The 72,089-nt window shown below is 39.3% G+C and overlaps 4 protein-coding genes and 1 long non-coding RNA gene across 8 annotated transcripts; 4 read left to right on the top strand and 1 right to left on the bottom strand.

The window, feature by feature from the left end:
- Positions 1–15,515: 15,515 nt before the first annotated feature.
- Positions 15,516–17,606, top strand: LOC120446714 (P protein). The gene is made up of 2 exons (XM_039627825.2): positions 15,516–15,638; positions 15,695–17,606. The coding sequence occupies exon 2, from the start codon at positions 15,718–15,720 to the stop codon at positions 17,551–17,553; it is 1,836 nt and encodes a 611-aa protein (XP_039483759.1). The 5' UTR covers positions 15,516–15,638; positions 15,695–15,717; the 3' UTR covers positions 17,554–17,606.
- Positions 17,607–19,595: 1,989 nt separating this feature from the next.
- LOC120445726 (protein tiptop) lies at positions 19,596–25,954 on the top strand. Of its 3 annotated transcripts, none has more exons than XR_005615779.2 (4): positions 19,596–20,371; positions 21,014–23,460; positions 23,662–24,420; positions 24,812–25,954. XR_005615779.2 is itself a non-coding variant. In XM_039626294.2 (3 exons), the coding sequence occupies exons 1-3, from the start codon at positions 20,316–20,318 to the stop codon at positions 24,234–24,236; spliced, it is 3,078 nt and encodes a 1,025-aa protein (XP_039482228.1). In that variant the 5' UTR covers positions 19,596–20,315; the 3' UTR covers positions 24,237–24,540. The 3 variants fall into 3 exon arrangements, 1 of the variants encoding a protein (XP_039482228.1); XR_005615778.2 differs by having other exon boundaries at positions 24,794–25,954; XM_039626294.2 differs by lacking the exon at positions 24,812–25,954 and having other exon boundaries at positions 23,662–24,540.
- A 16,632-nt stretch (positions 25,955–42,586) lies between these two features.
- Positions 42,587–43,907, top strand: LOC120444783. The gene is made up of 3 exons (XM_039624722.1): positions 42,587–43,516; positions 43,588–43,749; positions 43,800–43,907. The coding sequence occupies exons 1-3, from the start codon at positions 42,587–42,589 to the stop codon at positions 43,905–43,907; spliced, it is 1,200 nt and encodes a 399-aa protein (XP_039480656.1).
- A 10,357-nt stretch (positions 43,908–54,264) lies between these two features.
- LOC120445273 lies at positions 54,265–71,539 on the top strand. Of its 2 annotated transcripts, none has more exons than XR_005615737.1 (3): positions 54,265–54,624; positions 70,886–71,195; positions 71,283–71,539. It is a non-coding gene; the product is annotated as an uncharacterized LOC120445273 (long non-coding RNA). The 2 variants fall into 2 exon arrangements; XR_005615736.1 differs by having other exon boundaries at positions 70,874–71,195.
- LOC120445271 lies at positions 68,997–69,159 on the bottom strand. Its single transcript, XM_039625570.1, has one exon. It carries the CDS (start codon positions 69,157–69,159, stop codon positions 69,040–69,042), a length of 120 nt encoding a protein of 39 aa, XP_039481504.1. The 3' UTR covers positions 68,997–69,039.
- Positions 71,540–72,089: the final 550 nt, after the last annotated feature.

Here is a 72,089-nt window from a genome sequence, read left to right as displayed (position 1 = left end):
AGCCTCTTTTTAAACTATACCGATTCCAATTCAATGTGTACAAGTTGACTATTCTTTAACTGATCGTCTCCAGTTATAGACGCGACAGTTCCCGATCCACTTTTATTTTTTTTCTGGCGCTGCACTTTAAATGTTTTTTTTTTTAATTTTCTATAAATATTCAATTTTTATACATACATTAATTCATAAATAAAGAAAAAAGCTGATTAACAAAACTGTGTCAACAGTATTCTTAAAAGGTGACAACCCTGAGCAGTCAAGTCGGAAAAAAACCAATAACTATCCGAGTTCTGTGACACAAGAAATTTTAAAGCGAATTACTTTAGAAAACCATAAAATTTCACCGGTGGTTTCTGTGGCACCATTTATTAAAGTCTCCCACTCTAACGCCCACAAACTTCCAAAAACTGTCAGTGTGGAAATTTCTCCTTCGCACTTTCGCTAGCTAAGTAACGATAGTTAGATTGTCGAAAAATTCGACAAGAGAGAATACTTCTTTTTATTTGATTGTTGTTTTTTTCAATTTCTATCGACGAAAACATTTTGATCACTCTTATTATAACACCCACATATTAATATTAACAAGAGAGAACGCTATACCCGTCTGATACCCGTTACTCAGCTAGTTGAAGTGCGAAGGAGTGTCTTCAACTCTGACAGTTTTTGGCGGTTTGTGGGCGTTGGAGCGGACGTGGCAAAAATTAAAAAATATCAAAACATTTTTCAAAAGTGTGGGAGTGGCAGTTTTGGGCGGTTTTTGGGCGTAAGAGTGGGCGTGGCAACATGAATCGACAAACTTGCGCTGCTTCTATGTCTCTGGAGTCTGTATGCTTAATCTCAACTTTCTAGCTTTTGTAGTTCCTGAGATCTCGACGTTCATACGGACGGACAGACGGACATGGCCAGATCGACTCGGCTATTGATCCTGATCAAGAATATATATACTTTATATGTTCGGAAACGCTTCCTTCTGCCTGTTACATACTTCTCAACGAATCTAGTATACCCTTTTACTCTACGAGTAACGGGTATAAAAATATATATGTACATATACATTAAGCAATTATTATAGAAGATTTAACATATGTATCTTTTATCGTGAGCAATAAATGTAACCGCCACTTTGTGGCTTATGTATGTCATCGAGTACACATTCTCTTTCCTAACGGCATATTTGAATCTACCTTATTTGATCTTATCCGTTTGTGTGACATTTTTGGTGGTTTGTGGCCGGTGGAGCGGGCCAACTTGCATACTTGATCTCATCTTTCTAGCATTTATAGTTTACGAGATCTCGGCGATCTTACGGATAGACAGAGAAACGAACGGTCATGGCCAGATCGACTAATTAAAAATATAGATACTTCTAGGAATTCGAAAAAAGTAAGTGCTTCGAGAGTGAATCGACAGGGTTATACCAAAGTTATCATACCATCAGAACAAATAGCAATTTAGTTTTGAAACTGTTTGTTTAATACAATAATATTGATTTTCTAAACAAGTTAACCATTTCTTGTTAGAGATTTATATTCTGATACTTAGATATCAGAATAAAAATTAAATCCGACCTATTAGAAACAACACTCTCTTTTGAAAAAAAAATTTCATAAGATGGTTATTTTTTTGCCACATCTGCTTTTGATGCAAAGGATGACAATGACAGCTTGGCTTTTTCAAACGCGATTCAAGTTGTCTGCGTAATTAATAGCAGTGCACAGGGAACAAGCTGACTTGTACTTGTTTGCTCACATCGAAAATAGCTAAGACATTCGATGACAGTTTTTGTTAAAAGAAAAAATCTGGGCAGAATCCTGCAGCCAAACGGATGGGGAAGTCTTGAACTTGGGATTTTAAGTACATTTTCATTAATGAGCAACCCCAAGGACTAATAACTTTTGACCGGTATCGGTTTGCTGTGTCTGCGTCTTTCCGAAATTAGCTATGAAGTGAAGTCAGAAGAAAAGAAAAATGCTGTGACAATCTCAGATACACAGGGACATTGGACGACAAGCCAAGGGTCCTGCTAACGTTTTCTATCCCCATGTAGTAGCGGTGGACGTGTGAATCGAGAACCGCCAAACAAATCGAAATCAATTAGCCGATTGCACTTGAAGGCGCCAACGACCAGAAACGTTGTAGATTTAACCACCCCTAACAATTTCAGCCACAAAGCCCAAGACAAAGTTCGATCTAATTGATGCAGGACCATAATGATTATTTTGGCTGTCGCAGAGTTTGAACCGAAGGGCTAGTTACTACAACAATAAAACAAGCCAATGCTTATACGGCCTGGGCTATAACACTCTTGCGCCGATAATCTGCCAAATTACAGTAATGCCGATTACAGTATTGCTTACAAACCGCCCAGTACTGCCACGCCCACACTTCTTCTTTTTTTTTTTTTTTCATTTTTTTGATCGTTTTTCTGATCTCAATCTGAAAAAACGAATTTTAAATTTTTTGCTCGCAATCCACTATCTGAACAACGGACTGTCTTGTTTTAAATTAATTTTCCTACCGTTCTTATGGCAGCTACATGATATATTCGACCGAATTTGATTAAATGATAACAAAAATTAATTACATGTTATCAAGAAACTGGTGTATACCGAACTAGAACATGTTATGATAGAAAAACGAACATAGGTTTTCATTTCTATTAATTAGGTAGTAATTTTTCGACTAAAGCTCTTTTTCTAGCTTTATCTATTAACTTATGCACTAGGAGAATAATCAAGTGCAGTTGAAATAGAGTTTTCATTAATATTCCTTCCTTAGAAAGGAATTAGGAAGTGGGTTTTTACTCGTATAGTAAAGATAAATGTGACAGGAGGAGAATAGAAGTAATTCAGGATCACCAATGTGGGCAAGTTCTTCTGTCCTTTGGCATGTTTTTTTTATATATGTATTCATCATATAACAGATATTGCAAATAAATGGTTTGTTTTTGGTAGTCGGTTTTAATAACGCGATACTCGAGATAGGCAAATAAATCATTATATCTGACTGAAATCAAAAAAACCTCTGCAAGAGGTTTAATCAAAACTGAACAGCACAAAATCGTTAACAATGATATTACATTGAAGCATCACTTCATTCATTCCGGACTTAACTCACTGATCCGATCGAAAGTCAAAGTGTCTTGAAAAAAAAGAGGGAGATTTGCGGTGAGGCTGGTCGACCGGACTGTAAATACAGTATGAGCCGTGTCTGTCTGTCGTGACTTGTCTCCTAGACAAGTCTGTTTCGGCTGCTTGGTTGGCCATCTTTTGGTCGTTTTACTCCTATAATAAAGAACAAAGCAACCTTAATTACTCTCAACGGTATAATTTGGTGCCCCATCCGTATGTGCTGTCCCAATGCGTCAAAGCCAGACTTATGCACACCAGACAAACATTTTTAGATCCAATAGAGTTGTACACTGTTAACCTTTAATTTGGAACCTTATATCCACACCCAAGTCATACTTTCATCGAATCTAGAATTTTCTTTTACTCTACAATTAATGTGTATAAGAATGACGATCTGTTTCATACTCCAGTTTCTAGTTATTACTATTAATGAAGCTAAAGTTGTCACCAACATTGGTATCGGTTTACTGGAGGTTACACCTCACCTGAGAACTCTTACCAGTTCCAACAAACTTTGAAAGGCGAGAATAGTATTCATTAAAAATGGCCATAATAATGGGCCCTACGCTGTTAGAAGCTATTATACGTGGTTGTTTCTTTTTATCTTCTCCCCAGAGCTTTGAATTAAATTCATTGTTCGTCAAAAGGGGAAAAGTTAGGCTTAGCAATTTTATCGTTAGCAGGGCTCTCGCGTTGAGCTTTTCAAACGCCGACTTGGCTCCACTGTGTTAGCATTTCAATTTAATGTGACTACGATCCATGTGAATTGGTGTAGTGGGTGACAACGGGAGTGCTCGACCCTTTGCCCGTTTCGCATCTTCATATTTCCTAGCTGAAACGTAATTACTTTAGAAAATAATCGTTAAAAGTAATGGTCTGTATCAAATATATTAAAATAAACCGCGACGCTGGCAACGTCGACCAGGAACAGGAACATGGACGAGCCCCAGAACGAGAGACATTACCAGCGTAGGCGGATCAGAGGGACGGAGAAGTGGGGTCACGCTGGTTGAGAGCGAGGGCGATTGGCAAGGAGGTGTCTGGCTTTGGGCATTCACACTCGTCATGTCAGGAGTCGTCAAAGTGTCCACGTTTCATTGGCGGGCTCAACACAGTGGTTCAGAAGCTTAGGTAAACTGTTTATTTATTAGGAAAAAATTTATTTCAAGTCTAATGAATTCATAAAATACTATTGTAGAATTTTCAATCAAAACCAATGTATTTAAAGTTGTGTAGCACACACATAACGTTCACCTTTAAAAATCGTAGTTTGTTAGTTATTATACCCCTTACTCCTAGAGTAAAAGGGTATACTAGATTTGTTAAAAAGTACGTAACAGGCAGAAGGAAGCGTTTCCGACCATATAAAGTAGATATATTCTTGATCAGGATCAATAGCCGTGTCGATCTGGCCATGTCCGTCTGTTCGTGTGTCCGTCCGTCTGTCCGCCCGTCTGTCTGTCCGTATGAACGTCGAGATCTCAGGAACTACAAAAGCTAGAAAGTTGAGATGAAGCATACAGACTCCAGAGTACTAGACACAGCGCAAGTTTGTCGATTCATGTTGCCACGCCCACTCCGACGCCCACAAACCGCCCAAAACTGCCACGCCCACACTTTTGAAAAATTTTTTGATATTTTTTCATTTTTGTATTGGTGTAAATTTCTATCGATTTGCCAAAAAACTTTTTCCCACGCCCACTCTAACGCCCACAAACCGCCCAAAACTGCCACGCCTACACTTTTGAAAAATGTTTTGATATTTTTTCATTTTGTATTAGTCTTGTAAATTTCTATCGATTTGCAAAAAAACTTTTTGCCACGCCCACTCTAACGCCCACAAACCGCCAAAAACTGTCAGTGTTGAAAACTCTCGCCCGCACTTCCACTAGCTGAGTAACGGGTATCAGATAGTCGGGGAACTCGACTATAGCGTTCTCTCTTGTTTTTATTTGAACCCACTAAGTACCATAGCTACATCCACGCGGTGTAAAATGTCGTTCGAATGTGGGTATTAACCAGAGTGCGGGGAAAATTTGACCCAACATCATTTGTTTTTTATGTTTTTTTAAAGCAATAAATAGCTATGAAAGCTATATCTAAAACAAAATATCCACTTTTGACCCACTGTGTCTGGTTAGAAAAGTTTTGTAGCGGGCAAAGGGCAGTCCGCCCGGGACTTGGGCCATCAGATGAAATGAGTTTTTATCATCGTCTGTCTGCTGGGGTCAAAGGAGCGTCATGGTTCTGAGCACATTAGTGGGCAACAGTTTCATTGTACCTCTGGATGTGTTTCTGTTCCAGTTGCTCCGCTTCTATTTCATTTATAATATAATTCTTAATGTCTCCCAGCACTCGGGCAGACACTAAAAAAACCTATTCGCGTTTGGCACCTCATCTGCAGAAATAGTTATCCCACCACCCACCTGCCATCTCCTCGATGCTCCTCTGTTAGAGAGGCTCCTAAGATACCCGATTCATATTGCATAAGGCAACAGCCTGCGGCAATACCGTTTTCCATTTCCATTGCCGGGTTCATCTTAAGGCATCTCATTCCTATTTTAGAACTTCCTTTGTAGTTAAATGTAATTTCTTTTGTTTCGTTACTAGCACGTCACTTACAAAATGAAATTATTACAAAATGTTTTCTTCCTTCCTGACTCATTTGCCATTGGCTTGGTTTGGACCCTTTTCTCCTGTATGTTCTTTAGTTTTTTGCATTTTTCCTTATTCTAAGGCTTTATCTTTGCCTTACAATCATCTGCCCCATAAGTATCTTGGTTTTTTGGCTTTGGCATTCAGTTTCCTTTTGCGGCGGCATTTTTTTTATTTCATGGCTTCTCGTTTTTTTAATTTCCCAATTATTTTGGAATGTCTTCATTTGACTTGTATGCTCTGGGTTTGAAGTCCAGTGTATCGTAAGTGACCATCGCCTTAACTAGCCCTGGTAGTATTATTAGAACTTCAGCTTTGCCGAAAATGCAGATTTATCACCGTGGACAACAATCAATTTTTTTACCATATATTAAATACATACTATATGGAGTATGGAGTATATATGGAGTACATAAATGACGTATAAGGAAGTACCCTGGACACGAAGCCTAGACAACGACCTGTAGTGAGATACCTATTATTCCATTGTTATATTATAAATATTATACCTGTTATTCAAATCAATACGACATAAACATTTACTTATGCTTTTGATCGACAGCACCCTAGTTGTAAACATTTCACCCGCTTTTACATCAGATATGAAGACCTTACAAACTTTTAAAAAAGGCTCCATTAAAATCGAAAATCGCCAATCGGAATTTCCGATCAAAGTCCAATTTCGCTGCCAAATTGCATTTGCCAAATCTGTTTTAATTTGTTTAACAAAAAAAAACCTTACCAGTAATACTCCGTTGTAATACATTCAAATACAAAAAAAATAGTTCTATTTAATTTAAAAACAAACTGCATGCGTTTATAGTTTCTATCGATATGCCAGAAAAACTTTAACTAACGGGTATCTGATATTCGGGGATAGTGTCTTCATATACACATAGGCGTAGAGTAAAAGGGTCAACTAGATTCGTTGAAAAGTGTGCAACAGGTACAAAGAATCGTTTCCGACTATATAAAATAAATATATTCTTGATCAGGATCAATAGCCGAGTTGATCTGGCAAAGTTCGTCTGTATGAACGCTTTGACGCAGCACAAGTGTTTTTCCAAATGTTGCCACGCCCTTCTAAAGTCCACAAACCGCCCACACTTCTGAAACATTTTTAAATGTTGTACATTTTATTATTTGTTTTTCAAAATTCTTTTGAAAAATTTTGAGATTTCAACCAGCCGAGTTAACAGGTACATATATGCAAGTCACATCTGCATATGTGCTACCGAGGATCGGTTATGGAGCAGCAATGGGCCGGTCCGGGCACAAAGGCTTATTCTTGTATAGGGGAGAGATATACCCGAGAGGCGCAATAAAATTACGAACATCTGCCAAATTTTGAATTAGCCATAAGGGCGCAAAATGTGCACCATTAATAAATGACAAAGAAGGCTTGATTTGATTCGTACCGGAGGGTTAGGCTGTAGTGGTCTCGTGTCCACGCGCTATGTCAATGTCAACGGCGGACAAAACTGGACAGTTGGTAGCCGAGGAAGATGCAGGACTGGTGCGCCTGCGTATAATCGTAATTGAAGAAATAACTCTGAGTCGACCCTATCATTTATCAAGTTTTTGTTATGGCACGGCTTGGCCTATATTTGCATCATTCTTCCTCAGTCCTGCCTTGGTGGTGATCTTGTTAATGAAATGAATACCGCAGAAACTCTAAATAGTTCACGATAATTGTGTTAAATAGATGAAGAAGTATACGAAATACAGACAGAACTGGGAATAGCATAATCAGATCCAATAAAGTGTGCTTTTTATTATCTTACCTTAAATGTTAATGACTCTGTGTGACAAATCAAATGACAAAAGCTTTAGAGTCATTGCTTTAACCAGCTAAGAAGGGGCATTGATTTCAAATGGTTATGACACAAGCATAAACTGCAATACTAAGCCGGCTGATTATAGTCGTTCTACACGACCAAAATCGGATTCTAATGGTCAACAACCACAATGGAAATGGTTTTAATTTGCCTTGGGCGCACAAAGTGAGGCCAGAATACCTAACCAAATCGTCAGATGGGTGTCAACGAGCGCCGTTGAAGAATTCACGATGTGACAATGTTCCTCCGCCTGACATGCGGCTAAACGGCAAACAAACACAAACTAAAAAGCAAACAAAAAGTGATGCTGATGCCGGCCAGGATGGAAACGCCAACAACATGGGCAATAAGCTTGAAGTTCGCAATTGTAAAAAGTTAGGGAATATGTGAGAGACGGCCTCAAAATGGAGTTCGCCAGCAGGGATGACAATTATATAGGTAATACAGTAAGCATTGAAACATGTACGAGTCAAGCTTCTCCACAAGCGAAATAATAAATTAAAAATCATTCACTTGAATAAACAACTGACCAACAGTTTATAATTTAAATAATAACTATTTGCTAAGTGAATTAAGTGAGTTTCTTGTAGCTCTTCTTAAATACAATGTTATGATAGTGCCGAATGCAGTAAGGATACAATTTTCTTAAACGCCAATTTGACGCAGTGTCAAAATGAGCATGACTCCAAGGCTCCTTTACTTAAACGCAAATTTAACTATATGTATATGATTGGAAATCACATAAAAAAAATCTTGGCATCACTGGTCTACGGCAGCAGAAACTAAGAGCCATTGAAAAAAGTAGAACCTGCAATCATAAAATCAACAACTATGAAATTCATCACCCTCGGTGAAAACCCTCGCCTCGTTGACACTTCCGCCTGGCACTACAACTCGGACGAGTGTATTAAGTCTGCACTGGATTTAGATGGTCCGGCAAGGCAGCAGCACGAACAGCATCCAGAACAGAAACAAGAACAGCAAAGAGCGCGACAGCAATACTCCACTGTGGACAGCCAACACAACAGCAGCATCATCATCACTCACGGACGGAACGGCAGCATAACGGTGACGGGTAAGTGAAATTAATTGCATTGTTTTTGGCCAATGAATTCCTAGTTGGAAGTTTTTGTTTTCGGCTTAAACGCCTTGCCGCCTTTTTGCCGAAACACCAGATCCAGCTAGAGCACCAGCAACAGAAACCAAACAAGCCAGCCATAGTGAAAACATAGGCATCATCACACGGCGACCACGGCTCGTTTCTCTGTCCGGAACCCATATCCCGATGCGATCCCCGTTCTACCCATTGCCTCCTGACATTTTGCAGTTCATCACATGTGATTGTTTTGTATGTTGCAGAAAACATTCAATGGACACTGTATCCTGAGTTCCAAAGGCTCCCAAACCTAAACACCGGCTATTATTATTTGAGAATAAATATTATATGTATATTATTATATATTATTATTATATATTATATATATATATATATATATATTTTTATTTTTTAAGCTAAAAACTGTTGCATGGTCTATTGTAAGAACAGCAAGGCATGTTGGTTTCAATGTGCGACTGGCAGAATGTTTTTGGATCCCAACGTTTGTTCCTCCCGCCACCAGTCCTCATTGTCCTGTTGTCCTCATCGCTTTATCGCGCCTAGACCCCCCTTGGGCCTGGAGCACCAGTTTCAGTGCCTACCCAATCCCAAACCGAATCCGAGTCCCGGATCCGTCTACATATCCTTCCCACAGCCCTCCAACTCCTGGCCAGCAGTCTCGTGGTAGCTCTTGCTCTAGTTAGTTACCATCATCAACATGTTGACATGTCTATGACTGCATGCGGACGTATGTGTGCGCTGACGTACTGTTTGTGACAGTGTGTGTGGGGAACGGGTGTTTGGTTGTGAGTTGCAGTACGCTAACCAAGCTCAACAGCGTTTATCACTCATGCTTATGGTCTTGTTTTTGCGGTGATATATCACACTTGACACTCATTCATTCAGAATCGGAGTTTAGTATTTTGGGCTCGTTAGGGCTCATCCACTCCTCCATATGAATTTCAAAGCATTCTAAGGCAGCAATGCGAAAATAAACTTTCGCCCATTTCTGATTCTGTTTATGTTTATGTTTGTGGCCTTAAGTCTTTGAGTAACTATTCGCATTATTTAAATTTTATTAAATTTATTTGGCAACGATTTCTTCACAATGCTCTATTTCCTTACAGTCCTAATATTGATATTTATGCTATCAGTTACAGATGGCATATAGATATGTTTATAGGGCAATGTAAGGAAAAGTATATTATATATACATACATATCTGCATCGTTTCAATGCATTTCAGAACCAGACTTTGTTTTTGTTGAGTTATTATACCCGTTACTCGTAGAGTAAAAGGGTATATTAGGGTTAATTAAAAGTATGTAACAGGAATAAGGAATCGTTTCCGACCATATAAAGTATATCTGTATATTTTTGATTAGAATCAATAGCCAAGTCGATCTGGCCATGTCCGTGTATCCGTCCGTCTGTCCGTACGTATGAACGTCGAGATCTCAGGAACTAAACAAGAGAGAACGCTATAGTTGAGTTCCCCGACTATCTGATACCCGTTACTCAGCTAGTGGGAGAAGGAGAGTCTTAAACACAATTTTTGGCGGTTTGTAGGCGTTATAGTGGGCGTGGCAGAAAGTTTTTTGGCAAATCGATAGAAATTTACAAGACCAATATAAAAATTAAAAAATATCAAAACATTTTTCAAAAGTGTGGGCGTAGCAGCTTTGGGCGGTTTGAGGGCGTTAGAGTGGGCGTGGCAAAAAGTTTTTTGGTAAATCGATAGAAAATTACAAGACTAATACAAAAATGAAAAAATTTCAAAACATTTTTCAAAAGTGTGGGCGTGGCAGTTTTGGGCGGTTTGTGGGCGTTAGAGTGGGCGTGGCAACATGAATCGACAAACTTGCGCTGCTTCTGTTACTCTACGAGTAACGGGTATAAAAAGCTAGAAAGTTGAGATTAAGCATGCCACGCCCAATCTAACTCCCACAAATCGCCCAAAGCTGCCACTCCCACAATTTTGTAAAATGTTTTGATGTTTTTTAATTTTTTATTAGTATTGTAAATTTCTATCGATCTGCCAACAAACTTTTTTCCACGCCCACCCCAACGCCCACAAACCGCCCAAAGGTGCCACGTCCACAGTTTTGTAAAAAATATTTTGATATTTCCTGTATGTTTTTATTAGTCTTGTAAATTCCTATCGATTTTTTATCGATAAAAATATACGGACTCCATTTTATACCCCTTGAACCATTGTATTTCAAGAATGAGTTGTATATCGTTTAAAGTTTCCAACTGTAAAATCAATGTTAATTAATAAAAATCTCCAGAAAGCATACAATAAAATTGCCCGCGGCTGTTGAAATGTACCACAAATTTACCAAACTCATATCCTTTAAACCCAAAGCTTGTAAACATTTGCCGAAAACATAATTAACTCTGCTGAATTCCATATAACTTCTCAATGCACCTGAAGAGTGGACAGAGTTTTTAGGTACCTGTCATTCAAAGCACTAGATTTTTACGATTTTTAAATTAACAATAAATGAATCTGGCTGTTAAATGAATCGTTGTACCTGTGTCTACTTTATAAAGCTGTGTCATATGGTGCTTAGGGAGAGGACTGGTGCCTGCAATATAATGTCATTCTGGAAACGTAACTGCCTTTGTGATTGTCATCTGGCCGCATCTGTCACCGCGAAAAATGTGTCGGAATTTTTTTTCAATCTGTATTTTTTGACAGATGGACACAATGTGTGTGGGGGTCTGAAAGGTAATGGGTGGAGTTTCGCGAAAGGTGCAATGTGTGATAAAAAATCGTGTGTCAATTCGTTTTGTGACGTTAACCACTACCTAAACAACAAAAACAATACCAACCGTTTTTGCAGGCTTCAAAAATGTTTCTGCTGCAATAGAAAAAGAGCCGCAATACATGACATCTGCGGCAGAGAATTGGCAGCTTCCACAGGTTGCATAGCACAAGCCTGATTGACGCCCGGCCATTCCTATATAGGCAGGACATATGTAGCTTTTGAACGAACTGAGAATACCATGTTAAGATAAAATAAAATATAACTGATTGTGAGTCGCATCTGAAATTGGAGTTAATCGTGTCTTGTGGAAAAAACGTTGATATATTTATAATTTTAATTGTATTTTAAATGTTTTTTATTAGAACCAAGTGAAAACGGTATTCTCGAGTGCTTCCGCCTTAGAATTTTATTACTCTACTAAGCTATTAAATCAAAAAATTTCTGGGAATACATACTGTACAAACAATAAGAATTGAAATGTTCTAATCTACTTGGTAAACTCTTATTAATGACTAGACTAATCAAATTTTGGAAAAACATTGTATCACAAAAACTAGTATAATAAAAATAAAGAACGAATTATTATTTATTCTGTTTTTAAACCTAAATGGATATAGCTTTTTATTATATTTCACAATTGTTTTTAAGTTAAGCGTACGTATACTTAAGTATATAATGTCATCAATGAAGGCTAGCTGTGCTAGCTGGCATATTTAAAAGAGTTATTTTATTTTTAAAAGTATAGTTTGATGCAAAGCAATTTTTAGCTACTTTGGCTTGATTTTTACCAAAAGCTTACACTTTTTATTGTTGACTGTTGAAGTTTGAATAAAAATCATTTTACTTATTAAATAACGCCCCAAAAATTATTTTATTTAAAACAAAAAGAAGCTCAATTTTAAAGCTCCCTTCTGATTGCATAGGTATTCTAATTTGGGATACACCCGTTTTTTTGAAAATATATATTATATGCATATATTATTATATATGTATGTAGTTGTCATAGGAGCGGTCGGAGACATGCTAATCAATTAATGCAAAAAAGAAGAGAGAATGCTATAGTCGAGTTCCCCGACTATCTGATACCCGTTACTCAGCTAGTTACTCAGGAAGTGCAAAGGAGAAATTTCAACATTGACAGTTTTTGGCGGTTTGTGGGCGTTAGAGTGGGCGTGGCAAAAAATTTTTGGCAAATCGAGAGATATGTGAAAAAATATCAAAACATTTTTCAAAAGTGTGGGCATGGCAGCTTTTTTCCACGCCCACTAATCTTGAAAATTTCTATAGATATGATAAAACAACTTTTTGCTTTTAATTTTATTTATTAAATTCTTTTTTTCCCATTTCTTTTAATGTGCCAGAAAAATGTAAAAATTTCTCGTTTGCACTTTCACACTAAACGGGTATCAGATTGTCTGGAACGAGACCCCCAACACCAGAAACATCCCTCGGCAAATTCTCTAAAATCTAAAATCCCTATCGAAAATCTAAATTCCCTGAATATTGTAAAATCGTTTAAACACTTCATAAGCTTCTTCGGGAATTCGGGACAGATAGTTAACGACCAAGACGCCCGATTCTCTGGCAACATATTTCGAACATTTTGCCAACAATTAAAAATCCTTCTACACGAAACATCCTTCCCACAATCTAAACTTTTTTGTACCCCAATATTTAAAAAATGTATGAGTTACATGACTCCTTCAGAGTTCCATGTTCTCACTGTACTTGACCATTTTCTCAAAGTTTGACACTCCACCGCCTTTAAAGGGATCATTACTAAATTTTTTAGCACAAACTTAGATCTTACTTTTTTATATATTATCTTGTCATAAATGCAGCCTTACGATACATGGCAGTGCCCCTGGGTTTTATCCTGTGAGACCGTATTTCCAGTACTCAGGCGAACAGAAACTGACCCAAAAATAATGTTTTACGTTTAGCCATATATGGTGGCCAAGTGTGAAGTAATATGGTATTACGTTACTCGTAGAGGAAGAGGGTATACTAGATTCGTTGAAAAGTATGTAACAGGCAGAAGGAAGCGTTTCCGACCATGTAAAGTATATATATATTCTTGATCAGGATCAATAGCCGAGTCGATATGGCCATGTCCGTCTGTCCGTATTAACGTCGAGATCTCAGGAACTACAAACGCTAGAAAGATTAGAAAGATGAGATTAAGCATACAGACTCCAGAGACATAGACGCAGCGCAAGTTTGTTGATTTATGTTGCCAAGCCCACAAACCGCCCAAAGCTGCCATGCCCACAATTTTGAAAAATGTTTTGATATTTTCCATTTTTTTATTAGTCTTATAAATTTTTATCGATCTGCCAAAAACTTGTTGCCACGCCCACAAACCGCCCAAAGCTGTTTTTTATTAGAATTGTAAATTTCTATCGATTTACAGACATAACCTTTTGCTAAGTTCACCCTTACGGTGGCTCACTTTATCCATCTCATCCAACTTGCCACCAGATGCAATCAAATCAGTTATTAATTCGTCAAAAACCGAAAAAGAAGTCTCAAGATGGGCGGCTAGGATGGAGCATCCGACAATACCGCCAATGTGATCAACACTGTGGAAGTGATTGAAGAGAAAGAAGAGATCCTACAACATACATACTCTGGATTTCATTGCAGCGTTGTTAGTGTTTCTGGCAATAATGATATCCACCATCCCGCAGTCCTAATAATGCATAGCGCGGAAAGCAGTGCACAATGGGCAAAAAGCTCGACATTTTTGCAGAAAGTCTTTTTTTTAATATTTTTAAGTCACAATATTGAATTTGTTTTCTAAATATAAATATAACAATAAACAACTATTTTTAAAAAAATTGTTTAGTCACGCTTCAAAATTCCCGCGCTAACAAAGTCAGCTGATTAACTGCATGTCCGTCTGTCTTGCCAAAAAACTGTTTGCCACGCCCACTCTAACGCCCACAAACCGCCAAAAACTGTCGGCGTTGAAGACTCTCCTTCGCACTTCCACTAGCTGAGTAACGGGTATCAGATAGTCGGGGAACTCGACTATAACGTTCTCTCTTGTTCATTATACCCGTTACTCGTAGAGTAAAAGGGTATACTAGATTCGTTGAAAAGTATGTAACAGGCAGAAGGAAGCGTTTCCGACCATATAAAGTATATATATTCTTGATCAGGATCAATAGCCGAGTCGATCTGGCCATGTCCGTCTGTCCGTCCGTCTGTCCGTCTGTCTGTCCGTATGAACGTCGAGATCTCAGGAACTACATAAGCTAGAAAGTTGAGATTAAGCATACAGACTCCCAAGACATAGAAGCAGCGCAAGTTTGTCGACTCATGTTGCCACGCCCACTCTAACGCCCACAAACCGCCCAAAACTGCCACGCCCACACTTTTGAAAAATGTTTTAATATTTTTAAATTTTTGTATTGGTCTTCTAAATTTTTATCGATTTGCCAAAAAACTTTTTGCCACGCCCACTCTAACGCCCACAAACCGCCCAAAGCTGCCACGCCCACACTTTTGAAAAATGTTTTGATATTTTTTCATTTATATATTGGTCTCTTAAATTTCTATCGATTTGCCAAAAAACTTTTTCCCACGCCCACTCTAACGCCCACAAACCGCCCAAAGCTGCCACGCCTACACTTTTGAAAAATGTTTTGATATTTTTTCATTTTTGTATTAGTCTTGTAAATTTCTATCGATTTGCAAAAAAACTTTTTGCCACGCCCACCCTAACGCCCACAAATTGCCAAAAACTGTCAGTGTTTAAGACTCTCCTTCGCACTTCCACCAGCTGAGTAACGGGTATCAGATAGTCGGGGAACTCGACTATAGCGTTCTCTCTTGTTTTGGATTCGGAAGTGGGTCAATCATTTCTAGCTGGCTTTCCTTCAGCAACAATACTAATAGGCCTATTGCACTTGCAGGAATCATATATACATATATTATATCCTCCAGAACTCAGTCGTGTTCTACTTATATTTCAAATGAAAATTCTATGTAATCTTTTGGTTATAAACTCAGGGCGTTTAGACGGCAGCCGTTTGCAGGCGTGGAGTAACATACGCCAAACCAGATGGAATATCCGACGACAAGATGACGGTGAACAGCCTTCTGGCCGCCATATGAAAATAATTCATACTGTCAAAATGTGCATCCTCTTGCTGCTGTGGTTGGGCTGTGCATTCATAGTGTTTGTTTTTGCAGCCGAGAAAACGCCACAAAGCACTATGATCACCGTGATGCCCAACAAAACTGCCATAACGAAGGTTGAGCTGCCTAACAATGATCTCAGAATTACGTTACTTGGACCAGTACATGGGTATTCAATAAGCTCACCGGAGAAAAGTAATGGAGCTTACGAGGTGGGATTGCGTGTGGAATGGCGTAACTTCGCTTTAAATGTGACTTATCGTTGGACGGAGAAGTGGAATATTGCCATAAACAATGATGACACAACATACGCGAAAGTGTCGAAAAACTTCATGGTAAAAAGAACGCGAGGGGCTGATAGTCAAGCAGTGATCTCGTTGGATAGTATACGGAATTCTCCGGTATCCCTGCACGTTGTCATAGATACAAATCCGATGGTCACCGAAATGTGCCTTGTTTATTCAGGACTCTTGATACTTGGACTCTATATGCTGATTATTTTCGACGTGATAGATCACACCTTTGCTGCACTCATTATAGCTACCACAGCTATTGCGATTCTCGCTATCCTAGAGCATCGGCCCGACATGCATGCGATAATATCATTTGTTAACTTTGAACCTCTGATGTTGCTCTTCGGGCTTATGACCATTGTGGATATTATGGCGACAACTGGCGTCTTTGATTTCCTAGTCGTTTGGACGTACAGGATTTCCAGGGGTCGCCCGTGGCCTCTGATTTTTTTTCTGAGCATGCTGACCGCTTTTTTGTCCGCTTTTCTGAACAGCGATATCATGGCTTTGTCACTGACCCCAATAACTATTCGTCTTTGCGAGATGATGTCCTTGCGGACAAGCTACGTGCTGGTCGTAATGGCTATATTCGCAGATATTGGCGGTGCATTAACGCCTTTGGGAAATCCACCTAATGCGATCGTAACGACAAATCCGGTGGCGGTTGCAGAAGGAGTTGACTTTGTCAACTTTATAATACACATGATGCCTGGAGTGCTGGTCGCGATGTTCGTGATCTTTGGTATGATTTACGTGACCCACAGAAAAAGCATATTTGTCCTTGATCAAAATCAGTTGGGCCTTATGGAGGAAAGAGCCAGAGGAAAGAAACCGCCCAGCCAGGAAACCCAAGATCGGATAGTATTCCTCAGGGGTAGCTTGCCGAGCAAGTATTGGCTGAAGCCAGTGGAAGACTATCCAGAAACCCTGGCTGAGTTGGAGGCCAGCAGTCCGATACATGATAAGCCGCTTCTGGTTAAATGCTCCATAGCCCTCATTTTTGCCTTCTTATGCATGGTCCTCCACTCGATACCCAATGTAGCAAATGGGGCTTCCTTAGGCTGGATAACCTTGCTAGCCGCCTTCTTGCTCATTATCCTGGACGACAAAAACGACCTGAACGCCACACTTGGCATAATCCAGTGGACAATCCTCCTTTTCATAGCAGCCCTTTTTGTTTTGTCTGAGGCCGTGGATCAGTTGGGATTCTTTGAATGGCTCGGGGAGAGAACGGTTCGACTTCTTACAAGTTTGGAACCACACAAGCAGATTGCGGTAATCACTATGCTGCTTCTTTGGATGACCGCCCTACTTACAATCTTCATTGACAACGCCGCAGTTACAATCTTTATGCTGAAGTTCAGCTTCCAGATGGCCAGCAACGATGACATCCCATTGCCCCCGATGTTTTGGGCTTTGATTTTTGGAGCCTGTTTTGGGGGAAATGGGTCCTTATTTGGGGCCGTCTCTAATGAGATTATTGCGCTGATCGCCCTTCAGCATGGTTATAAGATATCCTTTTGGCACTTTTTCGCCATCGGATTCCCACTAATGCTGGTGACCATGGTAATTGGTTCGGGATACCTTTTAATTGCACACTCAGCCCTTAGTTGGAACTAACATTTGATTGGTTAGAGAAATAAGAAATATAATATAATCAAATATAATCTTTAGAGAAGGCTGCCCATTAAGAAGAAGGACAAAGAATAAGGTAACATATATGTACATATATATACACGGAAAGAAGTACAGACGGACGGGCAAACAAAAGGACATGGCAAGTTTGACTCAGATTTTGCACGCAAAACAAAATGAACCATATTTTCCAAAGTCCAAAGCTAAAAACATTAAAAATAAAAAAAAATTATTAAAGTATAAAAAAAAAAACATTTGTAGCTGTTATGATTTCTATAGCCCGTACTTGTAGAGTAAAAGGGTATACTAGATTTGCATAAAATGCGCTTTGGACCATATAAAGGCTATATATAATTGATCAGCATCAGGACTGGCCGTGTCTGGCATTAACGTCGAGATCTCATGAACTATAAATCGGGCTAAAAAGAAAACACTATTAGAAAATCGCAATAAAAGAGGACACATCCTTAAAAATAGGTGCATTCTTTTAGTTTAGAAAAAATTACTTGGATCACCTTATTGGTTACATATGTATGTATATGTAAAAGTAATTTTCTTTGACAAATTAAGATTTGCGTCAATTGCTTGTTAAAACGCATAACACAGATTTCAATATCTCCTCTTAAACTCAGCAAAAAATTGCTTGTGGACTTAAAAAAGTACAAAACAAGATTGAACGTTTTCCAGTTAGTATGGGCGTGGCAAAAAGATGGCGAATTGAGAGAAATTTAAAAGACTAATAACAAATGCAAAAATATAAACATTTTTATTAGTATTGTAAATTTCTATCGATTTGAAAAAAAACTTTTTGCCACGCCCACCCTAACTGTTTTGATACTTTATCACATATGTATTTGTTAGTATTGTAAATTTTTCACGATTTGCCAAAAAACTTTTTGCCACGCCCACTGTAAGGCCAACAAACCGCAAAAAACTGTCAGTGCTGAAATTTCTCCTTCGGACTTTCACTAGCTAAGTAACGGGTATCAGATAGTCGGGCAACTCGACTCTATCGTTAACTCTTGTTTTAATTTTAAATAATTGGGATTCTTCTAAAAACATTAATAACACTAAATTGATATGATTGAAATCTGTAACAGGCTCTGTCGTCTTATTCGCTTATTTGACCAGTGTGATACACCAAAGTGGAACCGCAAAACTAATAAGGGTGCGTAATGGCCGTCTGCGCAAAAGTATTGGAAAATAATAACAGTGTAGGAAAAACGGGAACAACTTAAAAGGAAACGATGGTGCAGAACTCAGAAAGATTTCAGAGACCGAAGTGAATCCATTCTGCCACCTACCCACTGAGCTTGCAGGAATCCTTTTGAGATATGCATGCAACAATTGTTCCCTAAGTGACATTGCCAGCAGGAGATGACCATACGAAGGCAGAAGCAAGTAAACCATTCTAGGAAAAAACAGCACAAAAATGAATTCCTTTCAAGTGCTGCAAATAAATGGAAACTCTTTAACTTTAACAAACCTCCCTCTTTCTCTCTCTCTCTCTTTATCTCGCCCTTCTCCGACGCATTGCTTCATTTTCAATTTCAATAAATAACCTTGATTTAAGCGGCAGCGACGTCAACGCCGGCAGAGCAGTCAGCGTTTGACCAGCTGCAATACATGCAAATGCGGGGGCCCACAAGCGCTCACACATGGGTCGGACCGGCCGCCCCCCCACACACAAACACCTGTCACACACCGCTGTCGCCCGCTCGCTCTCCCTGCAATACTGCAATTCCCCGCTCTCAGTGCAGCAGAGGTGAGCGAGAACCGCCGCTATAAATCAAAACAAAGGTGCACGACCAAAATGCGCAGGCGTCGGTTGGAGCGAGCGTGAGAGCGAGCGCCACTCTCGTTCCATCTCACATCCGCTCTTTTATATATCATTTTAATGGGGAAACTGTCTATTTCTCTCGCTCTACTCAGTTGGGCTGCTCACGCTCTGCTGCTGTCGCTCTCGGCCGCAGCCCGCTGTCAGCTCTCAACGTTCCGATTGTCAAAAAGATATTTCGGTCGAATGTTTTAGTTTCGACCTCGGTTGAGCTGGAGACTCATCTAACGGCTTTCTCAGCGGCAAGTTCGAAGTCATGTCGCCTTTGAATGGTGGGTGGTGCAGCAGTTACGGTCGACTCGGTCATCGCTCGACTTGCGTCTAAATTGCGAGTGCAGAAAATAGTGTTCACGGAATTAACAGACCTCGATAATCCAAGTGTAGGCGAATAAATAAGTGAAATTATTGTGGCAAGCCAGCAATAAATCACTAAATTAATAGCACTGCCGAGCACCCGCGGCACACGCACAGCTGTTGTGTGTGAAAAGTGAGAAGAGGAAACAGAAGGAAGTGAAATTGGCGGCAGTTTGACCGCAACAGCAATAAAATACGTCTGCAATCCACAAACGCACGCTCACATATGTACATCCGTTCGTCATCGTCATCGAATCGTCGTGGTCCTCCGCTTCTCAGTCCCCGCCACCCCACCCCCTTCGGCTCACGAGTCATTGTGACATTTGATTTATTTGACGTGTGTGTTTTTGATAGAAGTTCAACACGAAAGCGTCACACAAACACACGTATGCTCGCCGAGGAATTTATTCAGTGAACGAAAATAAAATCGCACTGGGCCGCCGTGAAACGAATACGCCGCCATCGATGAGCAGCCGGACGGAAGGCAGAAGTATCGCCAGGCAGTCCAATAATCAAAACTTTGGAAAGCGAGCCGGGGTCCCCAGTATTCCCGAAAATGATGCTGCACGAGGCCGTCATGCTGGAAATCTATCGCCAGGCGCTGAGTGCAAGGTGAGCGGTCCTCCGATTTGATGTTCCAAGCCAATCGCGATTCGATACAGGGTTTTCCGAGGACCTCATCCACAATTTCCGTTTGGAGCCGTTTAGAGCCCTCTATTTCAAATACATCGTTGAAAACCAAAAGTTGTGTGCTAAACCAATTCAATTCCAATTAGCCTATTACCAAGATTTTTAAACGAGTTTGTGTTACATGCTTAAATGTTTGTTATGAATGCAGAATCTTGCCGGTTTATTAGTGTGGAATTTCAGTTTGCTCGGTTTGTGTTTAGTTAAGAGCAAAACTGAAAAGCTAAAAAAATACGAGTTGAAAAGGGTTTCTTCGGTAGTTTCGGAGTTTTCATTTTCTCAACGGCTCGGATGCGGCTTGTTTTTGCCTCTTGGCATATCAACAAATAATAAAAAAGTCAATAAAATATAGTTCTTCAGCACCACAGTGGAATGCTTGTTTGCAAGTCGCAGATATTACAGGCATGTTCATAATGCTACCATATTGGTAGTAGCACTGGTGCTGTTTTGATGGCCTACCTTTTAAGAGCTATAAGAACGTCTTTTTAGATAGAGAAAATGTATAAATTTATTTGCATGTCACATGCCTCGATCCTAACTACCATCACCTTCGAATTTTTATTTTAGTGAGCTAACTAGTCCGCGATGCCAGTCTCGGGAGTCCAACACCTCAGCTGGAGCGGTAGCTGGAACGGGCGATGTGCGATGTCCATCGAATGAGTCGCATTGTTCGACCAACGATCTTTTGACCCCAGCAGCGACGCCCACCCTCGCGCAAACCTGCACTGCTATCTCCCCGAGCTCGGTGGGACTTCCCCTGACGGCGACCCTTCCTCCTGCAGCTGCAGTTTCTCTGCTACCGCCCCAATCCGCCGCCATGGCCGCTTACCTAGCCGCTGCCCAACAAAATCACCTGCTGCTAACGAATCCTTTGGCGGCAGCAGCTTCCCTGGTCCAACATGCAACGCAGCAGGCGGCGGGGCAAGTGAAGGGGGAGTCACCGGCCCTGGATTTTAGCAGAAAGCGGACTACGAGCGACGGGGACGATGGTCAGGAAGAGGATCAGGAACAGGAACAGGACCAAGAGCCCGAGCAAGATGGCCAGGGCGATAATGGTCCTTTAGATCTATCTGTAAGCACAGGGAAAAGGCAAGGATCGGACTCTCCGCCTGCCAGGAAGATTCCAAGAAGTATATCGGCAGAATACAAGTCCCCTCTACCACCTGGCAGCTGGATGCCGCCCATGAACCCATACTTGGCGGCTGTAGCGGCTAAGACTTGCGGCTTGGGATACTCTAAGTTGGCACCCAGTGAGGCCAGCAAGGCGCTAGAGAAGATGAGTGAGATGAGCCGATTGGAAACACCACCAGCAGTTGCCCGAAGTTCAGGCGCCACATCCTCTCTAGGAGCAGTAGTGCCTGGGGGAGGCGGTTCCAACTCCGGTGGCCGGCACAGCGCGTGGCAGTCTCATTGGCTAAACAAAGGTGCTGATACTGCTAAGGATGTGTTTAAGTGTGTGTGGTGCAAGCAAAGCTTTTCAACTTTGGCTAACTTAACTGCCCACATGAAGGAGACTCAGAAATGCGGTGTTCAGATACCTTCGCCGTTACCAACCGGAGATGTCGGTCCTCCGACTGCTGCTCCTCCCACAAGGTTGGCCACTTCAGCCTCCAACTCGGCCTGTTCCAGCAGCAGCAGCTCCACCTCGAGCTCTTCAAACTCCTCAAAATCAGAGTTAAATATGCTTATTAAGGAAACTATGCCCCTTCCCAGAAAACTGGTGAGGGGTCAGGATGTTTGGCTCGGAAAGGGCGCAGAGCAAACCCGCCAGATACTTAAGTGCATGTGGTGTGGACAAAGCTTTCGGTCTCTGGCCGAGATGACCAGCCACATGCAGGAGACGCAGCACTACACGAATATCATCTCGCAGGAGCAGATCATTTCCTGGAAGTCGGGCGATGAACGTGAAAGGCCGGCAAACCCTGGAGTTCCATCAGCATCCACAGCTGCTTCCCCTTCGGCGAATGGCACGGCTCCATCAGTGAGTGCCGTGCTCACGTGTAAAGTTTGTGATCAGGCCTTCGGTAGCCTAAAGGAGTTAAGCAGCCACATGGCCCAAAAATCGCACTACAAGGAGTCACCGGCTCCGTCTGATTCTCCACCAGCTGCTGGCACTGGCAATCCGAAAAGGGGAAGGCAAAATCGCAACGAGAAACGCAAGAAGTCCTTGCCGGTGAGGAAGCTTCTTGAGCTAGAGCGATCCGGCTCGAATTGCAGTCTGGACTCGGCGCTAAAGCCCCTGAGGGACTTTGCTGCTGCCACCAAAATTACCTGTGAAAAGTGTGGCAGTAAGATTGAAACTGCGTTGTTTGTCGAGCACATACGAAAGTGTCTGGGCGAAAGTATTCCAATACCTCCCCGTCGATCTAACGTGGGAGTAGAGCGCCAGCCAAGTCCGAGTGTAGGACTAGGAGGTGAAAAATCGCCATCAGTCCTAAATGCATTGGAGCAGCTCATAGAGAAGAGCTTTGAATCGAGAACAAGCAGAACCATGACACTAGGTGGCTATTCCGAAGCTGGAACTCCGCTGGGGGCCAGCATCCTGAAGCGCTTGGGAATCGAGGACAGCAGTGACTACACCAAGCCTCTAATGGAAGCCCAGGCGATGCACCAGCTCCGATCTTCATTCGCCTCGCGAGACCGCAGTGCCAGCGAATCGAGCTCAGCCAGTAGGGTGGAATCTTCCTACACCCCCGACAGACAGCAGGCCACACCCCGCATAAGTCCAGATACTCCTGCTCCGCCGCCTCCTCCTCCACCTTCCACTATCAAAGCTGAGCCACCAGAGGCGGAACATTCGGTGGGGGGCGATCGAGAGGGCTGCAGCCCCCGGCAGCAGATCCAAGTAAAGAAGGAGTTCAACATTGAAGCGAGTCGGGAGAGTCCTCGATCTATAAGCGAATCTCCTGCGCCGCAGACTGAAAGATCTCACACAGATAGTGGCAGCCTACTGGCCTTGAACTCCATGTTTGATCAGCTCAATGGAGTGGAGAACAGCAGCAACAACAACTCGGGTAAGGGAAAATAATCGTTTATTTTAGCTTTTTGTTATAAAAGGGTAACGCTTAATTAGGAAAAAGGTATTAGTCCCTTTTTAATAAAATTAAATTTTTTATATCCTGCAATAGGCAGAAAATTGATTGGCTTATAACCTTATAATTATAATTAATTAAAATAAAATTCTATTAAATGTGCTGAACTCATCCTTCTTCCAGGGAATTGCTTTAACAACAACAAGAACCACAGCAGCAGCAGCAGTAGCGTCTCCGCCCAGAAGCCAAAGTCCCATCCCCTGGCTGCGCTGCAGAAACTGTGCGAGACAACGGATCCCCCAGGCACTGGCCCCCGGTGCGGATCGTCCGCAGGATCCTCCACCGCATCTACAACACTTCCCTCAGCGAACGGAAGCGATATAGTGGCCTTCAGCTGGGCCAGCAACGAGGCCGTCCTGAGTGCCAGTAATGGTGGCTCCGGCGGCGATTCGTCTCTCATTAAGTGCTCCTACTGTGATACTCCTTTTGCATCGAAGGGCGCCTACCGCCACCATCTCTCCAAGGTGCACTTTGTGAAAGACGCGGGCGAGGACTCTCCCAGACTCAAGTCTCCCTCTGTTCAGAGCCCTAAGTCGATGCCCTCGGCCTCACCCAGGAGATCAGCTTCCAGAAGTCCGGCGACAGGATCTCAGCAGCCCCTTCCCTCTCCCACCATTAATCCCTATGACGAGAGTCCTCAGTCTAAGTTCCTCAAATACACGGAGCTGGCCAAACAGCTGTCCTCTAAAAACGCCTAGACACGAGCAGAAGCTGTCGGAATTTCGCAGAACTCTGGATGCATTTGGGCATCGGAGAACTTGTAAAGAAGTTACGTCGCCAATGAAAAGAGAAGGAGATTCTACTAGCGAAAGTCTTGGGGACGAACTAAAGCGAAAGGTTCTGGGCTCGGATTAAACAAATTCGGTTACAGATTACAGACGCGTAAGCTATATTTTATAATCAGAATCTCTTGAATTAAGGCTAAATTTGAATTGTTTGCTTTACGAAGCTGGCTGTGTAACGGTCATATAAAATCAAAAGTCCAAACTACTTTAAACTGAATAACGTACACCAAGTATGGTTTTTATTCATAAAAATCGATGATTCTTTCGTCAATGTGTGTTAACATAACATTAGCAGAAAACTGCATCGATTTCGGATCATGATTCTGATCTGCACAGCTCTCGCTCTTTTGTCCGCTCTTTAAACTCCAAACTACAGATGTTCTCACTGTCTCTCTCTGCGCTTTGGCGCTGCACACAGTCTCTTTATGATTTCCCCTACTTTTGCTGAATTAACCAGAGCATTTCTCCAGATCCTCTCTCTTGAGAAGTTGTTCCCCTTCGTCAGTGACGTCACAGCGATGCTGGTCTGCTCCTTATTGTTTCCCAATCGGACAGTCGCAGTCTGAAGCACGAGCGAGAGAGGACTATAGTAAGCTGGAAATTCAATTACCACCACTTTGACGAACTGCTGTCCATCAAAGCGAGTTGGACAGGGATGGCCATAGTGGCCGAGTGACGAGAGGCGACGACACGAGTTCGTCAAAGTGGGATTTGATGGTGGCGAGAGAGACAGGCATAGCGCAGTGGGTGTGTATAGAGCAAGAGTGTGAGTGCCACCACTGAGTGTGAGTGGCAAAAATGGACTTCGTTTTCGAGTGCATTTGAATCGGATTTGAGTGCACTCAGGGAACAAGCCAACCATTACTTATTTATTTATCCGCTGCTCCTTGTCACAATGAATAAAAACAAAAAGGGTGCCAAAAATCAAAACTGTTTAAATCTTGAAAGATACCTAACCAGCTCAATTGGTTCTTCTAAGCAATAACAAAACAAAAGCAACGCAGTATACGTAAATCCTTACACTTAAACGATAACCTCAATGATAGAACCAATTAATGGTTGCGTGCAACTCTTAGCGATGCACATGTAGCCCCCATATAAAAAAAATGCATTAAATGAATGTAAATACGAGCCAATGGCACTTTCCTTCCATAAGTCTAAAGATTACCGATATTTACATAAATATATAGCCACAGCAACGCATGTATACGGAATCAATTTTAAAATGGTATATTCATACACATATTAAACAATATAAAAAGCAATGTATATTAGCAGTTCGAGTCTCAACAATTACTAAGAACTTTGAATCTCTAACCTAAGAGTTAAACCTAAGAAGAGGGCAATATATGCAGAATGTGAATCATTTCATATTGTCCAAACAATCACTTTTACAGTCTCTCTTCGGGATAATTTATATCTATGATATATGGTGAATAATAGTTACTAACTATGTATACGAATTGTATTTTAGTTTTTGTGATATTATTTTTAATCAAACCAGTTCGCTTCCCCCCTGCCACGCACCGCAACATCCCTTGTATTTCCTGCAAGACCTCACCCTTTCCCCTCCCCAGCAGATTACTCGCTTTAGTTATACAAACGCAATAAAGGCAGTATTCAGAATAGAATTCAAACGATGTTTTCTCTACGACGAGCAGAACAAAGTCGAGGTTGCACTTGATCTTGTTGAATAAGGCTTTCAAAATGATTCAGAATCAGTGGACGATATGCAGCTCAAAGGAAAATCAATAAATAGTTGTACGTTTGACTCTCCAAGTTAAAATTTTTGTTTGGGTGTTGTGGGTGTCTCTTTTCAGACTGACTGCAATAAAGGAATTTAATGGGACTCATGTGGCATATTAAAGATACATTGGAAATCAGAATGATATCGCCACAGTATATTGTGCCAACTATTAAGTACCAAATTCTTTGTAAGCATGGTGTTTAGTGGAGATAATTTGTGTAAGTAGATCAACGTCTAGTTTAATTCAAACAACAAACTTACATACAGCTGCAGGTATAATAATAATAGTGCCCACAAACGTTTTCAAAGAACAAATATCTTTTGAAACTTAAGATAATACAAGATAATATTAATACAAAGATAATATTAATTCATTTGATTTTAAGAAATGAAAATGTGAAATGGGACGAAAAAATTACTCGGTAAAAAAATAGTAGTGAATGTTTTAATAACCATCATAGCCAAAAAAAGGAAATAGTCCTATACTTTTGGTCTATTTTGATATTTAGTTTTATCTCCGTGGTTTTTATTAAGGGACGCACAGCTCCTTTGCATGGAATCAACCACATTCAGGCATTTCTTTACAGGAATAGGGTTCGCTTCTAAATCAGCCAAAAGTTAAAAGTTATTACTAGATTTTATATCCGTGACTTCTCATCGCATCAAACAAAAAATGTTCAATTGTATTGACATCGGTTGACTGTACGGCCACTCCATGTTGTCGACTAGATTGTTGACAAAACTCTGTCTGGAAAGATGACTTGTATGTTTTGGATCATTGTCCTGTTAGAACTTCTAAACAGGTGGAGTGTCCTCTAAGCCATATGGGAGCATCACGTTCTTAAAAATTTTGAAGTATAGAGATCGACCCGCGATAGTTTTGAACCTTTATACTGGCTCAATTCCATAACATACAAATGTTCTCCAAATCATAATTAATAAACCACCGTGCTCTACTATTTCCTAGGTAATGTCGTCTAATATACTACCGTGAGCCACTGTTTTTAAAAATAACTATTTTGGCTTTACCCGGCCACAAAATATTAAAATATTCGAGCACTTCTCCAAGGACCAATACAAGTGTTTTCGATCTTGAAACTTTAAGCTGCATGTTTTTTCTTGAAACAAGGTTATTATCTTTGAGTCATCTTCTAATTACTAATCAACTTACATTAAAATTAGAAGTTTTTTTTGAAGATGTAACAGGCCCGAAATGCTAAATCCATGACTGTCCTCTTGAGCAATTACCTAACCTTAAAGAGCACATATTTATAGTTATAGTGCAAAAATTTATTAAATATGTGAAGGAATGGAGAAAATAATGACAAATAACTTTTATTTTAACCGTAACTGCATATTTGTGGCTAAGAGGTTTCCAACCGAAACAATCTTACGCAACGTAGGCATTACTAGAGTCTGCATGTAGTCCTAACCCTCTAGTTCCCGAGAAGTCGACGTTCCTACGGACGGGCAGACCGACAAGGACATATTATCTAGGCTGGTGTTCCGTCTGTTACAGACATGACCTTTGATCTCCATGTCAGACTTGTTGTTTGAAAAAACTGGACTCGGTGGGCTTGCTAACCGCTAAATTCTTCCATACATTTGCAAATATTTATAATTGTTAAATGGACATATTTAATCAATACAGACCAGTTTAGTCCTTTGATCATACATTTTTCTCCGAGAAATGTGTCCCACTAAGCATTCTGCCGTAAACCTAAAATTTTTATTTTTTATTTGTAATTATAATTATTTATTTTTTACGAAATGCACAATTTGCAGCACACATTTATAAAAATCGGTACAGCGAATGAATGCCAAAAAAGGCCAAAAGATTTTCGGGTTCAAATTTGATAGCTAATCTAAAAGGTGTTTTGGAATTCCATTTGGGCTGCTTAAACATAATTTTACTAGCCATGGAAAATGCATACATTCATTCAGCCTTTTTTGCTCAACAACTTTTTTAAGAATGTTTTTGGATCAATATAAAAATATTAAAGCAAATATTATAAATATCATGCTTTGTTTCCCAACATTGCAATGTTGGGAAACAGAGCATGATATTTATAATGCATTGGGCCGTAACGCTTGCAAAGTCTTTCGGTTGCTTGTCAATCCAATGTATTGGGCCAGCTTAAGTCTGAATTAATTGTGGCACGACGCCGCCCGAATACGGGGCATATTGCATTGTAAACTAATATGTGATAATAAACACGCCGAGTTAATGAAACCTGAATTATGGGCTACACGGTCGTCCTAACTCGGCGGTGTGGTAAATTAGTGGAAAGGGAAGTGACTTCGCAGGAACAAGAACATGTGCGAAATGCGATTCGCTGATTTATGGGCAACAAAGGATTGAGACAACGACATCCAGATCCTGATACCAACTTTATAAGCAAATCCCTAACCCTCTCCTTCACTTTGCCCATTTCCCTTTTCTTCGGCCTCGTTGATAACGACAAAAATCTCCTCGGAAACTTCAATTGCCAAAGGATTCATTTTTACTCAATATTTATGATCTGCGCGCAAATGTGTGCCTTATATATATACACAGAAAAACATGTTTAGTTAAAATAAAATAAAAAAAAAAAAATAAATAAAATAAAACAAAAATAAAATAAAATAAAATATTATAAAATAAAATTTAACAAATATAAATAAAATAAAATAAATATAAATAAGTATAAAGAAATATAAATATATATAATTATATATAATTATATATAAATAAATATAAATAAATATAAATAAATATAAATAAATATAAATAAATATAAATAAATATAAATAAATATAAATAAATATAAATAAATATAAATAAATATAAATAAATATAAATAAATATAAATAAATATAAATAAATAAAAAAAAAAAAAAAAAAAAAAAAAAATATAAATAAATATAAATAAATATAAAAAATATAAATAAATATAAATAAATATAAATAAATATAAATAAATATAAATAAATATAAATAAATATAAATAAATATAAATAAATATAAATAAATATAAATAAATATAAATAAATATAAATAAATATAAATAAATATAAATAAATATAAATAAATATAAATAAATATAAATAAATATAAATAAATATAAATAAATATAAATAAATATAAATAAATATAAATAAATATAAATAAATATAAATAAATATAAATAAATATAAATAAATATAAATAAATATAAATAAATATAAATAAATACGTATAAATAAGAAATGTAATAGATATAAATAAACAATATAAAATAAATGAACTGTATACATGGTATGCCTCGAATGAGTGGCAGGGTAGGAGGACATGTGCTGGATGTCTAATTTGTGCTAAGAGATAATTTTTGGAAAATGTTTCACATAACTTTCCCGGCCCTTCTCAGTTTTCAGTTTGGCTTCATTGATTGCACGTTCTTCTCGAGGGGCCTCCCCTGCACGCAATTTTACTTTCCTTCAAAGTTACGCACGGGACACCTTAGGGCTGACCTCCCACCTCCAATCACCCACTGCTCCACCCGTTGCTGCTGTTCCGCTTAATGAGATACAAACACATAAATTCTGAAAAGTGTCATGAATAACGGTTCACTTTTTTGCTCTTTGTTAAGCCAACAAAACTGCCGACATTGGAACTGTCTCTATGTCTAAGTGGAGGCTAATGTGGGTAGAGCATTACGAAGTAGGTGCGATGAGTGGCCGAAGTTAATCCTTAAGTCCTGAAATGCAAGAATAGGTAACAGGTAAATATGAGAAAATAATAATAGCAGATAGTTTTTAACTTCTTTTAATACATTTAATTAATAGGTTACTAGTAATATAGTATAAATTAAAGATTACTGCGATTTTGAAATGAAAGCTAATTGATGTGAATGATTAAAGATCTGCTTTTATTTTGAAATTATACTCTAAAAATTATATGATGTACTTATATTTGTTAATAATAAGGGAATAGAATGTTTTTACTTTTACGTATGTATCTATGAGATTTATTTCGTATACTTATAGAGGAGGTTTTTGATGAAAATGCACCATTGTATAATATGCATAAAGCGCCGTGGAAACATTGGTATTTAGGACAACTTATCTTATATACATATATACTTTTAGAATATAAAATACAATCTCTAATGGAGTCGAGTTTAATTACATATTATTCTTCAATTCGATAATTCGTGACCCAAACTGCTAATAGCTCTTGCTATCCATGTGATAATTTCGCACTACCCCACGTATGCCCACCAGAGGAAAACACCACTAAATGAGCTTGCGAAAATCTCAGTTCCCTGTGCCGTGGGTCTCCATGTGACCATCAGTGAGCCATACGCTTGCCATATATCCTGTGGCATGCATAAAGAAAAGTGTAATAAAATTTGATTTATTGCAGACAAGATTCGAGCTGGATATGTTTTCTCTTACCAGCTGAGTGCATATAATCGTGTATGTTTGTGTGCATTCGCATTCTCATTCGCTGCTGCGTCCACGCCTGCGTCTGGTTTACAAGGCAGCGTTTTCCGCACTCCGCACTTCGCCCTCCGTCCGCAACCGCCCCTCTACTAGGGAGCGCAAAAGCCCTGGCGAATGAAGCGTCGGAATTCCTACCGGCCACCCAAGCAACGCCACCCGCCCCCAAAGCGACTCATGCATCATTCGTCTGGATATCATTCATCTCGTTTGCTGCCGTTTACCTCGGCACATTACCCGCACCACACAACGCCAACCACCACCCACAACCCACCATTCACACATTCGCATTCACATTTTCTGACACTTGCTAAACTTTTGCACTGCAGGCGCTTGTCCTGCGTCCTGTGGCAGTCTCATTAGTCTTTTCCGGGTTTCTGGCTTCTGGTCTCGGCTTCCTCATCCTCATCGCCATGACGATGGCACTGGCATTCGTCGCGTGGCTCTGATTCCATTCCTGGATCTGGTGGTGGGTGGGCGTTCCTGATAGCTGTCTGCCTTGAGTATATGTCTAAGGAAAACTGAGAACCTCGTCATGTTTGCGTCAGTGGGAAACGCAGCAGGTCTGTTTTAGTAACTTCCATTTTGCAATTGTTAAATTTTAGACTGCTTATGATGCGATACTGAAATATACAATGCTTACAGAATATACTGCAGTCTGGTACTTGGACAGTTTATGTCCAGATAAAATATAAATCGATATAGGTTTTAATATTTCCACTTCATATGTCACAACATATACTTTTATTATATCTACATACGGTCCGTATGACCGTCGATCGAACACACTTTCTAATATTTTGGTCATTTTTTCCTTTTTGTCTATTTATATTTTGTGTATTTACATATATATTTTTTAAACTCCATTAACATCTGATTATTATTTTAAAACTTTTGGTAAAATTATGGTTATCACAGTATCCTTCTCGGTTTTGGCTCAATGAACTACATGTGCACTTATTAATATTTTTTGATGAAGAAGCAGTCGGACAATAAAACATTTACATCAGGTTACTCTATTTTATTTTATAGGTGGTCTTCACGGGTGCCTGATAGTTGAGCATGAGAACTTTTGCATTATGCTTGGTTAAGACATAAATCAAAATACCATTACGCCCAAAAGGTCCGCCCATATCAGGAGACAACCCATGCTGTGATTTATTAGAAAAACTGCAAGGGAAACCCAGAAGAGAAACAGGAGCAAAAGCCACAGCAGAAGCAGAAACGCGTTTCTTTTGATAAAAATTTTGAACTAAATCAAAACTTCATTTCACATCGGTGCCATTTCTTGCGCCAGGGCCTCAGTTGAGCTCAGTTCGGTTTTCAGTTAAGTTGAGCGAAAACTCCACCCTCATGCTGCAAAAAGCGAGACGGGTACAACATCGAAACAAGAAATGGCGGCAAATCTAGAACATACATATAAAAGAGGGTAGAGAAGGGAATATTACACCGCAAAATGTTTCGAAAACGCCAGGGACTGATTTGACATTTGTTTATCAATCTGATTTCCTTAAATAAGTTAATGAGATGAATTGCGACCTTACGATATCATTTGAAACTCTTGACTAACAAAATTTTGTTTTCTACCATTTAAGGCGGTTTTACATTTTTTTGCCTTTTTGGACCGATGTAAAAATTTAAAGGTACAATTGTTGTCTTACTATAAGCATACCATATTATTTTGGTATATGCCGAGGCTGTTTCCCCATGTAATGGAAAATGTTAGGTTGGTGAAAAAGGCGCAGGAGGATGCTCGAAGGCTGGCTCGTCCTTTTCCTCAATAACGACGCCACATCGTTGTACTGCGACTTGACTCGACAAAATTCACTGCTGGCTGTCAGTTCAATAAATCATTTGCGTTTTGACATGGCGCTCCCCTTCACCCTGCAACGAACTGCTGCGCCAATGAAAATCCATAAATACAGGAACAAAACAAAAAGGAGGGCAAAAAATGGGAGCTAGAAAAATTCAGAGACGCGACACCGAGAAACAGCCCCAACAGACCGGCTCGCAGGCTCCATGTGGGATGCACATAAATTGCAAGCTGTGGGACCACTTCCAAAAAGAAAATTCGCACGGAGAGCAGTGTTGGAAGAGCGGAAGAGAACGGCAGCCAGCCAGCAAGTCGAACCAGAATAGGTTTCCACCGCCAGAACCAATAGATCAGAGCCCCCTTCATGGTGTCTGCACCCAGATGATGACGATGATGATGGGGATGATGACGATGTCGCCACAAGGACTCCTCAAGATGCAGTCGCACCTCTAGAAGCATAGGGCGAGATGCAGACTGCAGATGCATGGTGGGTTCCGCGATACATTACATGGAATTTTGGAAACACCAGAGCAAGCTCTTAAACCAATCCAGCCATGCCCATTACTAACAGATTCTGGTCATGTCAGCTCACCTCTTGATGTACAGCCAAGATGCACCAAGATGCAGGCTACGTTTGCTCATCGAAATCAAATGTACGTATATGGGGTTAAGTGCAGTAAAAACATGAAAATGATTTTAGCAAGATAGAGCACTATTATCGAGTTCCTTGGCTATCAGATACCCGTTACTCAACTAAAGTGTGCCCGAAGGATACGGACTTCGTAACTAGTAAAGAAGCTTGGGAAGTTTTAGGAGCACCGGTAGATGTTGACTGAGTAAATATTTACTTCCAAAGAGAGGTCTATACAGGCTTCTGAAATTTTTGGCCGTTAGAGTAGACTTAATCAAAAACGTTTTCATAACATTGGAAATTAGATCAAATAATAAAGTCAAGGAAACGCTATAATCAAGCATCTCGATTACCAGATAACAGTGACTTAGCTAGTGAAAACACGAGGAAGCAATTTAATAATTCATTACAAATATTTATTAAATTAAATTGCAAATTTAAAACATTATTCAAATGTGCGGGTGTGACAGTTTCGGGCGGAAAACGAAAACTAAAACGCTATATTGCCAGTTACTAAAAATTTTTTAAATTTGTTTAAATAATTTAACTAATTAGTTCTTATTTTGTAAACAGCAAAACCAATGAATAATCCAGTTATAATTGGTTCTTATTTTGTAAAATATATTACAGTTTTTGGAACAGAAAACAATGAGTAATCAAGTTATACGATATATTAAATTACTGCCGTAAGCGAAAATTCTAATCCTACAAGCACAAACTGTGGCACAAAACAAACAAATGGAGGAAAATGCGCCAAGCGAAAATTTCTAATTAAAAATTCGCCAGAACATTTAACCCTTTTTTACCGGACATACACCTATACCTAAATATACAGCAAACACCTTTTAGACAACAACAAAAAGGTTTAGGGGATACAATTGAGGGAATAACTCCTGTTTTGATTGCTGGACTGAAAAATTACCAGTAAATAGAACCAAATGATTCAAAACTTACGGATTAAAATTTATTACTTATACTTTTTTTATAAGGTTGCAGTTTTACCAGACGTTTGGGTTTAATTACGTAGTGTTAATCTGCATACTCTTAGAAACACAATTTAACAAAAATCAACGTAATTTTATTAAGTCCCTTATCATAATATAATTTTATAGAATAGTGCAACAAAACGGCCCCCCAATTTCTTTGGTTTGCTTCATTGTATCTATAAAACAAATTTTTTATTTTTAGATATAGATAAAGGTATACCATTTACACCCTGAAATTACCAGGGATTTATAAAAAAAAGCTCAGTTTGCTACATTTTATGCTGATCCCTGTCAGGAAACAAAACACACATAATCTGCAAAAAGGATAACAACAGGGAGGGGACTGAATGAGAGAAAAGAAAAGTGCCAGAGAACCGGGGAAGGATGAACAAACAAAATATTTATGTCTCCAACACACCTTGAAAAAGACAGACGATAAACGAGGAACAAGCCAAAAGGATTCGGAGTCTGAGGCGTGGCATAGATCCTGGTGGGTTTTATGCTTCGTTCTATGCAAAGTACAGGCAAACAACATCAACCAATAATGCAGACGAGATTATGTCCAACCAGAAGCAAAAATTGTTATGGGCAGCCAAAGGACAACTCCAACTCCGAATGAGAAGCTGACGCTAGAAAAGAAGGACATTCGCACACGTAAAGGATTGGAATTGCTTTCCATGGACACACACTTTTTAAGGGAGCTGCATTCTCACAATCTCCCAAAAAAATTAAAAACAAACAGAACACAGGGCGAACGGCAAATGGCGAGTGGGAAAAAAATAAAGGACCTCGTCAAGCGGAGACCTGGGAGGAAGCTACAAAAAACGAAAGTGTTGCACAATGGGCGTTGCTTCCGGTAATCCGCACACTCAAATTTCTGCGCCCATCCACTCTCTTTCAGGAGGGACACGCACCAACACTGTTCTCTGATTTATGCTACGAGCACTTTGCAGAAGGTACAGTCTAATAATGAAAACAGCCAGAATATGTAGAATAGTCAAAGGTGAAATGCATTTTAATTCGAATAATATGATGTCATATTACAAATTTGTTAGCTTTTAACAAAAACAAGAAGAGACTGATCGCGTTTAATAAATTTTTTGGTTTTTGCGAAGAGCGATATCTGATGACAACTTACATTACAACCATTAAGTCGAATTTACCTACTGACAACAAGAAAACATTTGTTTTTGGCGGGATCTTCTGATCCTTACTCTTACGAATCAATTACGCTTTCCTTTATCCTTGTCACTTTCTTCAACGACTCTCGGATACACGTCTACTGTAAAACTCGATGCCTGGCCAACGGGAGCAATCGCAAATCGCAGCGATAGCAAGGAAGGACCTACGATGATGCCACTGACGAGTTGGAAGTGAGCTGGAGGCAGGCCCCCTAAGCGCATCCACCTCTCGCAGACGGATCCCTCGTTTTGTTCGGAAGAGGAAGTTCCGCTATTCGTTTGGGGGTTTCTGTAAGTGTGTGCACTTTGTTTTCTTTTTATTTCCTAGGTTGCTCGACAGCCAGTCAGGGCCAAGTCTTCTCCGCTCTGTTGCTTGACCTGCACGAAGGACGTTTCGCAGACTCCGTGTTTGAGAAGTCCTTCTAACAAAATTTAATACTTATTGCCCTTCGCCTAGCGTTGGCTGGCTTGCACAAAGAAACGCAAACAGAATTTATGTTGTGACATTTTAAATTGCGCAATTTTTATGAAATCCTTTTGCTGCGCCTCTCCAGCGCATCCCTACGAATTTCAGAATAACATCTCCTGACTGCAAAAGACATTCTCCACCAATCCAATGCGAATTTTTGTGCAACACTCAAATAATAGAAGAAAAAGCAGTACGAATTGAAGCAGGGTCCTGCGCAAGCCGCTGTCAGCCTGGCTTTGTATATATTTTTATAACCGTTACTCGTAGAGTAAATGGGTATACTAGATTCGTGGAAAAGTAAGTAACAGGCAGAAGGAAGCGTTTCCGACCATATAAAGTATATATATTCTTGATCAGGATTAACTGGCCATGTCCATCGTTCCGTCCGTCAGTCCAAATACAAATCCAAATTTTTATTTTTCTTTCACTATTTTATTTTTCCACAACTTTTTCACCCGATATTCCAGAATTTGTAAAAATTTCTCCTTCGCACTTCCACTACATGGTTACCGGGTATCTGATAGCCGGGAAACTTGACTATAACATTCTCTCTTGTTATATTTAGACTTGGCCATCGTCCGCTAAAACCAAAAATGTGCGAGCCTTCGCCGCGCGAGACTACTATAGAAAGCAGAAAGTCCCACCATGATTTACGATGATGATGTGTCCTAAAATGGGGCCGCATTTCCACCAACTACAATACAAGAACTCCAGCTCATGAGGGCCTCCCTTTTTCCCTAACGGATGAGGCAGCATTAAACACTTGGACACAACATTTTGGCAACAAGACCTCTGGTATGCATTTCCCTGTCTGGACTTCAAAAACGATTGCATAGAAGTAAGAACTCTGTTTTCATCTAGCTTCTGGAGTACTTCGAATTATATTAAACTAAGACAAACGGGTTCCACAGGAACTGTCGGATATTTAGTTAAATTTTTTATTTTTTTAATTTCGTTGTTTTGGTTATAAAGTGTTCTTATTTTATATACACCAGGTTTGTATACACTGCCCTAATATAATCGCCCTAAAACCACACTTTTCGTCCGCAAACTCAAAAAAACGCCCCAAAACCAACTAGCCCTTATTTTAGAAAAATTTAAACCTACAAACTTGCTTACTGTTAGGGTGAATTTTCTTGAGTTAAAAAAATGTTTTAAGTATAGGGCGAGTCTTGTTATACCCGTTACTCGTAGAGTAAAAGGGTATTCTAGTATGTAATAGGCAGAAGGAAGCGTTTCCGACCATATAAAGTATATATATTCTTGATCAGGATCAAAAGTCGAGCCGATCTGATCATGTCCGTTCGTATGAACGTCGGGATCTCAGGAACTATAAAAGCTATAAAGTTCAGATTCAGCATCGAGACTCCAGTAACATAGACGCATCGCAAGTTCATGTTGCCACGACCAATCTAACGCCCACAAACAACCCAAAACTGCCAGAACTGAAAAATGTATTGATATATTTTCATATTTGTATTGTAAATTCCTATCGATTTGCAAAATAACTTTTTGTGACGCCCACCCTGACACCAGCGGAACGGGTATCAGATAGTCGGGGAACTGGACTGTAGCGTTCTCTCTTGTTTAATTCTAGGGTGCTTTTTTTCTCGTTTAGGGTAGGATGACTTTGAACTAGGACAGAATTTGTTTATTTTACTTGCATTTAGGGGTGATTTCCACTAAAGTTAAAGTCCACTATATATATATATATATATATATAAATTTATATATATATAGTGGACCCTATATATATATATGTATATATGTACACATATGTACATATATATAAATATATCTACATATATATATATAAATATATGTATATATATATAAATGTATATATATATGTTTATAAATATTTTTATTAGATGTATTTTGTTTTTCCTAAATTTTATAAATAAATATATATTACATAAAAATAAATCTTAGGCTTAATATATAACTTTTTTTTATATTTGTGATATTGTTGGAGGAAATTGTGCGAATACGAAAGAAAACTTACAAAATGATATTATGTACTTAAGTTTTTTGCCGAAACGGTTCCCAAAGGGAAAGAATCTAGTAATGTATGTAAGTTATTATATTAATATTTATTATACCCGTTACTCGTAGAGTAAAAGGGTATACTAGATTCGTTGAAAAGTATGTAACAGGCAGAAGGAAGCGTTTCTGACCATATAAAGTATATATATTCTTGATCAGGATCAATAGCCGAGTCGATCTGGCCATGTCCGTCTGTCCGTCTGTCCGTCCGTATGAACGTCGAGATCTCAGGAACTACAAAAGCTAGAAAGTTGAGATTAAACATACAGACTCCAGAGACATAGAAGCAGCGCAAGTTTGTCGATTCAGGTTGCCACGCCCACTCTAACGTCCACAAACCTCCCAAAACTTCCACGCCAACACTTTTGAAAAATGTTTTAATATTTTTTCATTTTTTTATTTGTCTTGGATTTGTCCTTTTACTCTACGAGTACTTTTTGCCGCGCCCAAAGACCGCCCAAAACCGCCACTCACACTCACTTTGGAAAAAGGTTTCAAAAAAAACTTTTTGCCACGCCCACAACCTCTAACGCCTTTTAACGCCCACAAACCCTCAAAAACTGTTAGTGGTGAAGTCTCTCCTATGCACTTCCACTGGTTGAGTAACGGGTATCAGATAGTCGGGGAACTCTAATATAGCGTTCTCCCTTGTTTACAAATAAAATGTTGCTCTTGCTATAGTTGTTCCCTTGTTACTGCATTTCAAATTGCTGGTCATAAAAGTGTACGATTATTGCTTTCTCATTTTTCATGTTTGCCAATATTAATAAAGTTATTTTTCATACGAAATTTGAGTCATTGAATAAATACGGACGTATCGCGATCCCTGTTCAACATACTAAGGATATGCCTCCCAAAATTGTATTAAAATCCGGTGATGGAATCCACCCCGAAAAAAAACACGCGAATTGCAATGGAAAATCACATTTAATCGGTCGCCAGCAGCGTATACCAGTCATAACTCTAACCGGTTCCAGGACATAACCAAGGCTGGGACACGGACATGAACGCAAATCCGTAGAACGATGGACATCGACGATGGTATTCCCATTGTTGTAGTGTTGGAGGTTTTGGGACAATTGTCAGGCAATAAATCGATGTGTGTAGGGCTGTAAATTTTTGGCGGATGGCCGATGAAAAAGTGCATATTATGCAATTCGGCAATACGCCAAACATGTCGACCTACGCATGACCACCCCCCTTTTGAAATCCATCCCTTTACCAGACCACCCTCGACCCCATTGCACTGCAGCGGAAACGGAAGCGCACACACAAGTTCTTCTCTTCTCTCTTCTTCATCTTCGGCCTGCAACATCGCTTTGCATATCAATGAAAATGCATAAATTTTTATGCGCCCTCAATTTCACTGGCGTTTTTTCCTTCTGCGCGATGCCTGTTCGGTTGCACTCGTTGCATCCTTGCCCAATCCTGTCGTCCATCAAGGGGCATAAATCAGTTTGGAGGTAGCGGCCGGGCGTAAGGAAAAAAAGATTTACCAACACGTAACGTAGCGTAGCTCCGGAACTTTTTGAATAAAATGGACCCACCCTCGGTAGATCAGTTTTTTGGGCATCCTCTTTGATGAAACATTACCCATGCACCAAGCCAAAAACACTAAAAATACCAAAAATTCATCAAGTTTTCCTGATCACTCGTCCAACACGAGCTGGATCTCCATCGGCCCGCATCATCGTTGTGCGTAACACGGTTTTTAAAGCTAGGGTAAACCAGGGTAACCAGGGTAAGCAGATATCCAAAGATATGTAATCTACGGCAAAGACTGCTTAGTATCTGATCAAAAATAAAAGAAGGATTTCGATCTTCAATTATACCTGAAAACAAGATAAGATAAATACGTGTACTGCTTTAAGTATAGGAAATACTAAAATTAAATACTAAAAGGGGAAAACGCTATAGTCGAGTTCATTGACTATCAGATACCCGTTACTCGGCTTGTGGAAGTGCGAACAGAAAATTTTCATTTTCATTTTCATTTTTCTGGCATATTTATAGAAATACTGAAATAATATAATTAAATATAAAACAAAAGAGAACGCTACAGTCGAGTTCCCCGGCTATGATATTTCAAAACTAACAGTTTTTGGTGGTTTGTGGGCGTAGGAGTGGGCGTGGCAAAAAGATTTTTGGCAAATCGATAGAAATTTAAAGTGTGAAAAAATATTAAAAAACATTTTTCAAATGTGGGGGCAGCTTTGGGCGGTTTGTGGGCGTTAGGGTGAGCGTGGTAGCTTCGGTCAACAAACTTGCGACTTGTCCCTGGACTCCGCTTCCTAAATCTCATTCTTCTAACTTTTATAGTTCCTGAGATCTCGACGTTTATACCGACGGACAGACGGACATGGCCAGATCGACTTGGCTATTGATTCTAATCAAGAATATATATAACGGGTGTTTTTTTTAGAGGTATAGAACTTTAAATTGCAATAAAACAACGATGGATTATTCGATTGACATGAATTTTATTGACATGAAAGATAATCTTGTGGCATTACATTTTAAATATGATTTCTGGCATATGACCGCCACGGCTGGCTCGGATGTAGTCCAATCTGGACGTCCAATTTGCAATGACTTTTTCCAACATATTTGGCCGTATATCGGTCACCAAACGTGTCTTTCAATAAATCGATTGTGGCACGAGCTGTGTGACACGTTGCGCCGTCTTGTTGGAACCACAGCTCCTGGACATTATGGTCGTTCAATTCAGGAATGAAAAAGTTAGTAATCATGGCTCTATACCGATCACCATTGACTGTAACGATACGTATTCCGCACAGAACCATTATTTTCGAAATAAAATTGCACTATTTGCAAGCGTTGTTCAGGCGTGAGTCTATTCATGACGAATTGCCAAACCAAACTGAGAATAAATCACTTGACAGCTGTTAAATCGGTCGCCATCTTGAACAGTAATGCCAACTTAAAGTTCTATATAAAAAAACACCCGTTACTTTATATGGTGGGAACCGCTTCCTTCAGCCTGTTACATACTTTTCAATGAATCTAGTATACCCTTTTACTTTACGAGTAACGGGTAAAAACATAAAGTCATTATCGCTAAAATATATATACTCTTTTCGTAAAGTTGAATGTGTACGCATACTTTATCTGGCAAGTGAAAATACTTTCGCAAATGTCCCATTTAATGTGTTTCAATCTTTATACTGAAATACATTCATGATCGGCAAGGTCATATTTAAGTTGTTTGACTAAGTTGATTTTTTTAAATTAAATATATAGGTATACAAAGAGTAATCATTTTTACAAACAGTAAATTTATATGAAAAAAAAAATTTTTTTGAAATGTTAACTATTTTGTTGGGTATCTGCCTCGCATTTGTGTGCGCGGAATGTGTGATTATTTTCGTTATTTAAATTTCAATTGCTTTACTTTAAGTAATGTATATATATTCAAGTTTGCCATTACCAAAGAATTTAGATATTCTGAAAAGTGCTAGTAAACACCAAAACCACTATTTAAAATTTAAGATTGCGCGAGGGAAGATTTTTACTTAGCAAATGACGCCCGTGTGTTACGTAGAATGCAATCACAACCCCTCTTCTCAACAGATCTCAATATGGTACACCCGTTGTTTGCCTTTTGCGTCTCGCAAAATCAACACGGTAGGCGGATGAAAGAACGGCAGCTGAGAGCTGAAATCTTACACAGCTGGCAAATATTTAAGTCTGGCAAACGCCGGCAACGGCTTTTTAATTGTTTCTAATTTTTAATGTTGACATGGCGGTATTGAAGCGTCACAATACATCTGTTCCACGAAGTGTTCTTTCGTTTGCCGACATGCATTTTTATCGTATGTTGACACACATGTGTATACTTTTTAGTGTTGCCGGAATCTTTTCTTTATGTAGTCTTTTGGTTCTATTAACTGTTAGAATTTCTAAATGAAGATCAACACTAATTAAACACAATTTTGGAATAAAAATATAGTTCCTTGAAGACGAAGCTTATTACAAATTTCATTGTAATTATAGTTAAAATATCTTGATTTCGAGGAATGTTTTAAGAAACTGGATGCGTAAAGCATAGTCTGACTTGGGATTTCGATTTTTTAAGGTTTGTATAAATTGCTAATTTTTTCCAATTTCCCAATTTTGACTATACGTTCTCCCTTTTTATACCCGTTACTCGTAGAGTAACTACGAATTTTATTCTCGATCAAATAAATTAAGGTTGCGGTACCGGTGGTACGAAATACAGATTTTTCGTATAATGCTAGATATTTTTCCCATCAAAAAATGAAAAATAATTTTTTTTGGGCGCCAAGGTCTAAATAGAGGCGAAAACATAAATAGTAGTATAAATAAAAATAGTATATTCTTGATCAGGATCAATAGCCGAGTCGATTTGGCCATGTCCGTCTGTCCGTCCGTCTGTCGCAAGTTTATTGATCAAAGATGCCACGCCCACACTTTTGAAAAATGTTTTGATAGTTTTTTTTTTTTTTGTATTAGTCTTGTAAATTTCTATTGATTTGACAAAAAACGTTTTGCCACGCCCACTCTAACGCCCACAAACCGCCAAAAACTGTCAGTGTTAAAGTCTCTCCTCTCTATCAGATAGTCGGGGAACTCGACTATAGCGTTCTCTCTTGTTTTATAGTAAACTGGTTGGCCTTATCAGAACTCAGTATGTTCCATTACTAATGTTCCACAACGGCATAAAATTAAACTTTCACATTTTTAAAGCCCCTGCTAAAAATGAATTACTAAAAAAGCAATTTTATTTGGACTTTGCCCGGTTTTTGGCGATAATTACTGTAGTTCGTCGCAGCTCGATAGCCAGATACGATCTCAAATTTGATTTACCGTTAAGCTTTGTTGCCCCATAACCAAACTCATCAGTATTATTCCGGTCGGCAAGTGTGTAGCTTCGAAAAATAAATTAAAATGAATAACTCCCGTATTTTAAAAACAACAAACGTTGTGCTTCTAGTTATGGGTTATCAAAGGCATTGGTTTGAAAAAAAGTCGCATAGATTCCGATTTTTCCTTCCCAGTGTAGTTTACATCTTTGGCCTCGGAGTGGTTTATGCCGCGTGCTTCTCCCAACATTTCGATACGTCGTCATCTACACTAAATGTTTTGCAAGATATATCACCTTTTTTATTTGGATTAATCAGGATGCAGCTTATTTTGGGAGCAAAAGCATTTCTTTATGTGATCTATTCTTCGGTGAAATCTGTGAGTGCTGTTAACTCCCTGTTGAAAGCTCTACCAATTAGAAATTCCGAATTTAAAAAAGATGAGGGCCTGGCCTACGTTTTGATGTGTTCAACCTTTTGGATACTCTGCTGTTTCGTGATCTACATAGCATATGAAATGAAATTTGAGCCACCTCCCGTGCAAGATGCTATGCTTGGAATGGCTCTATTCTTTCCTCATCTTATTTTAGCTGGGTCACTGAGATTGTACATAGTATTCTCTTGGTTGAGTCGAGGACAGCTTAAAGAGCTTAAGAAAAATGTAGAAGAGGAGTTTAGTGCCAATTTGACGAAGGACACTGCGAATATTGCTTCCACTTCTGTTACTGTTTCCACGAAAAGCTTGGAAAATTTAAAGACAAAACTCGAGATTCTGGGAGCCAGTTTTTTAATTTTTGTCCAGACTTTAAAATATTCTATGATGTTTCTTTTTGCCTTGTACGCAAACTGCCTTTTGGGAGGAATCTATTCCTTTACATACTACTGGAATACTTGGTCCGTTTTGTTCGACGGCCGCCAGCGAAGAATCTTCTATGCGGCAAATGCCTCCATATACGCCTGTATTGTCAGTGATTACATCTGCCTGATGGTTGTTTTGATTATGATGGAGAACGAGGTAAAATAAAGATAATACTGATATTACATTTTTTGCGTAGATAATAAAAACCAATAAAAACAATCCCTCAGCGGCGAAACTTTATTGAGGCTATAGGTTTCTTGCTGGCACAGAGGAAATTGTTATCAAAAAAATTCAGACCTATCGCAAAAGATTTCAAAGGTGTTTTAGAAACCAAATTTTGTTGTAAATTTGTTGGGCCTTTTCAGTTAAAAATCAGTTACGTCAGTTTGGTAAGTTTTTAGGTTTGATCAAGAATAGCTTTTACACAAGGTCCTTGTAGATGATATGCGTTCAGATGATAATAATAACATTGATTGTGGCTATTCGTCATCTGAAAGACGAAATTTTGTTGCTAAAAGAAGAGTTTAGCAGCACAGAGGATAAATAATAATATATTGTTTACATGATGTGCTCCATATAATTATATTTTTGTCTCCGTATTTTTGCTGTCCACGTCGGTAAGTTTATATTAATTACCATTATATGCAAACTTAATCCATAAATTTATTTGCTTGCCAGATTCAAACAGGAAGGAACAACAAAACACGATTAAGTTGCTAATAAAATGGTTTAAGGGAAATGTGTGCGGTTTCGCTAGAGATGAGCAAAATACTGTAATACGCAGCTTCCTGAATAAATTAACCCCTTGATAAGACGGAGGCGAAAGACTATGCATACTAACTAGTATTTTTTTATTTTGAATGTATTTCTGAACATTAAAATATATTAACATCACTTAAAATTTTAATAATTTCCTTTTGCTCTTCTGCTTGTATGATTACGAACCTAAAATTGCCACCCAATGCAACCGTATTACCAATCATTCATTGTGATATAACTCGCAGAATGTCCGTAAGTAAACATAATTTGCATTTGAAAATTTACATAATATTTACTGTGATGCCAAAAGCCATTCAACCAAACAACCCACTCCCGACCAAGCTGGGGCACCAACCAGGTTCATGCAAGCAGGTCTATGGAGATGCTGATGAGCAGATAAATTCATTAGGCAAACCAGTAAAATTGTTCAACTAGGGCGACGACGATGCTGGGGCGAAAAGAATGTGGGGCTTGAAGGAGTGGCGGACATTTGGCTCAGCTGGCAGGGCAAACGGCGTAGGAAAACCAGACGACCGCAGATCTTAAGTTTTACCCATGCGGCTTGAGTTGGCAGTCACGTAGTCGGAGTTTCCTGGCAAAGCGTTACTAAATACAAATTAAACAAATCCATAAATAATGTTTAATAATATTAACAGGGATATTAGCCGAAACTACATACATATACTCCTTCTTGGGTGCTACAGATGCTCTCTCTTATTGCACTCAGCAGTATATGTTGGTGCTATAAAACCCTAGACCCCAAATGCATTCCATTAGGCATGTTTCGTGGACATGTGGCCTGTGGCAACTGTATGTTTGCCTGTTCAGAAATTTTATATGTACAGGGGTGTAAACACATTTCTAAAATTATGACTTATTATACCCGTTACTCGTAGAGTAAAAGGGTACACTAGATTAGTTGAAAAGTATGTAACAGGCAGAAGGAAGCGTTTCCGACCATATAAAGTATATATATTCTTGATCAGGATCAATAGCCGAGTCCATCTGGCCATGTCCGTCTGTCCGTCCGTATGAACGCTGAGATCTCAGGAACTACAAAAGCTGGAAAGTTGAGATTAGGCATACAGACTCCAGAGACATAGACGCAGCACAAGTTTGTCGATTCATGTTGCCACGCCCACTCTAACGCCCACAAACCGCCCAAAACTGCCACGCCCACACTTTTAAGAAATGTTTTGATATTTTTTCATTTTTGTATTGGTCTTGTAAATTTCTACCGATTTGCCAAAAAACGTTTTGCCACGCCCACTCACGCCCACTCTAACGCCCACAAACCGGCCGTAGCTGCCACGCCAACACTTTTGAAAAATGTTTAGATACTTTTTCATTTTTGTATTAGTCTTGTAAATTTCTATCGATTTGCCAAAAAACTTTTTGCCACGCCCACAAACCGCCAAAAACTGTCAGTGCTGAAGACTTTCCTTTGCACTTTCACTAGCTGAGTAACGGGTATGAGATAGTCGGGGGAACTCGACTATAGCGTTCTCTCTTGTTTCACTTTTGTGTCTATCGATTTGCATAAAAATATGTGGCACGACTACATTTGTCTTGCTTATTGTTGATCTGAATAGTCTACCTGATACCCATTACAGTCGGGATAGGGAATTATTTTAATGGTGTTAATGATTTTGTGGTTAGTGGGGATATGTGAAATCAGTAATCCATTTGCTGTTTTGGTGGTCAATCTAAGTTTTTCAGGTTGTTAATGCTTTCTAAATGGTCGAAATTGAGTAAATATAGGTTAAAAAATTGACGACGTAATAGTTGCAGGCCAATTTTGATGTCTTCTGCAATTAGGTCTATTTTTATACCCGTTAATCATAGAGTAAAAGATTTGTTGAAAAGTATATAACAGGCAGAAGAACGTCTTTCCGACCATATAAATGTGGTCCCAGGGTTCCGTTTAATGACAATAACTCCTGCGACGACATTGTAATATTATTTAGCAAACATTTTTGTACAGTTTACACATAGTTTACATATAGTTAAGGGGGGAGATACCTATAGAACTTTCAAAAAAAAATTTTTTTTTTTCATTTAATCGAAAGATAAAATGTTTAAAAATATTTTCCCAAAATTTCGTTAAGCTGCGATAAATATTTTTCGAGATAATCGACCCGAGAGAAGTAAAGTCCGGTTCCGCCCCCGCGAAGGAAGCGCGGACTGCGAGAAGGGAGGCACGAGCCGTGGAAAACGAATTTTATGAAGAATCCGAGGGTCTAATATACGGCGCGGGTATTACTGATTAATATCAACCAAGATTAGTGACAGTCGCGATTGGTAAGTTGAACAGAAAATGTTTTCTCTTGTACAAAAACTTTAAAGCTCGTTTTCTCAAAACTATGTTTTACAATACGGGCGTCACGATTACGAGAGAACTATTCAATCAATTCACTTAAACTAAACGGCATTTAATAAAGAATTCGATATTCAAGTGCGTGACAGAGCGATATTTTTAAAAAAATAGCTATTTTATAGTTTTTTAAGTATTATTATATCAAAAAACACGGGTAAAAATCGCACTTTTCAGGAACTCATGGTTATATATGTCTAATTTTTCGAAATCATGAAAATCCCTCTACTACGCACTTCATTAAAGCTTTCTCATTATAACAAAATCTTTTTTTTTTGTTTCAGATGAAAAGTTTAACCAGGAAGTTGACGCCCGCAGAATTTGTCACCGTGACTGGATCGGTCATATTTCCGCCATTTTGTTTTTTTTTTTTACAAAAAATTTTTTTGTTAAGCTAAGAGATGCCACTAAATATATACATAACAAACTTGACTCGCTTTGTTTTCAATTTCCCGGAATCCAATGGAAAAGACCTAGGCTTTTACTAGCTTTGCGTAGGTATCTCCCCCCTTAATTGCTCTCGTTAATTATAATGATCCCTATTCTCTCCATTTGTTTAATGCTCTCACGTTCTCTTACATTCTTAAAATCAACGACCACTCCGTCCTTCTGGCTTGTTTCCGATTCCTACATTCGGCCCTCATGAACTCGGCTACTTCAGGCTCATCTTCGACAACATTGGCACCACGATTTTATGCAGTCTTTCCACCTTACCGTTACCACGAGACACACCTGTAGCAATCAATAAATGTAGGATCTGCTGTTTTTCGCAGTATTCCTTGAACAAATGTTACGGAACGCTGCACCTCGGTCTGACACAAACTTGTACGCAAGAACCTCCTCTACTCCAGTACTCCGAGTCGGATACAACCAAACGTACTTCGAGAATGCATCCACAATGACAAGTATGTGGTTGTACCTCTTTTTGGTGATCTCCATCGGTTTTACTTGATCTAGGTGATAAGTTCCGAGTGGTTTGTCTCTCCTATCAATTGGATTGAGATATCTCTCCTGTCTTCCTGCTGTTCCGTTTACTAAATTGCACTTAACACAACTTCCAGCTACTTTCAGCACCTTTCCACTAATAAGATTTCTCCATCAAATCCTGTGTCTTCTTCGCAGAAAAATTACCTTGCCTACGAGCAATCTGAATGATTTCAGTTTCCATTTCAGATGGAACGACGATTAGCTCTGTATCTGGGTCCTTAAACAACATTTGATTTGCAATGTAATAATCCTCATGCCCCTTTGTTTCAACTAAAATTCTGACTGCCTTGACACAGTCATCTGCTAACTACGCTTCCCTTAGGTTATTCATAACGGTTTCTGAAACTTTGCAGAGCGCGTCTACATGCCTCATCTTCTTTTCTGATCGATTTTCGATTTCGTAGTCATAGCCCTGTAAAAACATTGCCCACCTAGCTACTCGCAACGGAACTTCTTTCTTTTTCATCGTCATTGCAAACGCGTTACAATCAGTGACAAACTTGGTTCACAGGACATACACACGCCATTTTGTCAGTGCGCAATGACTGCTAGACCTTCCAATTCGTATGAGTGATATTTTTTCACACGGCTTGTCTTTTGGCTTATGCACATGACGGGATGTAAATGGCTGTCTCCTCGATTCTTTTGCAACAGGACTGCACCAAAATTAAATTTATACGCGACCGTGTGTATCTCTGTAGCCAACTTCGGATCATACAGTTTCAAAACTGGTTTACTGATCAAAGCTGCTTGGTCTGATTGGTCTGACAAAGGCTTAGCTATGAACGGGAATTGACTTCTACCGGAAAATGGAAATAGCCGTTGGTTAAAAATGTTCCTTCCTTCTAATTTCTTAAATCACGCTGTCCATCGAAATCATTGGAAAGTGGACCCTAACAATCTTCTCGTTCAACTTGCGATAGTTGCCGCAAAAACGTTTCTTTCCATTCTTTTTCGCTTCAAGAACAATAGGTGCAGCGTACTCCGAAGTACTAGTATTAATTATCTTTTGCTCAAGCCACTCCTGAATCTGCTCGTCTACTACCTTCTGCTTTGTATAAGAAATACGTCGAGCCCTGCTCCCCATCTTGGACCGGCTTTTTAAGTCCAGTTTATTACTCGAATTGCTGTCGTCGTATGCAAAAGAATTATTAAAATTCTATTAAAGGAAAAGTGCACTCAGATCCAAAAAAAAGCAAAAGCGATAGAAAACATTCGACAGAGGAAACTTTTTAAAACAAGAGAGAACGCTATAGTCGAATTCCCCGACTAATTGATACCCGTTACTCAGCTATTGGAAGTGCGATGGAGGGACTTCAACACTGACAGTTTTTGGCGGTTAGTGGGCGTTAGAGTGGGCGAGGCAAAACGTTTTTTGGCAAATCGATAGAAATTTACAAGACTAATTAAAAAATGGAAAAATATTAAAACATTTTTCAAAAGTGTGGGCATGGCAGCTTTGGGCGGTTTGTGGGCGTTAGAGTGGGCGTGGCAACATGAATCGACAAACTTGCGCTGTCTCTATAGTCTTTATGCATAATCTGAACAAAAAAATAAAGAAGCTCAGGCCGAACCCAAGACTCCTTGCATTTACTAATAATAGCAACTCTGTCAGCTCAAAAAGAGGTGGAAGCTATAACCAAGGTTTCATCCTGGCTGAGGCTGTCAGAAGCACTATCTCATACGGCCCAACGGTCCCTAATTTAGATCAGCTGAGACTCACCAACCCCACAGAGACTTGGGTCTTGGGAAAAAGTTTCTGGCCCTGGAATGCACCATCCGGGATATAAACTTGAGAATGGACAAAATGTTCAAACTAATAGAGGAGACTGTGGAATCTAACAAGGCTTTTAGAGAACTTGTTCAGATCCTTATATCACGGACATCAAACCAATCAATTACTCAATGACTCAACTAATTATAAAAATCGGATTGTGGAATGCACGTGGACTAGCTAGGAACGCTGAGGAACTTAAGCTTTTCCTAAGCATGCAAGATATCGACATCATGCTTGCCACTGAAACACACGTGCGAGAAGGACATCGCATCTATTTACCTGGTTACTCCACCAACCACGCCGTCCACCCCAGTGGAAACAGCAGAGGCGGTGCTACTGTCATTTTTCTCCTCCTACACACAGATAGCTCCATCTGCATTCGATTTTTTTGTATCCAAAGGCTACTCTATCAACACTTTGCACGATCTGACATCAGACCACACCCCTCTCCTGGCTGATCTATATGCCTAGCCGCTGAAAGAGCCTGAACGCTGCCGTTTTCTAGCTCCTGGTACTAATGTTGAAGCTTTCAAGGATCACCTGTCTGAACTAATCGACTTAAACATGGAAATTCAAGGGACAGAAGGTATTGACAACGCCATTAACTTATTTATGGATAACCTGAAAGAAGCAGCGGCACATGCGGCACCGAGTACTCCACGCAATGCCCAATCCTTTATCCAGCCGCCCCTGACTTCTGTAACAGTTGACCTCCTACGCCTTAAACGAAAAGTCAGAAAGGAATTTTCCAGAACAAGAGATGCTCATATCCAACAGATCTACAGAAGGCTTTCAAATCGGCTTCAGTGCTGACCCACAGAAATCAGCACCAGATAGACAACCTTTTAGAGAACATGGGTACTGACTTCTCCTCAAAATTCTCCCTGTGGAGAATCACGAAAAGGTTTAAGTCTCAGGCTTCTCAAAAATCCGCTATAAGGAGCCCTTCTGATGGCACACCACAGGACAAAGCAGAAGTGTTTGCAAGCAACTTGGAACAAAGATTTAAGCCGCCCGCATTTGACGATGCGAATCATTGTCGTCTGGTTGCGCAGTCTCTCGAAAGGCCATTTCAAATGGCACTGCCCGCAGATCCTGTCACCCTCGACTAACTGAAACAACTTATTTTCTTGCTGAAGCCAAAAAAAGCCGAGGGACATGACCTTCTTGACAAAAGGACGATTAAAATCCTACCAGATCAAGCTCTTCGGTTTCTGGTACTAATTTTTAACAGAGTTTTACTTAAGGGCTATTTCCTAAAAGTCTGGAAGGCTGCAAATATAATCCTGATACTGAAACCAGGGAAAAATCCGACAGAGGTAGAGGTCGATCAGCCTCCTCCCCTCGCTGGTAAAATTATGGAAAGGGTTATTCTCAACAGAATGCGTGACGTTGAGGCTGTATTATTGGCGATACCTGACTTCCAATTTGGATTCCGGACTCAGCAGGGTACCCCCGAGCAACTCCATAGAGTTGTTATTTTTTCGCTAGAAGCCCTAGAATGGAAAGAGTATGCAGTAGCAGCTTTCCTGAACATTCAACAAGCCTTTGACAGAGTGTGGCATCCTGGACTCCTACATAAAGCAAAACAAATACTAACACAGCTGTACCAGCTTATAATGAGTTTTTTGCTAGGACGAACATTTGGCAAGAGTACCTGGATGCATTTCAGAATTGGGCTTAAATGTGGAACGTCTGCATCAACGCTGACAAATGTGCAAATGTTACTTTTACCAACAGAACAAAAAGCTGCAGCGGCGTCTCACTTAAAGGAAGAGTGCTTGACCACAAATCATTCTACAAATACCTCGGAGTGATCTTGGATAGAAAATTACTATTTGGAAGGCATATTACGGCGATACAGCACGCTTTCAAGACCAAGGTCTCTAAAATGTCGTGGCTAATTGCTGCCCGCAACAAACTTTCCGTCGCCAACTAGGTCAGAATCTACAAGAGCATATTAGCTCCTGGCCTATTCTATGCCATACAGGTGTACGGGATCGCTGCCAAATCGCACCTCAATAAAATTCGGGTCCTCCAGGCAAAAACGCTGAGGAAGATCACGGGCGCTCCTTGGTACATGGGGACCAGAGATATTAAACGCGATCTGAAGGTGCCAAAAATCGGAGACAGGATCCAGGAGTTAGCGAGGAAATATAACGATAGGCTAGAAGCCCATCCAAATAGCCTAGCGAGGCGACTAAGCATCGCAGCCCAAATTCATCGGACAAGAAGAAGACTAAAACGCCACCACCCTCAAGACCTGATTAACCGGGACTTGACTTAAACGTTCTAAATGTGAATCTTATTTTTATTCGTTATAATCATCCATTTACTTTAAAAACAAGCCAATCCTTGCAATCTTTTTAAAAACTTAGATATTAAGGAAAAATCGTTTAAAGTATTTCAGATTAGATTAAGTTGTCCAATAAGGGTCATAGTACGCTAATCCAAATAAACAATTTTGTTGAAAATCTTTTACATCGACTAGCGCCCTGCAGCTCTTCTACACTATGTACTTCAACTCCAGGCCTAAAATCGTAAACACGCTTGTTGGCCATTACATTAAGTTCTCCTGGTTGGCAACAAACTCCACCTTGCATTGAGCCGCCCTATGTCCTGGTTGCTTGTATCTATAACATTTGTTATCTCTTTTTAGACCATCTCTTTTTATGTGTGACTCGTCCCCACAGCTGAAACATTTCCTAACCTTTTCAACGGCTTGAGGTAAATCTTTTTCACCTTTAATGAAGTGAGAGTCATACCTGACTTGCTTTACAGATGATCGCATTTTCTGATTTGCTTCCATTTGAATTTTCAACTGTCCTATAGTTTTGGCTTGGTATAATAACGCCTTGGTTCCCTTGGAATCTGTAATACCTTGGATAAAGTATTTAATCAAGCTCTAATCATCTAAATCAATCGGCTTTGCCAATTCCATTAACGCATAAAGGTACTCGTGTAAGGATTCGGCCTTATTCTGCTGTGGGTTACCAAGTCTACAATGAACATCTACAATGACACCCTCACACCAAATTCGTCAAGCAATGCGGTATTTAAAGTTCTCCAATCACGAACAACACGGTGACTACGAACAAAAAGCTTTGCCGCTCCACTAAGTAATTGTTTCGCATATATGAACACCTGCAACTGACTCCATTCCAACGTAAGTGCACACTCTTCAAGTTCTTCGATCAACTGATTAATGTCTAGAGAACTAGTTCCTGAAAACTGTGACAGACTTCCTCCACATCCTTCAATGTGACCTTCCCGAATTAGGAATTTCGACCTGGCAATTCTAGCCACCTACACTTGTATTCCGCCTACGCTCAACATTCCGATATGCCTGCACATTATTAGATGTTACGGATGTTAAAGAGTCACCTACCTCTTCATCATCATCCACTTCGATTTCTTTATTAACCGAATTCAAGCCATAGTGAACAAACAGCATGTTTTGCAGTTCATGTTTTCTTCCATCTCTGCTTAGTCTTAATTCTGTTAATTTTTCTCGTAAATCTGCAAATAGCAGTGTCAAAATGTCCTGCCTGGTCATTATACCCGTTACTCGACGAGGGTAACTAAATTCGTTGAAAGTATGTAACAGGCAGAAGGAAGCGTTTCCGACCATATAAAGTATATTCTTGATCAGATCAAAAGCCGAGTAGATCTGGCCATGTCCGTCCGTATGAACGTCGAGATCTCAGGAACTACAAAAGCTGGAAAGTTGAGATTAAGCTTACAGACTCCAGAAACATAAACGCAAGTTTGTCGATTCATGTTGCCACGCCCACTCTAACGCCCATAAACCTCCCGAAACTGCCACGCCCACACTTTTGAAAAATAATTTGATATTATTTAATTTTGGTATTGGTCTTGTAAATTTCTATCGATTTGCTAAACAACTTTTTGCCACGCCCACTCTGCCCATAAACCGCCCAATGCTAACACGCCCACACTTTTGAAAAATATTTTGATATTTTTTCATTTTTGTATTAGTCTTGTAAATTTCTATTGATTTGCCAAAAAACTTTTTGCCACGCCCATTCTAACGCCCAAGAATCTAGTATATAACGGATATAATAACGTTAGAATAGTATAACAATATAAAGGTAATGTTTATCAAATATAAGAGATTAAATCCAAAATATGCCACTCGGCCCAAAAATACAGCTTACTCTATCAAGAAATGCTAATTTAAAACAAGAGAAAACGCTAGAGTCGAGTTCCCCGACTATCTAATACGCGTTATTCTGCTGGTGAAAGTGCGAAAGACATATGTTGTTTATTTTTACCGTATTATTTTTATGTAGTGTACCAAAACGAAATTTTAAAGATGAGCCTATTATGTCGAATAGTCCAGATTTCTGCCTATTTTGCTAATGAATAGTTATGCCATATAATTCATTCCGTAGTTTATTGTACAAATATTTAATTCTGGTCGTGTCTGTGATTTTGTTACCAAAAGATTAAATGATGACATCGATTTCTGTTATTCAAATTGAATTGCTTGAGAATAGTAAAAAGCCAAGGTGGCATCAATAGCGGAATCGATTTGGTCATTTCCGTCTGCCTGTATGTATAAACGTCGAGGTCTCAGGAACTATTAAAGCTAGAAAATTGAGTTCCCCAACTATCTGATACCCTTTACTTAGCTAGAGGGAAGTGCGAAGAAAATAATTCAATAATAATTTCAAAAGTGTGGGCGTAGCAACTTTGAGCGGCTTGTGGGCGTTAGAGACCGACTTGGCCATTGATCTTGATCAAGAATATATATACATTATATGGTCGGAAACGCTTCCTTCTGCCTCTTACATACTTTTCAACGAACCTATTATAGCCCTTTACATATACATATGTTGAGGAATTACGGACGACTGTCTTTTCTTATAAGGATTAACAAATTTTAAGGATAGGTTGAACAATATGAAAAGGACTTTGCACATGTCTAATGTAAATGCATGAAAACCTAACAATCTGTTAGATCCCAGGTGACAAGTGTGTTTTATTTCAGAAATGTCCGATTTAAAAAAAGCTTGTCCTTCACAAGTTCGTATAAATTACCGCTATTTTGTACTCTGCAAATGACTACTTTAAATGAAATTGTCGTCATCTACTCATTAGTTTATGGCGCGACCCACACGGCCATAATACTGAATTATGATTTAATGCTCACACTTCAAAATAATTTTAATGCAAATGGCACCTAGAATGTAAAGGGACCAGCCTCGGAAAGGAAACAAGACGTTTTCATACAAAGAAAAAGTCGACAAGTGAGAGACTCGACCTTCTGGCCGAATACCGGAGCTGCAGTCAAGGAATATAGCACGAAAAACGCAATGCGGCAAAGAAGTTACGTGACGGAAGGTAAGTAAAGGGGATGTCCCACAGGACTTTTAAATATCAACATCGCAAACAAGTTAAAAGTTTTCCTCTTGTTCTTTGGCATTTGTTTATTTTCGGGTCGAGGCCGAACCATAATCGCTTCTTATTTCAATCCTGTGCGAGGTGCACCTTATATATTGCGCCCAACTTCCGCAAAGGCACTAAACTAAATTTTCACAAAACATAATTATATAAATGATATGCTAAGATAAAAACGATTAAACTTCTTAAGAAAGAATTTTCAAAACAAGATAATAAACTTATAACAGTCCAGAAATTCATATTTTTAAAAGGGCTGGTTTTGGAGAGGGTTCTGATTCGGATTATTTTTACTATACGCATCCTTTAAATATATACCTTTTTAATATACGTGTATGTATCACGAGCATTCTCTATTCATGCAGATTTGTAATAAAAGATTGCCAACCACGATTAAAGGCCACAATATCGCAGAAACTATAAAAGCGCGAATGTTGAAAATAAGCATGCACGTCCCTTTTAACGTCTACAGACCGCACAAAACTGTCACGGCCACACTTTTGAAGAATATTGAATATTGAAAAGTACGTAACAGGCGTTTCGGACCGTATAAAGTACATAAATATATTCTAACTGCCACGCCCTTACTTTTAAAATATGTTTCGATATTTTTTATTGATTTGCCAAAAAGAACGCCTTTTAGTTCTGAAAGTAATTTTGTTTGATAGCGCAAGTCGTCAGATAAAATTTTGCTGCTGTAGAGCTGCAGCCCCAACCAATTGTCTCGCCATGACATTGGTACTAAACTCTTTGGCCTGCCACTCTACCGCGGTTAAAAGAAAGATCTCTGTTTTGGCGGATATCGCAAGTAAATTCCTTAGTTTGGGCCATGTCCAGGGGCCTAAGGTAAGCGTCCCTTCGGTTTGTTTTATTGGAGGTAAGGTCGTATCATTGGGGAAAGGTTTCCAACGGCCGCTTAAGTTACCGTTTTTTGCAGCATGACGATTTAATTAGCATTTTATGATAATTTCACTTAATAAATATGTCACGGCATCATCTTAAGGGTGCCAGAAAAACCACCATACACAGCGAAACAAGACATCTTGTTTCCTTTACGAAACAGGTTCTTAGTATGTTTTCTGTATGATGACAGGTTGTTAGGTTTTCATGCGTTTACTTCAGCCTTGTGCAAAGCACTCTTCATATTTTTCAACCTATCTTAAAAATGTTGGTAATTCTTATGAGAAAAGTCAGTCGTCTGTAATTTCTCAACATCTGTATACTGCGGGCTATCGTTTTTATACACGTTACTCGTAGAGTAAATGGGTATACTAGATTCGTTGAAAAGTATGTAACAGACAGAAGAAAGCGTTTTCGACCATATAAAGTATATAATTAAATAATCGCAATACTCATATGTAAAAAAAATATAATTTTATTTTACTGAATGATTACAATACTTTTATTTAAGAAGAACACCGAACGATTATAATTATTCCGTAAATTGTAAGGTGTTGTGTGGTGATAGAAATCCTGGAGTCCCTGCCGTACTACCGCGAGGCTATGCTTCGCAGGACCAGGATGCGCTCATTTTTCCCTAGCTAGGGTCCTGTCCTCTCCGGGCGGCTCTTTCTCTTTCCGCTACCCGCAGCCTCTTCATCGCCACTGCAGCGAAGTTGCTGATCTGACCCCAGAACGTCTGATCCGAGATCATGCGCTCCCCTAGGGTAGAAGGGTCCGTTATGTCCTCCATGAAGCATTCCCTGTCGCGGGCAAATCGCTGGCAATTAAAAATGATGTGCTCAGCCGTCTCGTCGACGCCGCATTCTGGGCAGTGGCTGTCGGCGTCGTGGCCGAACCTAGCCAGATAGCTCCTGAAGCATCCATGACCGCTTAGCGTTTGGGTGAGCCAAAAATGTACCTCGCCATGCCGTCTTCGCGTCCATGCGACCACATCCGCGATTATCCTAAAGGTCCATCGTCCCTTCGTCGACTGCTGCCACCGTCTTTGCCACCTTTACAAGCTGTTGGTTCTGGCGTTGGCTTTTATGGCTCTCTTCTGGGCCGAGCTGCACTGTCCTACAGTATTCTTCACCTCGTGGTGTATCTCCTTCGCCTCCAAGGCCAGCAAGTCTATGGGCAGAGTTCCCGCTATAACTTGGGCTGCGTCGTCGGAGATTGTCGGAAAGCCGGAGCACACCCTTAGGGCACACAGCCTGTGCGTCGATTCCAGGCCCCTTATGTAGGACCTCTTCTCCGAAGCTTTCGCCCATATTGGGGCTGCGTATAGCGCTGTTGCCTTGCAGACGGACTGTAGGAGTAGTCTGCGTCCCTGTCTTGGGCCCCTGCAGTTGAGCATTATTCGCTTCGGCCAGATGCTCCTTGAACGTTAGCCTAGTGTCTAACAAGACCCCTAGGTATCGAATAGCTCGCGCAGACGTGACCGTGGTGTCTCCGACTCGGATGGTGGCTGTCTCTACCTACTTTCGGCTAGATATGAGCACTGCCTCCGTTTTGTGGTGTGCAATGTCCAGGTTGACCGCTAAGAGCCACTCCACTACGATGCCGATTGCTGCATTCGCGAAGGTCTCGGCTTCTTTAACTGTTTTTGCTACGATTACCACGGCAATGTCGTCAGTGAAGCCAATCACTTTGGTTCTCCCTGGTAGTGACAGCCGTAGCACACCATCGTACATAGCGTTCCACAGCAGCGGCCCGAGTACCGAACCTTGGGGGACCCCGCAGGTCACCCTGTGCTCAACTGTGCCTCCGTCTGTGTCGTACAGTAGCACTCTGTCGCTGAAGTAGGCCTTGACTATGCCCACCAGAGCGTCCGGTACCCCTAGGTGCTGTAATGCACTTATGGTGACGCACATTCTCGCTGAGTTGAACGCATTTCTAATGTCCAATGTTACTACCAAGCAGTACTCCTTGCTGCCTCCGTGCCATCTTGTGCCTCCAATTGCCTTCGAGGCGATCTCGCCTTCCTAAAGCCGAACTGCATTTCCGAGAGGTTCCCTGCAGCGGAGATGGCCTAGTGCAGTCTGAGGCCGATACAGCGCTAGTGTAGGGTGTGTGTGGGTGTACGTGTTGTATGTGTATTATTGTGTCTTAGGGACTTATGGATATGTCACTCCCCCAATCATTGAATTTGGCCTGTCCTCAGGTTGTTAATTTGGATATATCGTAATATTGTTTTCTGGTTGAAAATTTTCCTTGACATTAGTTTCAATGTGCGGATGTTCTTCTTTTGGTTTACAATAATTTTCTTAGGTATATATATTTTTTAACTTATATGCTAAATACAGAGTCAAACTAATTATCATGATGACAAAAGTTCTAAAGCATATAATTTGGAAAAAGCTGTAGTGTTTTACATGGAATTTTATAATTTCTCTTGTTTTTAAGTGATATAATCTTTTGTGTAAAATCTGCTAGATTATTAGAAATTAGGAATTCATCTATTTGCATGGAACAATTTTTAATTTTAATGATGTTGTTCCTGATATTAATATTTTGTTGTTTGTACAATCTTAGTTGACAACTGTTTCAGGAATATTCCATGTTAAAAGTATATTTGGTTCTATATAATTTATTTGGAAATTTCTTTGGGTTTTAATGTATTTGCATTGAGTTTGCTCTTGTTTAATAAGTCCAACAATACATTTGTCGAATATTAATTTATCTGTATCTTTATGAAATACTTGGTTATTGAATACATAAAACTTATTGAATATTTGCTCGGTTAGAATATAGTTATGTTCATCTGGGTACGGAACTATTTGAAATATCGGAACTTTAGTGACCTCGCTAGGAACGTGGGATATAATCAAAATTTCGTTCGTGTCTGTCTTGAGCCAAGTTGATGTTTTTATCTTTAGCATTTTATCCGAATTTACGTGTTTCAAATAATCATGTTTTAGTAATTTTGGGTTAAAGATTCCTAATCTGGTTAATTGCATACCTAACTCGATGTCTTCTATGTATTCTGTAAACTGCTGTAGGTTGAATATCAGTATCGCAATTTGTTGGTTCTATTCTTTTTCCACCTTGAGCCTATTAATTATGTCTGTACCGCTGTTGATTATGTCGATAACCATGTTTAGATCTTGAGTTTTAACGGAGTCTTCTGACATGCTATTAATTTTTTCCTCTAGCTCCTCCCTGTCGTCTTCATCTAATGTACCAAATAAGTATTTATATGCCTTCCCTACCACGTTCAAGAGACCTTTTTTGCTTCTGTTAATAATTCCTAATCCATTTATTTCCCTTTTCAGTTTATCGACTAAATATTGTAACTGAGATACATTGGGATAGTCGTTTGCTTCAGTTACTAGCTTTTCGAACATAAGCATTGTCTTTGTTATGTCTATACTCAAATAGTGGTATTCGTAGCTGGTTGGAATTTCCATCGTTCCGGTTTGGAATATAAGATATCCTTTGTTCGTACTTATTGGGTTTAATTCGATATTGCTGCATTTGGCCATTATGATAAATGGTAACATGCAACTAAGCATTATTAGAAATATGTTGCGTACTTTGCGCTTCTCTGGGTGGTCTGGAATTATCGTATTTGCTCTTATTAATCTTTTTTGTTTCTTGAATTTTGATTTATAATGAACGCTTTTCCTTCATGTCTTTTTAAATGGGTTGGTGATTTCACTCTCTACGAGTGGAGCCTGTCTATATTTTATATCAAATTCAAAATCATTCCTATTCTTATTGAGATATTCCATCTTATTAATTTTGTTTTGTTGTACATTAAAGTCTGGGCTGCCTGCATATAGAAAAATGTCTGCCGAAGATTGTTTTGTACTATTATGTTTAGTTTTATGATTATAGACGTATAAGATTGTTTCGAATCTTGTACACCTATCTGCAATATTTTGTTCACTACCGATGATTCTCAGCTTTTCATTTACGGTCTTGTGAAATCTTTTTATATCAGATACACCATTTTTGCTGGTTGTTACAGAAATTTTTACGCTTTCGGATCATAACCAGATTTGCAAAGCTATGCATATAAAAGCTGAATCTTTGTCCGCTTTAATTTCCCATATCATTGAATATTTTAGTTATGGCTCTTTTCGCTTCTAGCCAATCTCTACTTTTTACTTTAACTAATGAGGCAAATTTTGAATAAATATCAATACAAGATAGGAAAATCTGGTTACCCGTGAGATAAAAATCTATCACGTATTTTTCCCTTGTGTTAAATATTTACACATATTCCTTAATGAGGGTTTTGGCGAGTTCAAGTGTCATTTCTTTATAGATTATTTTAATCTTTAGTTTTTGAAAGTAGTGGCTTACACTTGCTGTGTTACTGTCGCCTTTTTCTATCTCTATTTGTCTAGAGAAGAAATTAATTGGTCTTTCCGTTATGGATATATAATTTAAATTATCTTCATTAGCACTATGTATAGTTGCGTCTGCGCTGTTTGCGACTTCGCCAACCATGACTTCTTCTATCTTTGTGCGGGAAAGAGCATCCGCGACATAGTTTTCTTTGCCTGGAAGATATTTTATTTTATAATCGAATTCATTAAGTTTGATTTTCCACCTTTGTAATTTCATGTTTGGCTCTTTGATATTATTCAGCCATACCAATGGCTTGTGATCACTCATTATTTCAAATGGCCTGCCGAATAAGTATGACCTGAAATATTTTGTCGCCCAAACTATAGCTAACAATTCTTTTTCAATGGTAGCATAGTTGATTTCGTGTTCGTTCAGCGTTCTGCTGGCATAACAAACGGGCTTATGGTTCTGTGAGAGCACTGCACCAATAGCTACATTACTCGCGTCAGTTGTTAGAGAAAAAGGCTTCGAAAAATCGGGGTAGATTAATATCGGATCTGAAGTTATCAAAATCTTTAGTTTTTCAAATGATTCGATGTAGTCTTTACATTTAATATCTATTACAGCACCTTTCTTAAGTTTGAGGGTCATGGGTTTAACTATCTTGGCAAAGTTAGGAATAAACTTGCGATAGAACCCACATAATCCCAAAAATGATTTTATCTGTTTAGGTGCCTTAGGTAACGGAAATTTTGTGATTGCATTAGTTTTGTTTGGGTTTGGTTTAATGCCATTTGTTGTGACAATATGTCCCAGGAATTCAGTTTCTTTTTTCATGAATTCACATTTGTCTAGCTGCAACTTCAAGTTGGCGTCTCTCAGTTTCTCAAAGACTTTCTTTAGAGATAAAATATGTTCCTCCAATGAAGTGGAGTAAACAATAATATCGTCCAAATAGACTAAACAATCTATGTAGATCAAATCTTCCAAAAGATTATTCATACATCTCTGAAAAGTAGCTGGAGCATTCTTTAGGCCAAAAGGCATACGTGTATATTCGTAATGCCCATGCTTAGTTGAAAAAGCTGTTTTTGCAATAGAATTTTCGTCCATCTGGATTTGGTGAAAACCCTTAGCTAGATCAATGGTGGTAAAATATTGGCATCTACCCAATTTATCCAATATCTCATCCATTCGAGGAATGGGGAATTTGTCATTAACAGTTATCTCGTTTAGATTCCTGTAATCAACTACCAACCTAAATTTTTGTTTCCCAGAGGCGTCTGCCTTCTTGGGGACCACCCAAATAGGAGAACAATAAGGGGACTTCGATTTGCGAACGATCCCTTGTTCTATCATTTCTTTGATTTGTTTGTTGACTTCTTGGTCAACACTTTGGGGGTACTTATAGGGTTTACGGTATACTGGATCCTCATGCTGAGTCTGGATGACATGTTTAATAGTACAGGTGAAGGTCAAATTTTCGCCTTCCTTGTAATGAATGTCTCTATATTCGTATAGAACTTTCTTTAAACATTCAATTTCCTCTACATTTAGGTGTTCGAGTCTGTACTCGTTACATTCGCGTAACTCATTGTTGATCGCGAAGTTGACTATATCGTTGTCAACGGACATGGGATCGAGATGTGTTACATCATTGTCCACTGTATCACTAACAACTTTTGAAGTGAGGCATTTTGGTAATGCGGTCTCCTTCTTCTGTTGTTGATGCTTTGGTTTAAGGCACTTAGGTGCGGTCTTAACCTTTTGCATCTTTGGATTGATTTCCTCCACTGGAGCAGAATCATCCTTTTGCTGTGGGTCGAGGCATTTAGATGCGGTCTCGCCCGTCTTTTCTCCATACACAAACTTAAAGGTTCTTGAACCTAAAGTTACCGTCTCGTTATCATAATCTATCTTAGCTTTCGTATCCTCTAGATACTTTCGACCTAATTTCTGAACAGACGGACATACTGAAGTGGGTTTCATTATTATGCTTTTCTTTAATTTTATTGCCCCTTTAATGGTATACACTGTTAGATCTTCTTCTTTTTCTTCTACATTTTCAAAATTTTCCCTTATGATATTGATGGATGAACCTGTGTCGATCATTCCCTTGTAAATTTTGTTATGATAACCTATTCATACATGGGGACTGGTACGTCCTCCTGTGTCGCTTGAGTGTCCGAGGCAGTTTGATGAAAATTTACATCCATTCTGCTTTGGCCACTTTGACTCTCGCGTTGTCTTTTTAACGGCATCTGACCGTTAGTATTATTTGAAGTTGAAGGTTGGAAATTAAGGAAATTGTTAAGAGGATTGTTTTGTTGGCCTTGTGTTAACTCCCTTCTAAACGGTAGTCCCTTTGACTAACCGGTATGGGACGTGTGGAATACTGACTTTGATTTGTCGTAGGTTGATTCCAATTTTTGAGGTTGCGTATTATTATTCTGATTCGTTCCAGAATAATAATTGCTGTAATTGTGAATTCTATTATTGTAATATCTGTTCTTGCGTCTGTTCCCTTCTGATCTATTAGAACGCTGATTTTCTGGAATGGCGTCATAGAGGCCTAGCTCCATCGAAGCTTGTTTTAATTTATAAATAGTATCGATATCTTTGCGTGCCAATGACATATAAATTCTATCCGGCAATTTTCGATCTATTACAGATTTAACAGTTCTTTTTAACATTTCAGTGTAATTTGATTTATCGACAGGGTCGCTTTCTAATTCTAACTTGTCAAACATACTTACATACAACTTGTCAAACCAATATTGTGATTCGAGCTTCTCGATGAACTTACAGATGCTTCCGGGGTATGGTGTATCCTCCAGTTGTCTTATAAGTGTTATGTAGGGTCTGTGATCCTTGAATACCATCGCCAGGGGCGTCTTTGTATCCAGCCATGTTATTTACTCTGGTTAACAAACACAGACAGCTTGCCAGGTGTGCCATTGTAGTAGTTCAGTTCTTTAATTTGATTCAATAATTGATTTAGGTGGGTTTCCGAAAGTTGCGGAACTGCCATGGTGTACTTGTATAAGTTATTGGATACACGAAGTTTATTTTAAATTTGGTTTTAAATTACGGAATTAAAAATTTTAATTAATTAAACCCGTTATTCCTAGAGTAAAAGGGTATACTAGATTCGTTGAAAAGTATGTAACAGGCAGAGAGAAGCGTTTCCGACCATATAAAGTATATATATTCTTGATCAGGATCAATAGCCGAGTCGATCTGGCCATGTCCGTCTGTCCGTCCGTCCGTCTGTCCGTCCGTATGAACGTCGAGTTCTCAGGAACTACAAAAGCTAGAAAGTTGAGACTAAGCATACAGACTCCAGAGACATAGAAGCAGCGCAAGTTTGTCGATTCATGTTGCCACGCCCACTCTAACGCCCACAAACCGCCCAAAGCTGCCACGCCCACACTTATAAAAAATGTTTTGATATTTTTTCTTTTTTGTATTAGTCTTGTAAATTTCTATCAATTTCCCAAAAAACTTTTTGTCACGCCCACTCTAACGCCCACAAACCGCCAAAAACTGTCAGTGTTGAAGACTCTCCTTCGCACTTCCACTAGCTGAGTAACGGGTATCAGATAGTCGGGGAACTCGACTATAGCGTTCTCTCTTGTTTTTGTATTGGTCTTGTAAATTTCTATCGATTTGACAAAAAATTGTTTGCAACGCCCACTCTAACGCCCACAAACCGCCCAAAGCTGCCGCGCTGAGTAGTCGGGGCACTCGACTATAGCGTTTCCTTTTGTTTTGTTTATTGAAATCTAATACTTCTGTTTTTCGGGATTGCGAGTCCGAGCTTTGAACGTGGGAACGTGACGATGATGCGAGGGCTTAAGCAAGGAATGGTTAAATTAGGCAACGGATGTTTAGTCTACCAGTGGGTGACTTATCTGGTATCTGCTATCCATTACATCCAGAGTAGTGTGTGTGTGTTTGGGTGAACATGTTGTATTTGTATTATTTTGTAGGCATGTGCTTAAGTCTTAGGGACCTATGCATATATCACTATATATATTTTTGATCCAGATCAATAGTCGAGTCGATCTGGCCCTGTCCGTCTTTCCGTCCTTTTTTTTGACCCATGTTGCCACGCCCAGTCTAACGCCCACAAACCGCCAAAAACAGCCACGCCCACATTTTTAAAAAATGTTTTGATATTTTTCCTTTTTTTTGTTAGTCTTGTAAATTTTTTAAAAATCTAAAAATCGCCCAAAGCTTACAAGCCCATACTTTTGAAAAATGTACGATCCTGAGATCTCGACGTATATACGGACAGACTGACGGCAAACGGTCGGACAGGGGCCAGATCGACTCGACTATTGATCCTGATCAGGAATATATATACCTTATATCGTCGAGGTGCTCAGTTACATTTTACCGTGCTTAATGCTCAGTCTTACAAGAACTATTTAAACCGTTGTAAGTTCCAGTTTGCGCATGATCCGAAACAGTTTTATAATGTCGTTAAAACTAACCGCAAAACAATTTCTTACCCTTCGATCTGTTAGCCAAGTTTTTTCAAACAACATACCTTACGGTACCTTATTCCGAATAGCCTTACTCTTTAGCGATATCAAAGTCAAATTTAATATTTTATTTATAATATTGATATATTCTAAACCGTGCTTTACAATCTTCAGCGTGTAAAGCCAGGCTCCGAAGGAATGCCCGGCTTTGCTTTGATTCTATGCGGAAGCCTTGTGCAAGACTACTGAAACTATTTACCTTATCTGTGAAATATTTCCCTCATATATGGAAGAAGTCCTTTGTGATCCCTCTCCATAAAAAGGTAACAAATTGGATGCAAGCACATACAGAGGAGTTCTTAAATTTTCGGCTATCCCTAAGCTTTTTGAAATTGTTATCACTCCTCATTATCACTCCCCCTTTGTAGGTCAATTATATCACCATGACAGCATGGTTATTTGAAACGCAAATTTACATCCTCTAACTTGTTGGAGCTAATATTCAAACAGATGTCATCTACACTGACTTTAGTAAAGTCTTTGACTTTGTTAGTCATCCTCTTCTAGTGAAGAAACTTGATTTATTGAGTTTCTCTGTTTATATGCTAAATTGGATTTTAGGTACTATTTTAGGTCCTATTTAAATTATCTTTCTTGCATTCTCCAAATCACATCCGGCACAACCGGCTGCTTTGTGGAAAGCCATCTTGATCCACTCATTTTTAACTTATTTATTAACGACCTTCTCTTAGTAATAAAACATTCGCGCGTACTTATGTAAGCAGACGATGTTAAATTATGCCTCCAGTAGGACATTTCCTGTCATTTGGACTTACAATCTGATCTAGATAGCTTTAAAATATGGTGCCGTGATAGCGTACTACACTTAAATGGCTCGAAGTGTAAGTTTATGACCTTCTGTCTTGTCAACCCAAGACACGCGACTTACACTATAAGTGGTAGCTCTTTGGACAGAGTAGCACGGGTCAATGACTTTGGTGTTTTTCTGGACCCTAAACAAAAATTTTCAGACCATATTTCGTCTATTGTCAATAAGGCTAGGGGTGTGCTTGGTGTTATAGGAAGGTTGTCAAAGGAATTTCTTGATCCTTACATGACCAAAACCTTATTCATTTTACTAGGCCGTCCGATTCTTGAGTATGGATCACCTGGTTGGGGTTCAGAATAAGGAGTTCACTCGGACCGCATTGAACCGATTTAAAACAAGAGAGAACGCTATAGTCGAGCTACCCGACTATCTAATACCCGTTACTCAGCTGAGTGGAAGTGCGAAGAGAAATTTCAACACCCACCGTTTTTGCCGGTTTGTGGGCTTTAGAGTGGGTGTGGCAAAAAGATTTTTCGCAAATCGAGAAAAAAATTTACAAGACTAACAAAAATGTAAAAAAATAACAAGACATTTTTTATGGGCGTGGCAAAAAGTGTTTCTACAGATCGATAGAAATTTACAATACTAATAAGAAAATGAAAAAATATCAAAACATTTTACAAAAGTTTGGGTGTGGCAGTTTTGGGCGGGTTGTGGGCGTTAGCGTGGGTGTGGCAAATAGTTTTTCGGCAAATCTATAGAAATTTACAATACTAAAAGAAAATGAAAAAAAATCAAAACATATTTTTAAAGTGTGGGCGTGGCAGTTTTGTGCGGTTTGTGGGCGTAAAAAGGGTTATAATTAACATAGAATAGGTCGATGTATTTGATTTTTGTAGAGCCCAGTACTCACCTATATAAAATATACGCTATGAAACAGCAAGGGGGAAATAGGTGAAAGGTACGCTTAATCTTAGACATGTTTCACCATATAACTTCAACAAACAAAACAGAAGACCAGAAGAGAGGAGTGGCACGACTATAAGATACTTTTCTTATATCACAAGACGCGTAATATGCAAATATACAAATTAGAAATCGAGACTTTCCGAGATTGCACCCGAAAGCCACATAGCGGAGTTTACATTTATGGCTCATGGCACTATTATGATGTTCCGTGCAAGAAATCACGTCTTACCCCTTTGTAAACCTACAGCGGACAAGCTCTACTCAATAACTCAACTAGACAAAATCTTTTCATATCCACCCCTTCATAGCTCAAGGTAAAAATGAACATCTAACGCCTCATTAGAATCGGGACATCAAGCTATCCCAACAGCAACAGCCGACGTACCCATCCGCAGCCACAAGACGCAGGCAATGAGTTTACTCCGGCATAAACAGAATATACGGCCGCAAATCCCAGAAGCGCCTAGCAGGGAATGAATATTAATGAGATGTCGTCAGTCTTTCGTCAAATTAAAACACAGCTCCAACGGGCCAGAACTGTGAGCAGGGATCGGGTGAGAAATTGGTCCTGACAGGAGAGGACACATCTTCTCGGGTGTTGTGCGCGCACATCCTGCGGTAACTTTTCTAATTGTTGTCAGCACTACGCGAATAAATCAGCAGCCGTGAAGCTGGGCCACTAAACTAGCTGAAGGCCTTGTGGAATTTCGGCAATTTGTTTTCCCCTAGTTGGGTTGAATGTTTCGAACGAGGATGGCTGGATGAGAAGGACGGGGAAACAACACTTAACCCTTTTGGGCAATGTGACTCTGCCAGTCACCGCCATCGTCACACGTCAGCGCACCATCATCAGCTTGTTTACACGCATAATTATGTGAGCCGGATTCCGGGAATTGCTCCAGGCTTCCGGCTTACCCACTCTATTTCTACTCCTTGCCCGGTATCATCCTTGCGGCTTTTTGGGGCTACCACGCCAGACGACTTAATGCAACGTGACAGATTTCTCACTTGAAGTTAAGATGACGGGAAATGTCACAATTTGATGCTGATAATATGCTAATGGGGTTTGTTTGTTTGATTTATATTCCCCTCGTCAAGGCTGCGAAGAGAAGGTGTCGACGCCAATGGGCAACACGAAAGTTTCCCTTAAATGGTAGTTAATGTTGGAGAGCTCTTTCAACTTAAGTTAATTTACTTAATTGAATTGGTAGTAGCTATTTGATGTTGGAGCACTGTTTTTAGAGGTGTGTTTTACCATTAACCGTTTCAATTATCCATCTGCTGATAAGAAAGTTAGGCACACATATTTCCAAATATAAATATATTAAAAAAAACTCAACCAAAAACGCAGCCCGTAGTAGCTTACCACGTAAAACAACTGAACAAGACAATGGGTATATTTTACGAAAGTTTAAGTTTAATCGGTTGTCAAAGAACTAAAAGAAGGATACAAAATTGATATCCTAGAGAGAACGGTTCGCAGACGTCTTAATGAAGCCGATTTAGGAACATATACATATATGTTAGCAGAGTATAGCACGAAATACATAAGTTAAGGAATAGTGTTTTGTGAAGCGATGAAAGCTCTTTTGACAGCTACCACAGCTTGGAACAGTCTGTACCAAAACGTGTCCAAAAAGTGACTTTAAGGAAGTATATATTTTTTATTAACTTGCTATAATTATTTTAATTTTTAATAATTTGTCTAAATACTTAGGCCACTGCTAATTTGTAAAAAAAAAAACAAGAGAGACCGCTATAGTCGAGTTACCCAACTATCTGATACCCGTTACTCAGCTAGTGAAAGTGCGAAGGGGAGTCTTTAACACTGATAGTTTTTGGCGGTTTGTGGGCGTAAGAGTGGGTGTGGCAACATGAATCGCGCAGTCTATGTCTCTAGAGTCTGCATGCTGAATCTCTACTTTCTAGCTTTTGTAGTTCCTGAGATCTCGACGTTCATACGGACGGACAGACGGACATGGCCAGATCGACTCGGCTATTGATCCTGATTAAGAATATATATACATTATATGGTCGGAAACGCTTCCTTCTGCCTGTTACATACTTTTCAACGAATCTGGTATACCCTTTTACTCTACGAGTAACGGGTATAAATACAGCAAAATAATGCCAACAATTTTAAGCATCAAACAACTCTGTAAGAAATGTATGTATCTATCTGTGACCGACGACACAAAAATGTTTACAGCGTGGATGTGCAGACCTCATGCCTATACTCCATTCCCTATGTCCTGTTATATTTCTAGTTTTTTAAGCTTTTTTCCAATAAAACTTAATGCGTAAATTCGCCAAATGTGCGTTAGTGCATTAACAAATGTTAAAAAAAATGAATTAGTTTTAGGTTAAAACAAATTACGAACATGGCAACCATAAAATAAACAAAAAGAAAAAAAATTTGTTTACACCTTTCTGATAGTGCGTCTTCCGGATCTAACGACGTAAAATCGTCGGTTCCTTGAAAGTCTTTATAACCGGATTCTACTGTATATATATATATCTATGTATATATATATATATAACATTATGAGGCAGGCATGGACGTCTGTCCTTATGAACGTCGAGTTCTCAGGAACTATTAACGCTTACATACAAGATTAAGCATGCAGATTGAAGTGACGCTGTCTAAAGTTTACTTTTAAAGATCGCCCACACAAACCGAGCATCCAACATTTTGTAAAATGTTTTCGATGTTTTGGATATCAATATTCGTTTTGCTATTGTTATTTGTTATTGCTCTTTTCTTGTTTTTAATTCTGCTATAATAATTTGGTGTTAGCTTCTATGTTAATATTTATTATCGGTTTTATCTCAGCCAAAGCGGAAGCTCACAATCGCATTTTTAGCCTTGACTACGATAATATTAGCACGGACCTCATCCTTGGAGCGCTCCTCGATTCTAATCGGTTCAATGGACAGTGTGCGGAACATCTTGTCTGCAGATGTAAGCGTAGCTTTAGTTGATATTAATCATCGTTTCATACATACATAGGATAATTAATTTCAAGTAGTGGTATTTCTGCACTTTTGTGTTGTGGTTAATCAGTCCAAAACGATTTAGATATAGATTCCGAAACAACTCAGATTATTGACAAATTTTGACAGGGTAATCAATGACAGCATTTGGCAAAAAATTTAAGCTGTCAATCTCATAGTGTTTATACCTGTTACTCGTAGAGTAAAAGGGTATACTAGACTCGTTGAAAAGTATGTAACAGGCAGAAGGAAGCGTTTCCGACCATATAAAGTATATATATTCTTGATCAGGATCAATAGTCGAGTCCATCTGGCCATGTCCGTCTGTCCGTCCGTCTGTCTGTCCGTCTGTCCGTCTGTCTGTCTGTCCGTCCGTATGAACGCTGAGATCTCAGGAACTACAAAAGCTAGAAAGTTTAGATTAGGCATACAGACTCCAGAGACATAGACGCAGCGCAAGTTTGTCGATTCATGTTGCCACGCCCACTCTAACGCCTACAAACCGCCCAAAACTGCCACGCCCACACTTTTGAAAAATGTTTTGATATTTTTTCATTTTTGTATTAGTCTTGTAAATTTCTATCGATTTGCCAAAAAACTTTCTGCCACGCCCACTCTAACGCCCACAAACCGCCAAAAACTGTCAGTGTTGAAGACTCTCCTTCGGACTTCCTCTATCTGAGTAACGGGTATCAGATAGTCGGGGAACTCGACTATAGCGTTCTCTGTTGTTATACCCGTTACTCGTAGAGTAAAAGGGTATACTAGATTCGTTGAAAAGTATGTAACAGGCAGAAGGAAGCGTTTCCGACCATATAAAGTATATATATTCTTGATCAGGACCAATAGCCGAGTCGATATGACCATGTCCGTCTGTCCGTCTGTCCGTCTGTCCGTCTGTCCGTCTGTCCGTCTGTCCGTCTGTCTGTCCGTCCGTATGAACGCTGTGATCTCAGGAACTACAAAAGCTAGAAAGTTGAGATTAAGCATACAGACTCCAGAGACATAGAAGCAGCGCAAGTTTGTCGATTCATGTTGCCACGCCCACTCTAACGCCCACAAACCGCCCAAAACTGCCACGCCCACACTTTTGAAAAATGTTTTGATATTTTTTCATTTTTGTATTAGTCTTCTAAATTTCTATCGATTTGCCAAAAAACTTTCTGCCACGCCCACTATAACGCCCACAAACCGCCCAAAGCTGCTACGCCCACACTTTTGAAAAATATTTTGATATTTTTAATTTTTGTATTAGTCTTGTAAATTTCTACCGATTTGCCAAAAAACTTTCTGCCACGCCCACTATAACGCCTACAAACCGCCAAAAACTGTGTTTAAGACTCTCCTTCTCCCTTCCACTAGCTGAGTAACGGGTATCAGATAGTCGGGGAGCTCGACTATAGCGTTCTCTCTTGTTTTATATTAGATTTTTTATAATATTTAAGGCTGTAGGTCCCTAAAACAAGGATTCAGAGTAAATGGACCCCAAAGTTACAAAAAAAAAAGTTGTAAATATCCAAAGGAATATTGCCCATTCTTGTCTTCATGCCAAAACCATGTTGGCCAGGCCGTTTCTAACGCAAATAAAGGACAGAAAACAGTAACTTACAAAACTTAAAAAAATGATAAAAGTAGCGTTCTCTTTTGTTAGTTTTCCCATCTTTCTAAGAATTTTTTACAGATTTCAAACTTTCGAAATCTACACGGAATCCGCAACGACAAAATCCCCATAGAAAAATCTGACACTACATTGTGCAGGTCCGCCTCAGAGATTTCCGAAAGACGTTTTTAGCTATGTGCGCTAGCGAGGCCCGAAGATGTTATAGAAAGAATCAACTTGGATGCATTATCGTTGCCATTGAATTCCAAGGGTTTGCCTAAAAAGAGATCCTGTTTCTTGTTCACTTGTCTCACTCAGTGTCACGTATCCAGTATTTGCTTTCTCAATGGAACGTGCTGTGATAACGACGATACCAAAGCCACGAAAACTGGTGAGCATTAGCGGGTCATACCGACTGATAAGTTTGCTACATTATATATATACATATATGTATATTAGAGAGAATATTTTTTTGTAGAGTTATAGGAGTATTAAGCGTGCAGGATGCCATTCACAACTTGCAAGGCGATTCTGCCTTCATTGTCAACTCCTTCTGTCGAATTGCATCGTCTAGGATCACCCAGGAATTCCAGGACTCGTTCGGTATAAATAGCAGAGAGAGGACAGATCCTTCCTAGTGATAACCTTCACGACATCATAGCCGCTCTCTCGACCAAGGATAAAAAGGCTTATGCGAAAGTATCTTGGCGATCTCTGGACAAGAAGACGACATGATTCTCGAGTCCAAAATCCATATTAGTTTTTGTTTCATTGTTATTAAATAGTTTATCGTTGTTGTGCTATGTACTGTGATTATCTTTTCCCTCTTTATAATCAACTTATAAAGCCATTATTTTCTAATAAATAAGTTTTCGACTAATTTATAAATATTGGGTTGGGTTTTAGGCGTGCACGCTAAGTGAGTGTTGTGTTTGCATTGTTACTGAAAATATATTTAAGAAAGAGTTCACATTTTTGAAAAATAATTAGCTTACAATAATCATATAAAAATCCTCTCTTTACTTCTGAGTCATTTTAATTTTCTCAGTTTTAAAAAACGCTTTGATGCTCTTATTGGTTTATTGGTTGCAATGCCGCTGGATTGGGCCTGGGCCTAAGTCAAATACCGTGTTGTGCGCCCGTTAGTCCGAGCAAATTCCGGTGCACATTATTTCTGGCTCGGCACGTTTTGGACCGCAAACAGATGAATTTTTGCAGTGCCGCGCCTCGTCCGATTAGGACAACGAAATATGAGCAGGCGGCAGCCACTAAGGGCAGTTTGCGT

This window comes from Drosophila santomea, chromosome 2R (genome assembly GCF_016746245.2).
Source record: "Drosophila santomea strain STO CAGO 1482 chromosome 2R, Prin_Dsan_1.1, whole genome shotgun sequence".
In the NCBI taxonomy this organism is placed as follows: domain Eukaryota; kingdom Metazoa; phylum Arthropoda; class Insecta; order Diptera; family Drosophilidae; genus Drosophila; species Drosophila santomea.
The sequence above is the reverse complement of the archived record's forward strand: the minus strand, read 5'-3'. Positions and strand labels throughout refer to the sequence as shown.

What these genes read in the sequence shown, in the direction of transcription:
- LOC120446714 (XM_039627825.2), top strand. Translation starts at nt 15,718, where the DNA reads ATGATCACCGTGATGCCCAACAAAACTGCCATAACGAAGGTTGAGCTG.
- LOC120445726 (XM_039626294.2), top strand. Translation starts at nt 20,316, where the DNA reads ATGATGCTGCACGAGGCCGTCATGCTGGAAATCTATCGCCAGGCGCTG. An exon ending in CGCCAGGCGCTGAGTGCAAG is followed by an intron (nt 20,372 to 21,013) that starts GTGAGCGGTCCT and finishes TTTTTATTTTAG; the next exon opens with TGAGCTAACTAGTCCGCGAT. An exon ending in CAGCAGCAACAACAACTCGG is followed by an intron (nt 23,461 to 23,661) that starts GTAAGGGAAAAT and finishes TCCTTCTTCCAG; the next exon opens with GGAATTGCTTTAACAACAAC.
- LOC120444783 (XM_039624722.1), top strand. Translation starts at nt 42,587, where the DNA reads ATGAATAACTCCCGTATTTTAAAAACAACAAACGTTGTGCTTCTAGTT. An exon ending in TGATTATGATGGAGAACGAG is followed by an intron (nt 43,517 to 43,587) that starts GTAAAATAAAGA and finishes ACAATCCCTCAG; the next exon opens with CGGCGAAACTTTATTGAGGC. An exon ending in AAATCAGTTACGTCAGTTTG is followed by an intron (nt 43,750 to 43,799) that starts GTAAGTTTTTAG and finishes AGGTCCTTGTAG; the next exon opens with ATGATATGCGTTCAGATGAT.
- LOC120445271 (XM_039625570.1), bottom strand. Translation starts at nt 69,159, where the DNA reads ATGTTCCGCACACTGTCCATTGAACCGATTAGAATCGAGGAGCGCTCC.